Source organism: Coenobita brevimanus, chromosome 24 (genome assembly GCF_032717465.1).
Source record: "Coenobita brevimanus isolate Jiangsu-jjx chromosome 24, ASM3271746v2, whole genome shotgun sequence".
In the NCBI taxonomy this organism is placed as follows: domain Eukaryota; kingdom Metazoa; phylum Arthropoda; class Malacostraca; order Decapoda; family Coenobitidae; genus Coenobita; species Coenobita brevimanus.
This window is the reverse complement of record NC_136977.1, coordinates 58,733,315-58,805,403: the sequence shown is the minus strand read 5'-3', so window position 1 is coordinate 58,805,403 and position 72,089 is coordinate 58,733,315. Positions and strand designations below refer to the sequence as shown.

The following is a 72,089-nucleotide window of genomic DNA, read 5'->3' as shown; positions in this document are numbered from 1 at the left end:
CACGGCATGAGCTACTTTGTGTGTGTGTGTGTGTGTGTGTGTGTGTGTGTGTGTGTGCGCGCGCCCTATGGTGGCTTTCATAACTCTATAGCAGTTCCATTTCACAAAATCCAAACCAGGTGATGGAAATAGCAAATGAACCTTTTTTTTTGGGGGGGCGCATGATGTTCTAAAATGAGATGCTAACCTCCCATGGAATTGTTCAGGAAGCAAAAACTAACTCAATACAGTGCCAATAATTTACTTAGATCACGTGGACGATGAGATATTTTGCTACTAATATAAATGTATTAGGCCATATTAATAGTAAAGCGTATCAGTATAGAGAGAAGAGATAACAGGGGGTCGTGGGAAAGTAGATAACAAGCCTGGGTACACTATAGAGCTTAAGACCTGAGGAATGCAGGAGAGGGTGAGGGGAGTGCAGGAAGGGAGAGGGGAATGCAGGAGTGAGGGGAATGCAGGATGGGAGGGAGGATGGGTGTCTAGTGAGGAGTGGGGTGGGATGTGATGGAGAGAGGGAAGGAGGATGTGATGCAAGAAGGAGAGGAGAAGGATGTGGTGAGGGGAGGGATGGAAAGTGTAACTGAAAAAGGAAGAGGTGTTTGATGGAGGGAGAGAAGGAAGATGTGTAGGAGCGAGGGCAGTGAATGTCTCGTGAGGGAAAGGAGTGATGAAAGAAGGGAAGGGATGCATAATGTTGTGAGGGAAGAAGTGCATGCTTGGAGGGAGGGAAGGAAGGTGAATGCATAGTGAAAGGTATGTGATGGAGGGAAGGAAGGAGGAATATGATCAAGGGAGAGAAGAGGGGGGATATGTTATGGAGGGATTGGGGGTAGAAAGGTGAATGCTGGTGATGGTGAAGGGGGGGTGTGGTGGAGGGAGGCAGTAAGGGAGTGTTTGTGTGGTGGTGGGCCAAGTATCAGGTGTCTCCTTGTTATGGTGATGAGAGGTGCGGTGAGCTGGGGACGGGGGTAGGGGGAAGGGGGTGAAAGAGGTACCCAGGATAACTGCTGTAAGGGAGAAGAGAAACCCCTTTATACCCAAGAGCATCTGAGCAACAAGAAAAGAGAGCTAGACAATAAGTATTAAGACAGATGGAAGTGGAATCATTTTTTACATAGACGTTGGTAACATATGATTAGGTTTTTTATATAAGTCTGATTACATCTAATGCAGACAAAATAATCTGTTTACTTAATGACACCAGGAAATTAGTTTAATTTCAGTTACTCTAAATAGATACTACGCAGGGCAGATCCAAGCGAGATGAGTCATGGTGGCAGTGTGTGTGGCGACCCCTGACCAGCGCCGCTCAGAGGGTCACAGCTGGGTTAAGAAGGAGTGCCCTCAACGCAACCTGACACCTGCGGTACCCTGTTCGGCTCTCACGGTACAAAGACCACCTCCACTCGCATACAGAGACGCTGGTAATTAATAAAGAACTCATCCTCAGTCTCACCGAGAACCAAAATAGAGCCATTCAGAGTTGTAGGTAATCAGTGAAGAAATTATTAAAAGCCTCAGTGGGAACCAATGAGAGGCCCAGTTGCTTAGAGGAGAAATGAGATGTACAGCATGGGTGAAAATGTTCTCCTAAATCTCCACTAAGTCGTGCTGTGGTGAAGTCGTTTGCGTATCCTAGTGATCAGTGGAGCTGTACATTCTAGGTTCAACCATAACAAGGGAGAGTCTGTAGCAGGGATCACGCGAATTGTGCTCAGCTTGGCAGGTCCATCGTGAATTCGTATATAGCTTAACAGAGCCCTCATTTATACGAAGCCACAGCAGGTAAATGGATTAGCAAAGGCCTGTTAATTCCTGTCTCGCCGTGAAAGGTAAATACGACGTCCATTTCACCGCAGCGTGTCAAACCATCTGGTGTGCCTCGACTGGACAAGAGTGAGCGTGTTGGAGTGCGAGGCGTGAGAAGGTGGGTAGGAGAGATAGTGGGCGTGAGATGTGGGGTGGTGAGCGTGGGAAGTGAGGGAAGCGGGAGATTGAGCTAGGGAGTGAAGGAATACGATGCGAAAAAAAAGGACTGAGTGGAAGTGAGATCATGTGAGAGTGCCCGAAAACTGCGAGAAATTTGCGTGAGAATTTTAGAAGGGAAATTGAACTGGGTATGTGAGGATAAATTTGGGAGAAGTGAGTCAGGTTTGTTGGGAAGGGTGGGAGAGAATTTGCGTGGGGGTGTGAGAGGAAAGGTGTGAGGTTAGAGCGCGTGAGTCAGGACGCCTTGAACTTGCTATGGGTGTATGTGAATGTAGTTGGACTGATGGTGTGAGTGGGAAAAGAGATGATTGAGGGGGGGAGGATTAATGGGAGCCACAGTAGCTTGAGGCCCATGTTAGTAAATGGGCCAGTCAAATCAGCCTTCGAAGGATAGTGTTTAGGATTAAATGATGCGCAGAATGTCAGGTAAAAGTGAGGTGCAGGTCAGACAGAGGACACAGAGATTGACAGAAGGGAAGGCCGCGTAGGACGAAGAGGGAAAATCGGGAAGAGAGATGGTGACAAGGTGAGGGAGGGAGAAGGCGAGGGATTGGAGAGGAAGATAATGTCCGGTGGAGGATGGGAGAGGAAGAAGACAGCGGAGGGGTAGAGGAGAATTTGGAGGGAAGAAGACAGCGGAGAGGGTAGAGGGAGGATTTGGAGGGAAGACAGTGGAGGGGGAGGGGGAAGTGTTAAAAGGACAATCAAACAGGCGTGGGAGTGGCGCAAAAGTGATCAAGGAGGCGTTGAGTACACTAAATGTGAAACAGACGAGGTAAGGAAAGGTTGCCGGGGACACCTCAGGGGAACAATCACTAGGGCACTGAGAAATCTGGCTGGCAGGCGCTGAATGTGGGGAGAATGCATTAGTAAAATCCCTGTAGGTTTAGACTGGAGGTGAAGGAGGAAGGAAGAATGGAGTTAATGGACAAAAGGTTTTAGGGAACGCGACTGGAGTGAGGTCAGCGAGGTTAGTGTGTGTGTGTGTGTGTGTGTGTGTGTGTGTGTGTGTGTGTGTGTGAGAGAGAGAGAGAGAGAGAGAGAACCCTCAGAATTTTAATATGAAGGCCTATCAACGCTATCACAGGAGAAACTTGGCTGAATATAAAGGAAGAAGATATACTGCATTCACGTCGCACTGCTATCGTAAAAAACACACACTTAAGGCAATGACATACTTACGCAGGAACATCAATGCATAGACAGCGTAAGGATGTGAAAAAAAAAGTATTGACACTGACTCTTAACTCCTTCAGTCCGGTGACGTTTCTTATTTTTGCCATCTCCAGACGATTTTCTCCATCTAGGTATAAATTTTTCAAGATAGACGACTTATAGAAGCGTTCATTAACCGCCTCGCTGCTAGAAATCCCCTTCAAGTTGAATAAAATCGTCTAGAAATAGCGAGAGGAAGACGATTGAAATCTTTACCGATAGGAAATAATTGTAAAGGAAAAAATATTAAACTACTGGGTGACCACAGAGAGCACTTGCAGATCTGTCCTCCACACGCCGTCTCAGCCTCCCACTCCCTGTCAATCCCGCGTCAGTCCGGTGGCGTTTGGAGAGTTTATGAGCTGTTTTTAGTATGATAATCCCAAGGAGAGTGGCAGAGGACGCACCAGGCAGGCAGAGGGAGGCAGAGGGCGCGTGGGTGAGCAGGCAGGATCTCTTGTGTCAGGCAGGCCACAGTCACTCCTGCCTCACTTGCCCTCGACCCTCCTCCCCGATACTCTCCATCATCCAGCCTCTCAAGTATTCTCACGAAGGCAACTTTAGGTACTCAATTTTATTTAATTTTCAGCATTAGTTAATATAGCCCATTACTTTGTTTTCATGGTGTTCATTGCTACTCCTCCGATAGCCTGTGCAAATACATGAAATCTAAATTGTAAGTATTCATATTTCAGACAGTTATAATCATGTAATGTAATGTGGTTCCTCTCTCTCTCTCTCTCTCTCTCTCTCTCTCTCTCTCTCTCTCTCTCTCTCTCTCTTGTACCAGCTTTGAGGTGTGCATCTGACTTATCACCAAGATTCGTTTATCCTTCCAGTTAAGATCTAAGCAATACACATTAGATCTTGCCTCATCCACATCGCACATCACCAGGATCCACTCACAGCATCACCACAACATCCCAACCCTCATCATCCACAGACCTCGCCCTCAGTCGTCCACATCACACAGCATCAGCATCCATCCACAGCATCGTCACAACATCCCATCCCTCATCATCCACTGCTACTCTCTGCTGCTCAGCCATCCATCAGCTCCTTATCCACTATCCCATCGCCTCATCTCCCTGCCCTCTAACCTCACACGTTACTTGCTTCTCCATCCATCACTAGGCTATGTCCGTATTTCGCCTTTGCTCTCAACGTTTTCTGCCGACCAGCTACTCGTTACTATATTCCGTTCATTTTAACTTAGCCTAATTTGCCATCTCGTCGTGTTGAATGCTTAGCTGTAACAAGAGATCAAAACTAGAATAGGGAAGGATACTAGATCAGTAGTATTGGTTTATTCTGCCATCGAGCTAAGCGAAACAAATTGCAAAAGGACGAAACTCTCCGCCAAAAAGGTAGGTGAACTGTAGCACATAAACCATTAGCTTGTCATCCTCTATCGCATCCCCTTATCCACTTGCCACCTGACCTCAGACTTACTGCTTCTCCACTTACCACTTGGCCATATTCCTCTTTCATCTTTAACCTCTACGTCTCTTACTGCCCTTTCCAGCCACCCCTGACCAGTAGCCGATCAAATCATCCTCTCCCTACCCCGCCCACCTTCCACTTGCTCACCACCCAGTCTCCCTATCAGTACTATCACCCACACGCTTCTCCATCACCTCCCACATTCACCACCACTGCTAACCACTCACCAGTCACCAGCTACACTGTATCACTAATTGCTTTTTTCAACACTTAGTCACTTAACTCTTCATCCCCCCCCCCCCCCCACCACCACCAACTCTTTCACCGTCTGCATCCCCCTACCGATCACTCTCACTACCCGTTTCTTTTTTCTTCTTCTTCTTTTTTTTTTTTTTTATGTGTCCAACTCTGGGCATAGGCTTCACAGCCTGCTCCTAAGGCCCAGTAGTCCTACGTACCATACACCTGTACATGTCACCATTTCGGCGCTAACACCCACCGTCCCTATTGAATACATGCTAGGGTTGTCTCATACAGGACTGGTGTATTGGTATTAGCGGGGGTATTTTTACGATATGTCGGCGGGTCTTCTGGTGGATCGGTAAAGTCTGCTTTTTAGTAAATTCAAATCCTTAAACTGTTCCCTGCCCCAGCGGGGATTTGAACCTGGGTCCGGTAGGACTGCAGGCCACCTCTCTACCGACTGAGACACCGTCTCTTTCTCTCCAACCCTCTCCTCACCTCCACCCATATTCTTCCATCCCTGCACTCACTCCTATCCTAATTCTCCCTCACCACCACCCATATCTCCCGCAGCCCAAACTCACGCTTACCCCAATTCTTCTTCATTAGCACTCACACTCTCCCAGCGTCCACACTGTCCACCTTCAGCCCAATTCTTCCCACCCTTTCTCCACAACCCAAACCATCATCTACCTATTCCCCATCACTGCATTCTTATGTTTTCAGCTGCTGTCCTGGGTTCGTGTAACTGAGGTGAAATATGCAGCTTATATAGCCTTGAGGCGAATCAAAATTCTAATTATTTAGCACCATCCAAATTCGTCTCATCAGTTTATCACCGCACCAGCCATCTCACCACCACCAGTCAAATTCTTCCCACTAACTTTCGTTCCGTCTCCCCCACCGCCTCGTCCCTACAGCCTCCCCTACCTCCCTACCTCCCCAGCCTTAGCAACCGTGAAGGAGGTGGCTGTGTGTGGGGAGGGGAGAGAGCAGAGGTGAGGCTGTGCTGCAGAGTTATGCGTGTCAGGGTGCGACTCGCGGTGATAGCAGGGGCTGGGGAGAGGAAGGGTGGGGGAGACGAGAACAGTCCCTCACCTTGTGCTTTACTTAATTGGCGAGGGTATTTCTACACGAGGTGCTGAATACGACTTTTAAAACTATTTTTCATCATCGTAATTATTCGTATCTGTGTTTCTGATCTGTGTACACCATAATATTAACTAATGACGGGACACCACCGCTATATTGAATAAACTCGTCTGGTGATAGCAAGAATATGATGCTGTACAGTACATAAGATTTCCAACGTCCTGCAGTGGCTGAATACGTCTTCTTCATATCTGCTTTGTGTTGTTATTTCGCATTTATTTTGGTACTGTACTCGATTGTATTCTGTAATGTTAATTCTAGGGTATTTAAGATGCGTACTTTATGATCTTGGAAGGTGCCTGGTATAATTACAGCATTGACGTCACGGATGCCTGTGGTTTGGTTTAATGAAGAACACTGAAAATATAAACAGTATTATAGTTAGCTTTATGTGAGACAGCACGGCACATAATTATGGTATTTTGATCAACACCAGAGTAATCTTTTCAGCCGTGCGACGAAGGCTAGGGCTGCATGTGATTTATGGAAGGGGAGATGTTGGGAATATACCCTTGCTTCCTCGGGTTACAGGAAGGTATGCAGATAGTACCCGGCAGGTTGGCCACGCCCCCGTCTGTCAGTGTTGTGTAGAGATAGTGCAGGGTCTCGCCACGCACCCCTCTGTCCCTCATTCCATGGCCTACCACCCTCCCTCCCTCATACGTCACCAGGCAACATACATGTCACTCAGCTCAGCACGTCATCTGTTTCGTTACATTAAGTGGGGTAGATGCCACAGAGTTGCACGTCATCTTGTACTAGACATCAGGAACTCACGTCACTGAGCGTTAGACTTCGTGCGGCACCTTCCACCGAGCAATGCATGTCACTAAGCGTATGCCATTCAGCAACACGCGTCACTCAACAATACATTTCGCTCAGCACCAAGTATCAGGAGAACCACACACCACTCAGCACCAAACATCACAAGAACCACACACCACTCAGCACCACACGTCACCCAGCACCACCACACGTCACCCAGCACCACCACACGCCACCCAGCACCCCACGACCTTAGCAGCATCGCATTTCACATAGCATTGCACAATCGTCCCTGTTGAAGTTCTCAGAAATTTTCAGCACTTGATATGAGGAATCCCGCTTTTCCGATTATTTACATTCGTCTTAACTCTCTCTTCATCCTTCCCTTACCTCCTTTACATTCCATCATCCCTCTTTTCATCCGTTCCTTTTCCCTCCCTCTTTTTCATGTTTTCTTTACCATAACTCCATCACATACTGTGGTCTCGTTCCCATTTTCTCTGCCTCCCCCTTTCGTGTCAACCTCTAACTTAAACTCATTCAACACGCCTGTATCTCTAGTTTCTCCCCATCCTTGGCATCCCTCGTACCTTAGTCCGTCACAAACCTGTTATCAAACATTGCTAAATTAACACATGCAATTCCATATCACTCTTATCACTCCACACACCGTCACGCATTACACCAGCTCACCATTCGCTGCCACATATGACGCTAACATTCTACACATTGCCACTCTCAGCCACACTTCATACTGCCACATTGCGCACACACACACACACACACACACACACACACACACACACACACACACACACACACACACACACACACACACACACACACACACACACACACACACACACACACACACACACACACACACACACACACACACACACACACACACACACACACACACACGTCGCAGTCACATCTGACACTTCCACAACTGCCTTCTCCTAAAGAAAGGCTTTGCTGACACGCACTGTAAGCCACATATACCTAATAACATTCTCACTTAATCTTACAGTGATTTTATATAGAAGAGTAAACTTATTTTATAGTGACAGTGGTGGGGTAATAAACTTAATTTTATTGTGATACCGGTATAGTTTTTAGAGTAGTTGTGTTGCCAGATGTGGTTTATTAATAGTGGAGTCTTGATGAGGGTAATATAGTAGTGGTGATGGTAAAGAAGTGGCGAAGATACTAGATATGAGGAGACAGTGGCGTGACAAGCAAATAAGGGAAAGCTGTGTTGTACTGACTGAAGGAATGGGTAACTGACTGACTGACTGATAATACCATCCCCCTTGGTGAAACAGCAGGGTTACGATGAAGAAAAGGGTGTACTGATAATGGCATTGGAGGTTACTATAAGTGTCTGGAAATGTGGAGGCGCTGGAAAAGTTAAGATGGGTGACAGTGGCAAAAATGCGGAAACCAGGTGATGTGCTTTACTAATGACGGTGGTGTTATGACTGTGGTGGTGTGATGACACTAATTGGTTGATTGGCTGACTAAGTGATCGATTGACTGAGTGACTGACTGATTGACTGACTGGTTGATTGATTAATTAACTGGCTGACTGATGATGCTGTATTTGGTGACGTAAAAGCTGAGCTGTTATAGAGGAAGGAAGTTTTGTGGCGGTATAAGGGATGCTACGTGAAATCGGTGGCGCTGAGGAGGTGGTGACGATGGTACGTAATACGGCAGTCAGGTCATGCAGTGTGCTCATAGTAGTAGCCTTTTTATGAACGTATTGTGATGAATGATTAATGATGACAATATCCAGGTGGTGGACGTGAGGAGAGATAGTGACGATAGTGGAAATGTGGAAGTCAGATCATGTTATGTAGTCATGACGATGGTAGTAGTATCATGACTGGTGTGGTTTACTGAATGGCTATTGTTGGATATAGAGAGATGGTGAAAATGAGGCGAGTCAGTGATCGTAGTGGAAATGTGGAAGGGATGTCACGTATTGTGTTGATGGAGAGGTTTGGCAAGACTTAACTGCACCTCCCTCCCCTCCTCTCCGCTCACCCACCCACACTTCCACAACACTGCCGCCCATCCACCCACCCTTACCCTCACTCACTCGCCCACCCAGCCTCATCTACACCCACCCTACTACCCACCCACCTCCACAGCACCACTAACCAACACGTGTCATAATATTTTGACGCTCAGTGTTACCAGAAAGGAGTTGCTTGTCTGCTGGGGTGAAAAAAAAAAATCTCAGATAGACTATTACAAATGCGTGTCTAATTATTCAGTTTCGACCCACTTTTTTATGTTATTACTCCCACTCAGACGCAGTAGAAGGCAGAATTGTGTATGACTAATATTTTGACGTTCTTTGATACAAGTACGCTAGGTAAGGAATCGTTTACCAGTTCATATGTTTTGTGTATGTACTGGCGTTTGTTGATACTGATAAAAGTCTCTTGTTTGGAAACTAATCAAGGCAGAGGAGAGATGAAACACAACGTAATCTAGGCTGTTTATAATTTTTAGTACAGCTGTGTTGTTAAAGATTATAGAAGAATGCATAACACGCAGTTCAAAAGGAAAACCGTAGCAACAAATTGAGTAAGGAGAAAAAAAATCACATAAATATGAGAGTAAAATCTAATAGCAGTATGTTAGAGAAAAGAGTAAACACAAATCCTGTAGGCAATTTTAAGGGCATGGTGTTGGAGCAGAGTGTGAGGGGAACGTGGGAGTCACTCTGCTCTAAAATTACGTATTTGTTTTGTCAGTAAATAAGGGTGCGTAAGCTAGAGGCGGGGCAGAGGGGCGGGGGACACTCTTGAACGCCTTGTTTCCACCGACGGGATGACAGATTGACGGAGACTACCTGGTGTGTGTGTGTGTGTGTGTGTGTGTGTGTGTGTGTGTGTGTGTGTGTGTGTGTGTGTGTAAGGGGCGACTGGGGGAGGGGTACTTACATGCCTGAAAGCTATTTAGAGACAGTGTCATTAGCTGTATCAACACAATAACATCTTCATTATCTTACTTTTGCTCCCGCCTGGAGATTTTGCGCAGCTGGGAGAGACATCTAGGACTCAAGAACCTTTAAATAATATCTCGTTCAAAGAGTCTCCATCTACCCATTCATCGTAATTACTTCTATACATTCTTACGAGATGACTTACGTAACCTAGGATGGACTCCTCAAACAGAAGAGATTAGATTGCTTTCTGTCAATAAGTGTGCTAAAAAATGATAGAAATACTGGAAGGAAGTAGTGTTTAATTAATACCACATAACAGTGAAATAATACGGAATAAATTGACCTGTAAATAAATTGGCCTAATGGTGACGAGCAGAACCATTTATTTTGCATTCTGCCCACCATGATTTTCTCAGGAATCTTGTTATTGTTGTCCTTCTGTCACCTCCTTGGCCTTGTTACTTATGGACCTAATTGCACTCATTGTTTGCTAGCTCAAAAGAAGCCCTGATGAGTGAAGAGTCCAGCTACTCAGTTAAATATACCGTTTTTAGTCTGACTTAACCTCAAATTGTCAACTGCCCGCCTTGAACTTGATTTGTAGAATTGGACTAACACTAGAATATGATGCCAATCAGTAAGAAGTGCTGATGAGCAGAGTCCATCTGTTCTTGCTTACTCAGTCACCTTTTGTTTCTCTAACTTGACCTAATACTGTCAGCTCTCCTCCTTCAATCTACTTGTAGCATTAGATTAGCACTAGAATATGATGCTGTTAATAAGAAGGCTGTAGAGCTGTAGTATTGTCTTTTTCTACAATTTTTTTTTTCAGTTTATTTTCTAAGTAAGCTGCAATAGGAAGAAAATCAAGGCCAAGTCAGAGTAAAAACAGAACAGTGACAAGGGCATAGAATCATCTTGGTTTACTGTATGTTAATAAAAGAAAGCGGGATGTAACTCCGCAAGAGAATTATGTGAAGGAAAAGTCTTGTTTGAGAATGATGCTTAAGCTGCGTGCAAGAGAAGTACAGGATATAGCACAGTAATACAAACATAGACAGACAGACAGACAGATACATAGATAGACAGAAGAATAGATAGAGAGATAGGTAGATAGATATATGAATAACTAGAAATACGTAGAAATAAATGGATAAAAGTAGAGGGAAGCCGGGAACACTTTGCTTAAGGCAAGAGGTCACGCATCTCTACGTGAACCCAGGCCTTAAAAAAAAAAAAAAAAAGAGAGAAAAAAAAAAGGTTTACGCAAAAAAAAGTGACGGCCTTAAGTGGGTGTAGAAAAAAAATGCCGGCGATAGCAGTAAGGAGGAAGGTGATGATGGAGGGGTGATGGTGGAGATAACGGGAGGGGAGAGAAGAGGGAAGGGAGGAAGAGAGAGAGGGGCGAGGAGAGGAAAGGGAGGAAGAATGGGAGGGTGGAGAAGAGGGGTTGGAGGAGGAGTGAAAGGGGACAGGAGAGGGAAGGGAAGAAGAGGGCCGGGCGAGGAGAGAATAAGGAGGAGGAATTGGAGAAGAGAAGAGAAGGGGAAAGTAAGGAAGAGTGAGAGGTGGCAAATGAAAGATGATAAAGGAAAGGAGAGAAATTATAAGATGGATGGGAAGAAAGAAGGAGAGAAGGGGACTGAGAAGAGGAAGGAACGAGAGAAAAAGAGGGAGAGGAGTGGAATTAAGAGACAAAACGAAGTAGAAAGAGGTGAGAAAGGAAAACAAAACCTGTAAGAAGTGGGAAGAGAAAGAAGTAAGAAAAAGTGAGATGAAGAGTAGCAGCTCCCTTCACTTCAAAGAAAAGTGAGATGTCTTGCAGCGCTTCCCTTCACCTCATCTGTCACGGGATAGATGGCTGAGTTAATAGAGAATCAACAAGGGTACAATGGAGCATACGCATCATACACAGCAGGCATAATTAAACGTGAAAGTTAATGAGACAATTCTGACAGTGGACGAGAATCAGACACACAGAGATTAAGGCCTGAGAATCACGGATAAGCTTAATATTCATCACACATCGCAAGCAACATTTAATTTTACAAGAAAGACAAGGAAAAGCCAGTGCAAATATCTTCCCTTGTCTCTTGGTTTTCATATAAGTATAAATCTGAATTATAAGGACGTTGATCTTATGTTTCTTTCTGCAGGTAAAACAAGATACATGGGAAGACTCTGCACTCTCCTGTCCTTGTGCTTCCCGCCAGAATAAATCTTGGTTGAGACAGGGAATTAATCATAAGTCTGTGAATCTCATGCCAAGTGGTTCTTCCTTCCTTTATTATTTATTTATTTATTTAAGGTATGATAGCTGTGTGTGTGTGTGTGTGTGTGTGTGTGTGTGTGTGAAGTGCCTGAGGAGTTTGGCAGTGTGGGGAGCACAGATGGTTGTGTTTATGCCCTACTTGCTGAGTCAGGCGTTATAAATTTTAAAGTTAGGCTCTCTTGACGGCAGCTACAGCCGACCATGACAGCGACAGTTACGTACAGTTCCCGAAAAAAGTCCTGTTCCCCCTTTTTTTCCCCACAGTACCTCATAACATTATATTTTGGCGGTTTTAAGCAGCTGTTTAACCACAAGGTATATTAGAGTGATCACATGCAACTTTACCCAAACTATACCCGTTTTACACTAGCTTGGCCCAGGTTGTCGTCCTTTTTCCAGGTGAAAGTAAAAAAGGTTTAGTTCCCAGAGAGAGAAGAAGTAGCTAAAGAAAAGGTGTTAGGAAGCCTCTTATGGTCACGAAAATACGAGCAAAAATGTTCCCCATGAGAGTCTTCTAGGAGTGACAACGAGTATGTGAGCGAGGAAAGTTGTAATCAGGCGTAAGATGTGTGTGTGTGTGTGTGTGTGTGTGTGTGTGTGTGTGTGTGTGTCAGAGAGAGAGAGAAAGAGAGAGAGAGAGAGAGAGAGAGAGAGAGAGGGAAGGGGGTAATTGTAGTTCCCCTCCAAGCTGAGTGTAAAACTTATATTATCTCTGCCGTAGTAACAATGTTTATTTTATAATTATACGTCCCGACTTATCTCACTTCCCTTAGAGGCTGCCTAAAGAAAACATACTGTATTCTGCTCTCCAGATAAAACTGACGGAAGTTCCTGTTATCAAAAGCACAAGATTCGTGTTATCAGTACTTCCTTTGCCTGAAGCATAGTTATCATTCCCCAGTTCAGTGTTTATCATTAAGCGATTCTTTACCGGAAACTTAGGTGTCATTTCACAGTAAGCCATTCCGCACAGACGAGTAGACTTGCTTCAGTTAGCTGTTGGGCTCTGGTGGAAAGACAGAACAGAAAGAAAAGAAAACAGGAAAAAAAAAAGAACAGAAAAGAAAAGGTGCCTTATAATACTCTCCTTATCTCAACCATAGGCCCGGTATACGTGTGGAATCTCTAAGCGGAATCTAATCACTAAAACCGTATCTTGCATCTCTATACGCACAGAAAATCCACTCATCTTTTCTTTGCAACGCCTTGACAGATTAACGTGCCATCACTAACATGTTTAACCTTGTGCTTAATCAATGACTTTACAGGATCATTTTTCCTACAGGTACAGAAGTTTGCACAAGTTTAGTGCACAAAAGCCAGATATAAGTCGAAAAAGCAAAGAATATGGAAACTATGAGAAGCTAAGAAATCATAACTGGCTGTGGCTTCTGATTTTAGTTTCACTCACGTTTGTGGTAAGAACACGATGACTGCTACAAACGTCCCCTTTGATTTACGACCATTAGGCTCTGATCACCGTCACTTGGGTAGGATATGAGGAGAAAAGCTGTGTAATGAGAGAAAATGAGGTCCACTTTGTCATCATTACTCCTACATTTCCGATGCGCTGAGAGAAAGGCTTGGTCAGCAGGGAGGGGGAGATGTTAGGCGTAGTGGACAATCCAATGGCTTTTTTTACTGTAACTTGGGCCAGATTTTTGACCTTCTGCAGCTTATTTTATGTAGACAGAGCTATGGTTCTTCGTCCTTTCCATAGCACTTCTTCGTGACTAGCATCATATTCTAGTGTCAGTGTATTGTTACAACCCAGGATACAAAATGGAGAGATGGCGGTTTTAGGACAAATTAGATTTAAAAGAGTGTAGTGTAGATATCTGCCTTTAGGGCGATATTCTGATGGTGCTAGGGAGATGCTAGACAGGTGCTAGGGAAGTGCTAAACTGGTGCTAGGAAGGTGCTAGACAGGTGCTAGGGAAGTGCCAGACAGGTGAGAGGGAGGTGCTAGACTGGTGCAAGGATGATACTAGACAGGTGATAGGGAGGTGCTAAACTGGTGCTAGGGAGATGCAAGGGAGGTGGTATGAAAGTGCTAGGAAGGTGCTAGGTGTTAGGGAGGTACTGTTGAGCCTCCTAAGTCCATTGAGCCAGACCTAGCGCCCCTTCTGCCTCGCCTCATAAACAGGGCAGGCGGAATGAAGGGCACGCCAGCAATGTCTACCTTGTGGCTCAGTATCAGTATATTGGGAACGAGGGGCGTGAAAAGGCATGACAGGGAGCGCACACACACACACACACACACACACACACACACACACACACACACACACACACACACACACACACACACACACACACACACACACACACACATGAATGCTCTAGATGACTATTTTTCCCCTAGACTTTTTCAGGTAACTACTCGTTAACTCTCTCTCTCTCTCTCTCTCTCTCTCTCTCTCTCACACACACACACACACACACACACACACACACACACACACACACACACACACACACACACACACAGAGAGAGAGAGAGAGAGAGAGAGAGAGAGAGAGAGAGAGAGAGCACACTATATTGTGCGCTTTCGCTCTCGGCCTGATTAAAAAAACTAAAAAAAAAAAAAAAAACTCATTTGTGCTGTGTTTAGGAATTCTTCAGGCCTTTATGTTGCCTTAATTGCGAGTGACACTGTTTGAGAGGACCAATTAACGAGTCATTCTACACGTTGGCTGCGATTATAGACCTCTAAGTACACGAGTAGGTGTGTGTGTGTGTGTGTGTGTGTGTGTGTGTGAAAGAAAAATATAAGGACTAAGACCAGAATGCTGTAAAAGTTCTTATAATTTCTTGAAGAACGGAATGAACTCAAAGCTGGACCAAAGACCGCGAAAATACTACTATAATTGGAAGAAAAAATGAAGACTAAGAGGACATGATTACCGTCAGAGTAGTTGGATAACCAGAAGAAAGGAAGAAACAAAGGCCAGGGACTAAAATTATCATGAAATTACTTCTAAGTTTCAGGGACAGGACCCGAAAAAATGAAGTGGCCAGTGTGGAAGAATGGGAAAAAAATAAAACAGCTTAATTGCTATAAAAATCTCTGTGAATAAACAAAAATTATGAAGTAATATTAAAGATACAAGTACTTTGAAATTACTTATGCATGGACGAAAGGAAGAATGACAAAACTAGGCCTGATTAGCATGAAAATACTTGAGTGAAAAATAATAACCTAGTCGTTATAAAAGTCTTGACAAATAGACAATAAAGAGGAAGTATTATCAAGACCCAATCACACTGAAAATACTTATGCATGGATGAAGGGAAGAATGACACACCTAGACCCACTTGACATGAAAATATCTAAGCGTGCAAAACAATAAGGCATACAGAAGAGGATCTAACACCGTAAAAACAATAAGGTATAACGAAGAGGATCTAAACCTATAAGAACAATAAGGAATAAAGAAGAGGATCAGAAACTACACAGAAACGTCCCCAAGTCACTCATGAGCTGCGTACTGGCCGTGGAACCCAAACAATAAGCCTTCTGTTGTTCCCTTATCGTGCAGGCAGTGGTGTTGAATGACTAATGGTGACCAGGGCGAGGGAGTGGTCTTGTTGCTGATAATTCTATGCATGTTTATTGATGAGGAGGGATAGAGCTTATAGCCTTTCTGATTTTCTTTTTTCTTTCTTTTCTGTTCAGTCTTTTCAGTTTACTCGTCGCTGCATCTTTTCGTATGATCGCTTGTCTCACTTTTTTTCTTTTTTACTCTGGATCTTATTGTGTTGATGATTTTCCTGACGTCTGTGTGTGTGTGTGTGTGTGTGTGTGTGTGTGTGTGTGTGTGTGTGTGTGTGTGTGTGTGTGTGTTTAACTACAGCCTCCTTATGTTACTGTCTGCAGCATGTCAGGATTTTTTTTTCATTTTTTAAATCACACTCATTACATAATTATATAGCCTACTGCACCTCATGTCAGAAGTACGTATCATAGCAGTGTGTGTGTGTGTGTGTGTGTGTGTGTGTGTGTGTGTGTGTGTGGTTTGGGGCATTATTTTTAACTGCAGGCTGTCTTATCATCATCTCCTTCATGTCAAGAATTTTAATTAAGGCAAAAGTTTATTTCTGTTAATTATATTCTTTTCATTGTTTCTCTGCTCAGGCTGGATGAAATTATTTGTAGGTAGCAGGGATGAAATATGAAAAGAGTCAACGTACTGAAGTGGTGAAGTTAAATTTCTTTCCTGTGATTACTCTATTGTGCATGATATTACCTTTATGACGCGATTTTTCTTCTATGTAGTGTTCATTTATTTATTTTTATTGCTGTGTGAGACATCTGGATTCAAAATATCTCCTCAGTGACAATTTATTTTACTGCCGACAATACTACCACCATGGCATAAATTTCCTTAAAAGCTGGATTTATTTTATTTAATATTGTTGGAGGCACATCGTCAAGTTATATTTTCCCTCAGCGACAATTTACCGTGTACATTAGGCAAGACCACCATGTCGTTATATTGAACGAATCCTATGAAGTATGCTTGCCTGCAGTTGATGGGTGTGCTCGGCTCGAGAGACCGGGTTTACTCAACAACAATAAACCCGTCTAATTGGCCAGAATATTTCCCTGACGTCACGAATTTTTAAGAGGCTAATATTTATTTTGTGACGTTACTGTTGTTTGTGGCACTCCATCAAGTTAAATTTCTCATCAACCATGATTTACTTAACAGCCAAGAATGTTACCATGAATCACAGACGCTAATTAATATATGGGAGGTCAGGATGTGTGTGTGTGTGTGTGTGTGTGTGTGTGTGTGTGTGTGTGTGTGTGTGTGTGTGTGTGTGTGTGTGTGTGTGTGTGCTGGCAAAGGTCCCGGACAGGAGCAAACCTTGCCTCTATTTTACTCTTTACCTGTTTCGCTTTACCTACCTGTGTTAAAGCCAAAAACATGTAATATTAACTCCTTTACTACGAACAAACTTTATTTTTAAATCATATTCTAGCTACCTCTTTACGTGCTGAAGCGAACGCATGATTTAAGATTTCTTTTTGAGCATACAGTATGCTGGAATTACATGAACACCTTTATTACACTTTATTACGAGTGTTGAAGGGAAAGTATGATTATAAGGCAACTTGTGAACAATTTTGAACGTTCCCGTTTCAGGCACTCTTGCACGTTACTTACCTGTACTGAAGCTGAAATGTGATTTAAGGTAATATTTTGAGTGTATGTGACCGCTTCTGTTCACACTTTCACTGAAGTTGTTACAGTACTTCGTCTTGCTTTCCTTGTACTGAGCCCAAAGCATAATAAAGGTGATATTCTTTGGTGTGTATGAAGCGCGCATCTTAATTACAAGCTGATAGTTAACAGCGCAGCATATCATCACGGAACGATCAAGTCAAACAGTATTTAAACTACAAAGATGGAGAATCTGGCGAAATTTGCCCTTCTTTTACGCCACAAACACATAATTTATCCACCGTCACTCTACTGCGCTATCCTTCAGATCTTGCGAGAGCTCGCAGTGGATGATAACATCGTCTTGCGTCAGTCAGAGTGAAGTAGTTAAGTCGTCTCCGAAGGTTAGGGTAAAAAACAGATGTCTGTGTTAAATTTACTTGTGGCAGTATTTTACACAACAACAATCGATCAAGGTGAAGGCACGTATATGTTAAATTTATTACTCTCTTACACCACCAAATAATTTAACTCACTAGTGACTGACAGTGTTAACAGAAAAAGTGCATGCGAGAAAAAGTGGAACCCGAGCAGCGGATAGAGCAGGCACAACACAGGTGGGGGTGCTGAGTCCACGTGCAAGGGCGGCCCTCAACAAAACGACAATTATAGCAGAGGTGGCAGAGGTTCGCAAGGCCAGCCAATACCGCCTGCCGAGAAGCTCAAGGCCGCGCATGAGTTTGTGGGGTGAGGGACAAAATTTGGAGCTTGCATCACGTATGGTTGCCAGATCAAAAGCCTCTAAAACGTTGCTGTGTAAACAAAGCTTGAAATAATGCTGGTGAAATGCTGTGATCTCTGGAATATAGCAAAAAAGGTACGCAAAAAATGTAGAAATCACTGGTAAAAAGCAAGTCCCTGGAATATCATGATAAAAGTGCACAACAATCCCAGAAATCGTTACAAAAACTGATGAAAATCTCTAAAATACCGCTATAATATTGACACATCTCTGCTTGCAGGCCAAAATATTGCTAAAATCTTTCAATCATATCGCCGTGTTCTGTGCAAATCTGGTATTAACTAGATGTGAAAAAACTCTGAATTTGGTGCCACAATGGGCTAAACTGGCATCCTTGCTTGCTTGTGGTGGTGTGACAGGTGATGAGCACGGTATCTCAATTACTCGCCAGGTAAGAGACTCACCCAGGTAACCACTCGTGTTTTACATGGCTTATCTTTGCAGAGTGAGGTGTGAGTTTAGTATCAGGTAGTCATTCTTTTGCCTTGCTATCCTGTCAAGTTGGTGTGCATTTGGTGTTGCTATTTTCTTTGGTTTCTCAGTCTGCCAAGTACACTTTAGTATCGTTTCAGATAATTTTTATGAATGCATGAATTTGTGTGTGTGTGTGTGTGTGTGTGTGTGTGTGTGTGTGTGTGTGTCTTATAGGAAGATATAAGAAAATTTTATATATCTGTAGATTAACAGTGGATACGAGTGAGTTAATGAAAGTTAGAGTATACAAGGAAAATTATATCTTGAAATAATTAGCAGCATATGGATACACATCTCCGCAGTATTTAGTATTACCAGGTGCACCTTCATCACGTAAGCGTCAAGAAAAATGAATCTCACGGGTGTTTTTTCATATGGTCTGTAGCCACTTCTCTGCTTGGAGTTTCTTTCTGCAAAATCAATATGTCTGACAGAGACCAGTTGCAACAGAAGTAGTCAGATAATATGGGTGACATAGAGACGTAGGTACGGTAGGTCACATTTCTGCTCACATATGGAGGAGGCTTAAATTGCTTATGGAAAAAAATCATAATTCACTAGGGATCAGTTATTAAATGTGTGTCGTCCGTGTAGTTCGGGTTTACTGACAGGAATTACTGTTAAAACTTAATAGATTGAAAGTTGGGAACGAGAGACTTTCTTATCCAGCAGACGAGGATCGCACAGAAAATAAATCTAATGCTTATTTTGTGTAGAATAAAAGAAGAACAAAAGCTCTTTCTCACTGGTCACTTTTCTTTATAGTTTGCAGAGTTTATTGATTTTTTTTTTATGTACAAATTTACAGACTAAAACCTGAGGAATCATTAGATTTTCAATGAATTGGTGAACTTTGGCTTACCTACTCCCGTGTCCTGGGTGACCTACTCATTACGAGGACGTTTTATTGTAGTAAATCTCTCCAACTTGCAGACGATTTTATTCGGCTTATGACTTTCCTTAGTGAGAGGGTTAGTGAAGGCTACATCTAACCCCTCTAGAAGGAAAAATCACTCAGTCTGAATATAATCGTCTGGAGATTTCAAGACCGAACTACATAAGACGTCCTTGGGTTGAAGGGGTTAATTAATAACTTCATGACAACAGCCGTAATACAGATCTAATTTACACAAGCCATCAGGCCCATCAGATTCAATTTCGGTAATAAACAAACCGTGATCCAAGCACCACAAAGCCAGGGTGACTAGGGAGTGGGGAGCCAACGCTTGTTATTCTCGAGGACTCATGAGGACGTTGAGCTCTTGTTACTTAGTGATTTAGTTTGCGTTTTATGCTTTAGTAAGTTTTTTATGTTAAGTCTTCTTAATGTAAATATTGTGCAACGTGCATGCAAGGGAATATTAGCTGCATCATCCAAGAAAAATGGGTAAATAAGGAAGAGGTGCTGAGAGAACCTCCAAAATGTTGTAAGTGCAAGTGGGGACAGACACCATCAAACGCTTAGCTGCAGTGCTCACGTTTGTTACTTAGGCCTTTGAGCCTGCGACGGGCTATTCATCCTGTATCTTGGAATACAAGGCGAGTATATCATCCAGGTTACCACAGTTACCTCCCTCAGGTGTTACGTATTCATTTCACCTACTAATTCACAGGGCAGCTGGACTTCTTGAGTCGAGTGATGCCAGCTGCCCACACGAGGATTCGACTCTGGCTCTATCCGGCCTGCATAAGTAATAAAGAACAGAAAATCAACGACCTGCATCTAAATTTACCCGAGTGAACAAAATGGGCAAAAGGAGCCTCAAACCCTACGAGAAGCGGCGCCAAGACTTGGGCCAGATTCACTAATAAACTTCCATTTAATTCCCTCTCGTAAGTGATTTGTTTTGGTAGGAAAACAAGGGGAGGTGAGTGCAAAATCTTCCCACGTCTCTCTCGCTTCCGACAGAAGCAAATAGTGGCTATGAGTGGAAAATTTTGATGGTTATGTTTGTTTTAGCAGAAAGGAAAAGGAACAGAGGTTGCATAATCTCCTCCCTCCCTCTTCTTTTTGTTTCTTTCTACAAAAATAAATCTAAGTTAAGTTCCAAGATGGACCTGATCGTATGTTCGTGCATCTCAGCCCCAACCGAGCCAGGCGAGCCCGTCCCAGCAGGTCTTGGCAGCCCCGACGGTCAGTTCCGCGGCGGCCGTGCCTGGCGAAGGGTGTTCACAGCAAGGGCGAGGCTGTTGCGGTGCTCCTCCCTGGCCCCCACACCCCACACGGCACAGCACTGGCAGCAGGAGCGCCATGTGGTCATTCGTGTGGCACTGTGGGGTTTGACAAGGGACACGGCTGAGTATAGTGTAAAAGAAGTCTCAAGCAGTGTCCCTTTCAGCAGAAGCAAGCTGCACTGCTGATTATAGTGACGAAGTAACTGGATTGTCCCTCTGAACAGAATGCGGTGTATGTTTATCAGTAATCACTGCTGAGTATGGTGAAGTTTCAGGCAATGTCCCTCAACAGAATGCAAGCTACACTGCAGATTATGTTGAAGAAGGAAGTAAAGTGTCCCTTGTAACAACACAGAGTATGGGGATTAACAAAGGACACGCTTGAGTATGATGAACAAGAAATTCCAAGCAGTGTCCCTCTCAAAAGAAAGCAAGTTTTACTCCAAACCATTGTGAAGAAGCAGTACTAAACAAAAAGTCCCTTTCAACAGAATGCACTGTAGGATTTAAGAAGAGATACTCCACATTATGGTCAGGAATTATTTTCAAAGTGTTCCTTGCAACAGCAAGTGTTGTGGCGTTCAACAAGGGAACTGAAAATTATGGTGAAGATGCGGGTCCATTAAAAGTGTCTCACTCAACAGAAATTGCTACCGGATTGAAGAAGGGTCACATCAGATTATGGTGAAAATCGATTTCAAAGAGTGTCCTCAAAGGAAAGCAAGCAAAACTGAAGATTTTGGTGAAGACGTAGTTTCAAGCAAAATGTCCCTTACGTAAATCGGTAGTACTGTACATCATGCAGTAAACTGGAACAGTGAAGATGTTCATCGTGCTGTCTTGTGAAAATAATGCAATATTTTACTGATTCATGTAGAGAAGAGTCTGTGTGACACCTATAATGGTGCTTTTTATCGTACGTAATGCGAAGCACACGACCTTCAATTCAGCCAGGGAGTTTACGACTGCCCTCGACTGACGACACCAAAGGTTAGTGTCATAGGAACATTATGTTGCTGTTAAAAAAAAAGATATTAATATCACAAAGGCTATGGATAGCAGACGATTTTGGTGACCTAAGTGAAATTCTGGAGGCCAAAAGGTTAACGCTACGACAAAAGGAAACTCAGTCCTTGGAAGTCGCTGCGAAAACATAATTTTTTGCCGTGGATTAGGTGACACTGTACTGAGAATATGTCAGGAGTTAAACATTATTTAGAAATAAGTTAAGTTCAGATTACTTTACAAACATGCAGGGAAGCAACGTTATTCTACACACTTTTTAATACACAGGTGGATTTCCTGCCAACTCATGGCTAACTTCATACACCCCGGGAGCTTTCCCAATGGCGGATAAATTTCACTGATGCTGGTTAAAGTAAAATAGGATTGTACAGTAGATCAATCATCAGCCGAGATGTAGGCTTTAAAGCAACTATACCTCCTCTGATGAATATCTAACATCAGCATCATTTTAACATGGTGATTATCCCAAATATCAGACTCTGTGTGTGTGTGTGTGTGTGTGTGTGTGTGTGTGTGTGTGTGTGTGTGTGTGTGTGTGTGTGTGCGCGCGCCTCTCCTAAATGAGCATAATAGCTTCGCATTAACAAAAATAAAATAATAAAAAGGAAAACACACCATCTTCATGAAAGGCCCAGTAGGCAGTTCTAACCCCTCCACTACGAGCGTTTTCATCTGGTGACAGCAAATTATAAAAAGGCGTCATCGCAGTGAAGGGGTTTTGGAGAGGCAGTCCTTTAACTACGACAGATGTGTTTACTGTTTTAGTCTTGATGCGACCAGGCGACTCTGTCCAGCTTAGCACTGACCTTTCGTCGTCTAAGGGTTAAAAAAACAGATTTTTATAACTGTTCTGCTCTTTTACGACCAGATGTTTTTATTCAGGTTAGTTGCCGCTTGCTTTCTTGGGGTTCATTTTTCCCATAAGGTTTCTCTACGTCTTTCCCACACTCGTCAAAATTCATGGACCACAGCTACCGACAGACGACTTTATTAAGCTTTATGACTGGATTCTCGTCGTTTAGAGGCTACTTTTCCAACAAGGTATCTCCATGTAGTTTCCTACTCGTCCTTGTGCACCACACTCGTCAAGACTCATACACAGATGCGCCCCGGAAAACTGATCTAATCTATTATATACGTCAGAATGAAGGGTGCCTTGCATATATTTTCTTCATATGTTTGTTAAATTTAGTTCACCTGGTTCCCTCTAGCACAGAATAGAAATATAAAGTTTCATATCATTTACTTCTGTTTGGCTTAGGGACATCGTTGCCTGTTGGAATATACACTGGCTGTTGACATTCATAAAGCCAAATAAAAGCCTTGCCAACATACTGTAACTACTCGTGCACACCGCCCTACCATATTCTGGCGTCATCATCCTAACCTTCATTTCCACTCTCAGAAAATGGTGTAGATTTTAATATTACACACTATTGCGTGGACGCACAAATGCAAATACAGTAATACCATAAATAGCCCTGAAAAACTGTCTGCTTGGATGTATTTCATACTTACTATATTTAAGCTACAAAAAGAAAAGAAAAGAAAGAAAAGAAAAGATTTTGATATCCTATTACTCGTCTATCATAATTTATAGCCTTTCCTCTTTGTAGCCATTCCTTTTCCGACACCTTGCTTCGACAGGCTAATGGATATGTAATATTTATGACATTGTTTTCATGAACATTAAACTAGTGTCAGTTCTTTACATATGACAGTTATTGCAGTTTTACAGCCATTGAAAAGAAGAGTTCATTCCCGGACTATATTGCGCCACTGCAACTTTAAAATTTCCAGCTGCAAGATGAATCTTTATCCTTTTTGGATGAGAGTGAATAAACTTTTCTCTGGTTTTAACGCCGTATAAAGTCTACGTTTTTATTTGTTTTCTTTCTGCTTATATGCTTAACTGAAATCTGACAGGTGAAATTATTTTAAAATTTAAGTTTGTGCATTTACCAGGGACTTGACTGTATCTTAGCGAGGTAAATCAAGAACGATATAAAAGTGACATTGAAAGTGAGGGATGTGTCTGGTGGCTCCAGGATGATATGCAGTGTGGGAGTTGGCAGGGTGACGGCTGGGTGGGTGGGAAGGAAGAACGTGGGGTGAGATACTGAGAGGCTGAGTGGAGAGAGATGGTAGTGGATGGGGTGGTGGGAGGGTGGCATGGGTTATATGGGAAGGGGGTGGGACAGGGGAGTAGTGGGTGGAAGGGTAGGGAGCAGTGGTTGGATGGCAGAGGAGCAAGGACAGGGGTTGAGGTAGCAGGAGGGTGGGTGGAGAGGTAGTGACAGGGCATAGAACATAGTAAGGGTGAATGAAAGGACAGGTACAGCGAGTGGGAAGATGGAGGGATGTTGGCAGTGGGTAGAGCGTTGAGGGCCTTTTCATTTTGATCTTGTACTACTAGCAATTTTATTCAGCTTTGGAGAGACCCTTGTTATGAATGGGCTTAAAACAGATTCCATTTACATAGTTCTTACGATTACGTCTGTACCTTATTGCCACAAGATAATTTGCTCCTTAAGAAACTCTCGATATAACTCTTGATCTTCGGGGGGCGAGATATCTTCAGAGGTACGCGTATTTTTATCCTGATTAACGCAGAGCGATTTTACCAACCACTGGGAAACCTACAGAGATCTGAAGGTTGAGAAGCTATTTTTGTTTAAATGTGACACGTAAAGGTGAAGCGTGAAAGACGGAAGGGCTGATGGCGCGGGAGATGCAGCGAGGAGGTGAGAGAGGAATAGTAGAGAGGTTGACTGGAAATTCATACTGTGTAATGAATAAGGAGTGAACCAGCAAGTGAGTAAGTGGAGGAATAGGATAGAGCCTCGAACAATGAGATGGTGGACTGAAAGAAAGTTCACCTGATGAATTAAGAAGTGAAGGGTAATGCAGATGACAAAACAAACAGGTAGACTGGAGAACAGGACAATATGTTAAACAGTACATGGGTTTCTAGAGGGGTAGATTAGTGGGTGTAATGTAAGACTGTGGCGATGGGAGTGTAGTAGATGAGGTAGTGGATAGAAAAGTGGAGGGATAGCAGGAACAGAGAAAAGAAAGATGGAAAGACAGTGACACCTCGCAGCCTCTACCACCCCAGCCCTCTCAGCATGATCCACTTATAACCCATTCCCTCTCAGTAGAATCCAAATATTTACATCGTTAATCAAGCGGTCTATGAATGTGTTTAGTTTGTGGCCTTGTATAATGGGACATGAAGGAGCTGCAATCGCAATATTATTCAGAAGAGATAAAATAAATGCGTTTTGATAGTTCTTGAACCACTGGGCCTCTAGGGTTTCGTCATATTTTTTATTCTGTTTCTTTACCTTATACTTCTTATGTGTTTATGTACCAGTTTGTTTATCTTCTTATTTACATTTTAATTTAGTTTTTCTTTGCATTTATGTGTCAGTTTATATCTTTCTCCGTAAGTACCTTTGATTGTCTAATTTATTGCCATTATGTATCGTATCTCTTTTCTCAATCATTTTATCTGTTTATAATTCTGTTTTACTTGTTTCTGAGTGGGTTTATTTTTCATTTTTTTCCCTTTATTGCTGATTTTATGTTTAAATTCACTAGTTTGTTCATCTTCTTTTATTTTTTTTTATTGATCATCTTTCATATCTTTGCTTTTCTTTGGTATCATTTCTCTTTATCTTCTTTTACTGTCTCCTTTTTTTTATGTAGCTGTTCATGTATCGTTTTTCATTTATACTTTGCTCGTACGTATACTGTATTTTCCTTTTTTTGGTGTCCTTGTATCTGCATCTCTTGATCGGCTTGCTTTTAATTCCTTGCGTATTTGCATATCTATCTTTACTCTCTCTCTCTCTCTCTCTCTCTCTCTCTCTCATTATTAATCTCACATTCTCTTACTTTGCAGAGTGAATCGACCTCAAGATGGCGAGTTCGACCCTTAGCCTCATATACAGTAACAGGCCGCAGCGACTGACGCAGGTAAAAATAAAATACAATAGAGTAAAAATAATAAAATGGAAAAAATCATGCTCAGCTTACTGTTTATTATTATTATTATTATTATTATTATTATTATTACCATTACTACTACAACTGCTCTTACTGTTACTACTACTACTACTACTGTTACTATCATCATCATCATCATCATTATTATTATTATTATTATTATTATTAATATTATTATCATCATCATGATCATCATCATCATCATCATCATCATCATCATCATCATTACTCCTGCTACTACTACTGCTACTACTACTATTGCTACTACTACTACTACTACTACTATTGCTGCTGCTGCTGCTGCTGCTGCTGCTGCTACTACTACTACCACCACTACCACTACGACTCCTACTATTATATACTACTATTCTTATTACTACTACTGTTACTGTCATTATTATTATTATTATTATTATTATTATTATTATCATCATCATCATTATTTTTTACCTGCCGCTACGGTGATAATTTTTCAGGTCTCAGGTAAGCAGTGTTATATGTTGAAGCCTACAGGTGTACAGTAGCACATTCCCAGCTTAGACCTCTGACCCAAACAAGATTATGTGTGTACTGCGAGGCTCGTACGTCAGGATCGGCCGAGATAACTGCTATTAACACTCTAAGCACTCGCTGACCCCAGCTAAAAATAAAGGAAGTTGAAAAAATGTTCGTTCCATTGCCGCTCTACTTTCTATATCCTCTGAACCTGTTTGGCTGGGTAAAAAAAAAGAAAGAAAAAAATGTGGAGATGTTCTCGTGAGAGAGAGAGAGAGAGAGAGAGAGAGAGAGAGAGAGAGAGAGAATGCCAGCTACGTCACTTAATCCAACACTCCCGCAGCCAAGAGGTAGCGATGGGAGGAGTCACACTGCCTACCTTATCGCTGTCTATTATCGCTACCATCTCTTTAGCCTCTTCAAACTGGTGACGTCATTATCAGTTAACTCTCGCTATCTTCACACGTTCTTAGTTATCTCATGTAAGACGTCTCGTGCTGAAGAGGTTAACGAAAGCTGCAATCTAACTTCACCATTTCGAAAAATAACTCCTCAACCACTAACCTCTTCATTCTAAAAATCTCTCCAAAGCCAGATAAAATCGTCTGTTACTAGCAAGAATATATTAAGTTTTTCTCGGTACTACTGGGGTTAAGTTATACAGTCGATTTTCGTTTTAGTAATGGTATGTAATTCAGTTAAAATATAGTCACAGTTAGTGTTATTCCTTTGAGCATAAAAAGAAACTATTGGTCATTCTTATTACACAAAGCCATTGATTCACGTATTCTGCATAAACATACCTACTCTGCTTGTATAAAAAAAAAACGTGGTGGTTAGTAAAAGAAGAGAAAACGAAAGTGAAAGAAAGAACGAAAAAATGAATGAAAGACGTAAAGTTTATTCACCAGCCACTGATAAGAATGCAGATTTTGAACAGTGAAGAGCCAGTGGGGTTCATTTCGTTAGACCCTGTGAACCACTGACAGAATCCAGAGCTGTCTTAAACACTCACTTTTTTTCTTTCCAATACTCGTTATTACTCCACTGTGACCATGATGACTAATAGACACACTCTTCTCTACGTTTCCGTGTTTTTGATTCGTTCCAGCTACCGACAGAGGATATAATTTAGAAAAGGAGAGTACCCTATCAAAGACAGAGCTTATGAAGGCTCTATATAACCCCTCCAGCTATAAAAGTCTGTCTTAAGCTGAATAAAATCGTCTGGTGAAGGCAGGAATAAAGCCTAAATGGCGTCCCCAGGCTGAAATGGTTGAATAAGGGGTTTCATAATACTGTCATAAGGATGTGGATTCCTCTTAAGGCAAGCCCGTTGTCTAATGATATCGTAGAGCAGATGTGGCAGTGGCAGGGAGCATAATGAGTCCTTGATCCTGACCAGTGACTGCATAGTGTGTTGGTGTGTTGTGTTTCCTTCCCTACACTGCCCCACCTGGCTACCATCACCAGCAGGGGTCTTGTTGATCCATCTGGCCAGACTATTTCGTCTTAGCTAGTTTAGAGTCACGATTACGTTTATGTTATTCTTGTTATGTTGCTGTGCTATTCTTGCGATTCTCCTGTGTTGTGTTTCGTCTCCATCACTGATCCAGCTGGCTAGTATCACAAAACGGTCTCCTGTTGCTGGCTAATCTGTTTCTTCGCCTTAGCTACTTCACGATTACAGTGACGTCTTTTTGTATTTCTCTTCCTACGTTGCTGTGTTGCGCTCCCTACACTGCCCCAGCTGGCTACCATCACAAAGTCCTTGCTCACCATCCCTCTAGCTGGTCTACTTCGTCTTAGCTGGTTCACGGTTTATCCTCCTGAAGCCAAGGACGTCTTATCGATTACGGTATTGCTCTCCGGAAAAATTTATTCAGTTTATGAGAGACGGACTGGAAGGGTTAGATATAGAATTTAACAGCCTGTCTGTCAAGCTGTCTACCTATCTATCTGTCATTGTAATTCTTCTTCATGTGTCTTCTCCTCAAGTAGATTATCGTTTCCTATGCAAACCAATCTTGGAGTCATATACGGCATACTTCACTGGGAGACATACGATACACCATACCGCATAGCCAGCAGACACAGGACAGCAATACACCCTCGCACTAGTAAACAACAGCCCTGTTATAGCCCAGTGTAGGGGCGTCACAGTCAACATCTCCCGTTATCTCCTCACATCATTCCCACACACACGTCATAAACAATTACAAATCATTCCGAAGATGCAGTTGAGCTGGCACGACGTCTCTCGCTGGATAGACATAACACATAATTACAAGCGAGGGAATAAACAGCGTCTTAAGACAAAACACGAAAGAATGTCCACTTAAATCACGGGAACAGTTTCACCAAAATATAAACAGTTTCAGTCTAAATATACAGTAACACCCATTAGCCCATTAACCTCTACAGAGATATGTCCTAACGTGTCTACAGTCGACTGGCGGTAGTAAGATTAAGATAAATTTAGATGTCATATAGTGATGGAGTTAACGTTAGACATTGGCCCCTATTCTCGTAGGCAAAGGAGGCTCCCTAGCATCTCTTCCTTTACGATTTATTTTCCAAGCTATCTATTAACATTCCCCATTTTTTGCTTCTTATATAGTTTTAATATCGTCGTAGATTACATGAATAACGCACAGGAGTATAGTAACGAAGCAGAATCGTCAATAAACCGGTAATAAAGAGGTGTTAGTAAGCTTCCTACCCGCACGAGAATATCACCCTTTATCTTAGAACTGAAATAATCCACTTATTAACATAAGTGATAATTGCCTCAAATACTCAGATTACTTTAAAAGCTAATTAAATTTCCTCGAGCTTAGGCATCGTAAGTCCTATCTTCTCTTCTGCTTCTTTTTCCACGGTCTGTAGGAAAATAGATTCGTGGTCGGGACAACTTTAGTATTCTGTTCCAGCTGTTAGGCGAATGTAGTCAGCTGAGTGAGTCATAGAAGCCTGACTCTTGATTCTGTCATCATTAATCCTCTAATGGTCTGGACGGTCTCAGTATTTTATTCAAACAAACGCCAGGCACTTTCAGTCAACCGATATTGAGTCGTAGCAGCCAGAAGAATTAAAGACAGTCACTTTGAAGCTGCAGATTTATGCTTACGGAATTAATCTTGTTTAATTTTTAACAAGGAGAAGACTAGTTCTTACGTTTTCTTGTACATTTTAAACCTACTTGATTGTTAATTATACGAGTGTAAGAGGTACAGTCATAATCAAAATCTGAATATATAATGATGTCACTAATGTATTCCTTTCGTCTTACTTCCTCAGGTTGTTGCGACCTTGATCGTGGCGCTGGGGCCTTTGGCGACGGGCCTGGGCAAAGGTTACTCCTCGCCCGCCCTCGCCTCCATGCAGCTTCCTCCTCCCGTCAACAGCACACAGTCTAACGACTTCACAATCACGCCTGAGCAGGGGTCATGGATAGCATCTCTGTCTCTCCTGGGTGCCTTTTTCGGTGGCATCCCTGGCGGTCTGGCTATGAGGTTGGGCAGGAAAAGTGTGCTGGCCGTGGTAGCATTGCCCTTTGCGCTATCATGGCTGCTGACAGTGTTTGCTTCCAGTGTTTACATGGTATACGCGTCCTCCTTCATCTGTGGCATCTGTTCAGCTGTGGTGTCTCTCGTCACGCCCGTCTACATCAGCGAGATCGCACACCCGGAGATTCGTGGTTGCCTGTGCTCCGTGGCCAAATTAACAGCAAACGTGGGCATGCTGATGTCCTTCCTGCTGGGGGTGTACCTGGACTGGCGGCAGCTGGCTATGGTGGCATCCATCGCCCCTGCATTGCTTTTCCTGGCTTTGATGCTTATACCAGAGACTCCCAGTTACCTATTGTACCGGGGCCGGGACGAGGACGCTGCCACATCTCTGTCCTGGCTGCGAGGAGGCCTGGATATTACACAAGAGTTGGACACCATGAAGGCCAACATTGAGTCCATGCGGGAAGAGGCTGAGGTAACTTGCTATAGGGAGTGGCGTCGTGACTTAGTCAAGCCAGTTCTCATCACATGCGGCCTCATGGTTTTCCAGAAGTTCAGTGGAGCCAACGCATTCAATTTCTATGCTGTACCCATCTTGACAGAAGCTTTCGTTGGCATCAACCCTTACAGTGCGGCGGTGGTGGTTGGACTCTTGCAGATCTTGGCTGGAATGGTATCTTCAGTTCTAATCGACACCGCAGGCCGCCTCCCGCTGCTGATTGTATCGAACCTCCTGATGTCCACAGCGCTGGCTGGCTTTGGCACCTTCCTATACGTCACCGGCAGCAACGGTGTGGACGCAGGACCTGGCCTGGACTGGATTCCTCTCACCTGTGCACTGATATTCCAGGTAGCTTTCGCACTAGGCATCTCTCCCATCTCGTGGATCTACATCGGTGAACTATTCCCCCTGAAACATCGAGGCCTGGGAGCCATCGCTAACTCCGTCAGCTACGCCTGCTCCTTCGCCAGCGTGAAGACCTTTGTGGACTTCCAGCTGCTACTGGGTCTTTATGGGGCGTTTTGGCTTTATGCAGGCATTTCTCTCATCGGTCTGGTCTTTACTGTGTCTATGGTTCCGGAGACTAAAGGTCGCGGTTTGCAAGAAATGCAGAAAAAATTCCCCTCACAAGAGAAGTATACTCCTATATACAACGAACAGGGTACACAGAACAAGTTGATACCGTGATCTCATACTAGGGTTGTGAGCGAGGTAGTGTGATGACCAGACACTGAAGTGGAGATGAACTCCCTGTGCGAAAAGTTTGCACCTGATCATGTGTACTTTTTTCACCGCTGTGTGCATGTGTACGTAGTGTGTATGTGTGCTGTGTGGGACTGGAGGACGCACGTGTGTCAGAACTGATAACGATTTCTGTGTAATGTCCTCACATGTCCTATTAATAGATATCAAAAGTGTTCATACCTCCTGTAAAATATAAATTCCTTTTTTGAAGTTGGATGTAGCAAATACCGGTATATCTCTTGTAGGATCCATGTAAATAATGTACAAATCTCTGAGTACCAATGATGTGTAAGATAATTATAATTTATTAGAGAAGGCATTGAGTTTGTACATAAAAAATCTTTTCTATATTTCTCTAATACCTTTGTATGAATAATTACCGTAACGATAAAATAACATGTGAAAAACTTTGTAGATTGTGTTTAATTGTGCCCTCATGGGAAGTATATTATAAACTCAAAATTTGGAATAATACTTTTAGATGTAATTTCCAAAACTAGTTGATTATATTTTTATTCCATACTGAAGGGGAAAAAATTGTGCGAAATATGTACTGTTTTTGTTGTTTCACTTACACACACACACACACACACACACACACACACACACACACACACACACACACAATTTAATTTTCTCCAACAAGTCAAGGGGATGAAATATAGTACTGCAGTGTAGATAGCAAGTGACACTGACTTGAATGTGGGACAGAGAGGCAACAAGAACTAAAGATAGACATGGCAGAGACTGACAATGAAAAACTAGCGAACATGAAAGCATACAAGCCCACAGCACCATCACCCTCTACACCCACACCCACATTCGAGCTCAACACCCACAACCTCCTCCATCACATCACCCACACTCCCCACCCATTCCCTCACCGACAAGCTCCACCACAACACACACACTTAGTATCTATAACCTTCACCCGCAACACCCAAGCCCCACAACCCCACACACTCCACCCACACTCTCATCAACACTCGCCCTCACACTCACTACACCCGCATCAACACCCTCACACACTCACTGCACCCACATCAACATCCTCACCCTCACACACTCGCTACATCCACATCAACACCCACAATTTACCCCGTTTTTTTACACTCTTAAGTCACGCCGTGTCATATGGCTGAGGTCTTTATAAGGATGTTTAAGTATAATTGGCATTTATTATTTAATTGTGGCCCTTGTTCATCGTGGAGAATAAACATTAGTGAATGGACGCGGTGCAGAGCCAACAAGATTATCCCCAGTAACACGGAGGACGAGGCACTTTATTGGGGAAACTTAAGAAAGCGGTGTGTGTGTGTAGTGGAAGTGTCGTGTGAGGAGGGTTGGCATTAAAGAAGGGAGGTATGGATGACGAATTTGTGAGGGGATGCTGAATAAACCCGCGTAGAAATGGGACTATTAAAATTATTAAATGGAAAGGCTCAGGGGAAAAGAGTGAAAATATGGTGGGCTTAAAGGATGAACAACCCAAAGAAAGAAATGAGGATTGCGGAGTGTGATGAGGGACAGGCAGACATCAGACAACAACAGCTCAGTGTGTCGCCCCTGCACGCGTTGCATATGTTGCTTTTTACTGCCGTTCCCACACACACGCTTATTTGTGCAGCCTTATCGTGTGGAATCTATTGGGTTTGAGAATCGCCACACACGCTGCAACAGTTCCCTTTGATACTGTATGGGTTTGATGGCTAAGAATTTAATCAAAATTTTCATGATTTATAAAGATGAATGTTGCAAAATACATACCGGTACACTACTTAACATTTCCCTTTAACATTACAGAATAATACTGTACATGATAGTCATGATATATGGTACAATGATGAAACTCCATTCTCACTATTTCATACAATTATAGTCACACAAATTAAATAATCTTCTACAGCGGTGGCTCAATCGGTAGAGAGGTGGCCTGCAGTCCCAGCGGACCCAGGTTCGAATCCCGGCTGGGGCAGGGAACAGTTTAAGGATTTGAATTTCATTAAAATCAGGCTTTACTGATCTACCAGAAGACCCGCCGACATGTCTTAAAAATACCCCCGCTAATACCAATACACCAGTTCTGTATGAGACAGCCCTAGCTTGTATTCAATATGGACGGTGGGTGTTAGCGCCGAAGTGGTGACATGTAGAGGTGTATGGTATGTACAGTAGGGGGACTGCTGGACCTTGATAGCAGGCTGTGAAGCCTATGCCCAGAGTCGGACAAAAAAAAAAAAAAAAAAAAAAGCTGCACACGTAAATGTAATGTATGCAACGCAATTAACATACATTAAAAAGACAGTATAATACAATTACAATGAACAATACCTAAAATCTGAATACAAAAACTGAATGAAGTATGGCGAGAGGTGAGCCAGTAGTGCAGAGATCCAAGCAGCACAGTCGTTCCAGCGAGTGAAACCATCTGGCGGAGGCAGTCTGGCTGAAGAAGGTAAGGTCTCACTGGGAGGTGGAAACGGTATTGCTTCATAAACACACAGCGAGAGAGAGAGAGAGAGGAATGGTGAGTGAGAGTATCTGTGGTTAGACTGCCAATTTGTTTAGATTATTTTATCAGATATCTTCCGTCGAAATAAATAAAAAACACTCTTTCTCTTACGTATAATTATAAAGAAGCAATCAAGCAAGCAAGAAGGCAATAATCTGCAATAAAACGCAGCGTGATTAGAGACATAATGCGGAAGGACGCAAAAGTACCATCTCAATCTGTTAACGAAACAATCAAACAAGCAAGAAAGCAGGCAATAATCAGCACTAAAACGCAGCATAATTTGAGACATATTGTGGAGGGAGGAGAAAGTACCATCTCATTCCTGACAGGTGACTGGACCAAGAATCGACCAATCATCAGACAGGATGCGGAGGCAAGACGGCCCATCCATCCATCAGGGCGAATTTGTTGTGGCAAGTGACGCGTGTGAAGTGAGGCGGCGGTGGAATGTGAAAGAACTGTTTATTTTCTTACCATTAGCTCCTCCGAGGCTGATTATTGTGCATTCCGTCTTCACTACATCAGTTTGGAGGTTAGTGTTGACTGCCATGTTTGGGAATGTCGAAGGATCATACAAAAATTGTTCGTGGAATGTTTACATGTTCAGCAAGGTGGCGTGGCGGCTCAGCTGATCTTGGAGCAGGGACGGAGGGTAGGAAGATGAGGCGGTGCACTAGAGCTGCATTCTTGGTGATGGATGATGTTTACGGTGATTCAGTTGTTTAGATATCATTGTTTGGGGGAAAAAAATAAGCAGCCCTAACACCATCTTCACAAAGTTCATAATTTACGCCAGTGATGCCTTTGTTAGGTACTGTGTTAGGGAAAATGAACGATATTTGCACCATCTTAAAATGCGGTGATTCAGCGTCATGCGTAAGTAATATTAGCATCCTATGGTTAGTTTGTGTTCTCGTACAACCATTTGTCTATTAGCACCTTTGTGTGTGTGTGTGTGTGTGTGTATGTGTGTGTGTGTTTTCTGACCATAGCAGACTGCCAGTTCCGAGTTATCGTACTTGACAACCGAACCCAATCTAGCATAACCAAACCAAACCAAATCAAACTCAAGCAGTGCTAACGTGAACTGAGTTGCAAAATGCCACAGCGAGTGGTTTACCTGCCGCTTTGAACCCGTCGCGACTAACACATTTGGACTCGAATCCATGGCTGAGTAAGAAGATATTCAGAGAGCGATTTACCTGCTGCTTCGACCCAAACTGACGCTTGAATATTCGTCTGAGTAGGAACTGGTAAGATGTACTATATACACATCATCTCGAGCTGCCTTGATATTATAAACCTTTTTACTTTTATGGTCATGTAACACTTGAGTAACTTTCTGGTTATGTGGATGTGCCCAGAAATAATGGCAATACATTGACTAATGGCTCTTTTAATGGCAAGTAGAAAATGTTGTAAATTAGAAAAAGAAGGAGAGCATAGGAAGTTTGTCACTGCAGCTTCCATGATGCACTAAGGTAAGGTCGTGGAACCTAACTTAACGCCATTTATTTCAATTATGTTGTAAAGGAAAATTAGCCATATACAGTCGCTCAAAAAGTATCATTCAGGACAGGTTCGATGATTTCCCATAGGCTATGGTGTTGTTTAGTATTTATCATTTTTATCTGTCGGTCTATCCACTGTATACCGTATGTATGTATGTCGTGCATAAACATGAAAAATATACTTATTAAACGCTACCAGTACTTATAACCTGGTGAAAGACGTGTAATCCAAGACAAACTGGTAGTGGCTGGTGTTCTTTACGGCTCAGGAACAAGAATAATAAACTTGAGGAACGTGACACCCTCTTTGCGGCCGCTGCTCCTCCCGCTGGCCCACACAGTGCAGCAAAAAACCCTGCGAGCAGCTAAATGGTGTTTGAGTGTATGGGGCAACCCGAGCCTTCCCTGTTTACAGAGCGGGTGGCATCGGTAACCCTAGTAGTTCACTATGACGCTTCAGTACCACACATCCTCACTCACCTCTCCACACCCTCTTGCATCTCCACTTAATTACTCGCCTCTCTACCCTCTAGTACCTTATACACACTCTCCATCCTCTCTCTGTTGTCGCATTCTCGCTCTACATATCTTCATCACATTTTTCACTTGATACTCTCGTCTTTCTCAACACACCCTCAGTTTTCACCCTAGCTGCTCTCTTCTACACACATCCCTCACTCACTTCCATTCCCCATCCACCCTTCCCACCTCCACATAGCGTCCATTGCCCCCGCGTTTCTCCACACACCCTCATTCACTTCTCGCCCCCGCGTTTCTCCACTCACCCTCATTCACTTCTCTCCCCCGCGTTTCTCCACTCACCCTCATTCACTTCTCCATCTCTATATCTCTTCTTCCCTTTTTAATTCTCCTTTACCCTTCTTTGCATCTTCATGGCCATTTTTCCCCTACCCTCTCATACAGCCTACACCCTCCCTGACGTCAGGAGTTTTTCTTCCATCCTTCTCTCTCCCTTCTTGTATAATTTCTTTGTCCCTCACATCTCTGTAAGTCCTTCCTTACGCTCCCGTACATGCTTCCTCACAACAACAACCCTCATTCTTCCATCGTCCCTTTCCCGTATACCTATCCTCACATGACAGGCGCTCTATCTGTCATTCTTTCCTGCATACACATCCTCACATCACAAACCATTCTTACCCTCATCCTCTGCCATACACCCTTCATCACCGTATTTCATCTTCCTTTCACGTTCATTTCCTTTTCGTCCCTGTTTACCATTCTCATCTGCTCCTACATACAGTATTTTACACATCACCAGACTCCCGCTTTTTTCATTATTCTTTCCCATATATTCATCATACCTTAATTACTCCTCTCGCTCTCTCTCTCTCTCTCTTTCTCTCTCTCTCTCTCTCTCTCTCTCTCTCTCACACACACACACACACACACACACACACACACACACACACACACACACACACACACACACACACACACACACACACACACACACACACACACACACATATACCCATCCTCACATCGCCAGCCATTCTTCCCCTGCTCCCCTACCATACACCCTTCATCACCCCGCATACGCCACCCAGTCCCACCCTCTTCTCACAACTCTCTCGCATTTCAGGAGACCCAAAACTCACTAAATATCATTGGGGCCATTTTTCTCTGGTATCTAAGATCTGTTTGTAAGAAGTATAAAAGTCGGGAGAAAATGTGGGCTATCCTTGTGCTTGCTAAGAGAAAAAAAAAAATAGTTATGACAGAAAAAAAATCGTAAGTTTATATGTAAATTCGCCACTATGCCCGAAAAACAAATTAACGTATTATAAGTTTCTTCTCGAGAGCAAGATTTATTTTTCTGAGGTGAACAAAAGACATAGGAAGATTTTGCATTGTCTCCATTGTCTTTCCTATAGAAATAAGTCTTTGTTTCGGTGAAGAATCATTGATCGTAAGGATTTGTGACTGAGCGCATAGGACTGATATTCGCAAAATGACTGAAGATACATTTCCAAGTAACTAAGATATTTTGGCAGGGAGTCTACGGAACGAGAGAAGATTCAGGACTCTGTGATCTTTGTTCCTTTTGCAAAAAACACCTTAGTTACGACAGGGTAGGAATCTTAGTTCGACTACACAGTAAATCAACGCTCAACCTTCTCAAGTTTCTTCCCTCACAACTCTAGCAACCTCTTCTGTCCACCTCCCTCCTCCAAGCATTCTTCCTAGCATCTCCTAGCTAACCAGTAGCATTTTTATTCACATGACCCGTTTTTTTTCCTCTTTCCTCCCTCCTCTTCCAAGCATTCTTCCTATCATCACTACCCAGCCAATAGTATTTATATTCCGGTTCTCATTTTTCTTGTCTCCTTTGTCCTCCTTCTTGTAAGCATCCTTCATACCATCTCTCCTAGCCACCCTACAGTATTTCCATTCTCATTTCTCTTGTTTCATCTCTCCTCCTCCCCTTTCTAAACATTCTTTTAAGCATCTCTCTTAGCCAGCCCACAGATTTCTATTCTCATTACCATTTTTGCTTCCTCTGTCCCTCTCCCTCTTCCACACATTCTTCCTAGCATCTCAACTTGCTAACCTACAGTAGTTGTTCTTATTACCCATTTCTGTCTTCATATGTTGTTCTTCTTTATGCACTTGTTATTCCCCGATTGCTTGCTACTTCACTGACGCGTTCTTGACACAGTTCAGAGTATCAATCCCTTCGCTACAGATCACCTTAATTGTGTAAAATCGATTAGTGGCGGCAATAAATGAAGAAACTGTAATAAAGGAATGGATAAAAACGCTTAAGGGTGCCGAGAATTGAATAAAGAAAAACATAGACGGTAGGAATGTAGAGAGACTGCGTGAGATCCCATCAGTACGAAAGCTTCCCTCTAAACCAAGTATGATTGTCCACTAGTAGCAATAAAAATAGTTAACACAACGTTGTACTAAAGGTATTTGTATTGCAAGGACATCCATGCATTATCCGAAGCACTTAATTCTGCTTCTTTTCTAGCCCTGACCGTCTTAATTCCCTGCGACACTAGCGCTGTATAATTAATTTGAGACACACGATGCTGGCAAGAGCTTTACAGTACTGCTTTTTGCCCTGTTATTTGCGAGAACCCGTCACAGTATTGAGCACTGGGACTCAATTTTCGTCTGCTCTGCTTGGTAATAATAATAATAATAATAATAATAATAATAATAGGTACTGTACTCAGGTTTCTTTACAGAGAGCCTTAGTTCATCCTTCAGCTTCCCGGTATAGGCTAATTGTGGAAAATATGATCTTGGCCTGATGGGTGTTGGTTCAGTATCTTGTCTCACTGCTGTTATATATATATTTATTTATATATTTGGTTATTTCATTTTTTATTCTTTTAGTAAATCCATGCTACCTCCAGACGGTTATATTCAGCTTAGAGAAATAGCTGTGTTTTTGAAGGGGTAGAACAGCCTCTCTTAGACAGTATTTTAGAGGACGGTGTTTCCCTCAGATAATATAAAATCATCTCGCTGTATCTTATATGAAAAAATAAGTCACTGAATAATGTTTAATCCAAATAGGCCCAGATCCTGTCAGAACAAATGCATCCCACTGGTAAATGGAAGGATAATAAGACCTTTGTGACGTACCGCTATCACATCTTACGACTGTTATTATTCAGTAACTATGCCACCTTTGTACCCGTGCTGGCTCAGTTTTTCTCCTTACACACCTTTACTCAAAAACTGCTCTCGGGTTCCGTGCGAGAGTGGAAAATTAACGTCGAAATTAGGGCAAAAATCTTGAGTAAACAAATTAAAAACGTCACCTCCTTCCTATACACCCCGACGCATCCGGTAGCCTTAATGAGGGTTATTATCTCCCAGGCAGTGGCTAATGACCCCCTGTCCCCAGTAATGAAATAATTTAAGACTTGCCGGCGAGAAATTCCGATTAAACAACGCCACAAGAGCTGGTCCCGTGAGCTTTAGACCTTTCAACCCGAGGACTTTATTTATTCCTGCCGAGCTCTCAAACTGGTGCTAGAGAGGGACTCCTTCACGTGGTGGCACCGAGTTGACTGGGCGACTCCATTGCTCTGTTATAAAAACGTTCCTCAGCTCCCTCCCAATCGCCTGAAAAAGAGGATGTTGGCCTGCAGAACAGCAGCTTCAGCCTTCAGTCCACTGGGTTCACATTTCAGACGAATCTTGGGTTATAACTTCTACATACTACTACTACTACTACTACTACTACTACAGCGCAGTGGTGACTTTTCATTAATTCTTTTAATACAAGGGCTCTCGTACTCTGAATAAAATCGTCTAGAAACAGCAGGGTTAAAAGAATTCATGTTTATAAATATTCCAGTATTCTTTTTTTCACTTTTGTATACTTTGAGATGGAAGAGGAAAATAAAGAGGAAAAAGCAGGAAGGAAGGAAAAAGCGGAAGTACTTTGTCACACCTACGATGTTAATTAGGATCACGTCACCTGGAACACACCACGCCCTTTTTAGCCCCTTCAGTACGAGACGTGACCTTAGCTACATTCGGTCCACTGACGGTATCAAGAACAAAGTTTAATAGTAATTATAGCCCTTAGGTTCATCGGAAGGTTAAACCCGGTGAACTGCAGGCTGATAAGTTGTCCTTCCCCAGTAGTCCACCATCTTCCTCTGGGGGGATAGGGATGGAGTCAAGGGATGTTTGTTTAACCAGGCAGCTCCATCACCCAGTTATATCGGTGCCACTACATGAAGGCATCCCTCTTCATTACCCGAATATAGTGAGAAATGTATGTCTCGTAACTGAAGGACTTGGAGGAGAACTTTTTTTTTCTTTTTAAACTTCACTAGGAAAGGTGTTCTTAAGTGTGTAAATTCACCTGATAGTAGCAATGTAAAAAAAAAAAACAACATTGAGCGTTGGAAATATCTGTAGCATTGTGGTTTATTTTTCTTTGCTTATTTATTTATTTGCACATTTATATATGTATTTTTAATATGAGGCCTATATCCGCCCCTAGCAGGTCGAAGGCTCAATCCTCCACTGAGTAAAATCGTTAGGAGATGAGAAAAAAATCACACACACACACACACACACACACACACACACACACAAACACACACGTCCTCGAACGGAATGGGTTAAGCTCTTCTCTGCGTTTCCCTCGCACCCATTTTCATCCACGTATCTTTCACCCGAGTTTGCGTTTTGTTGTGTTTGTTGGTGTGAGGTTCCTGGTGTGGCCTCCCGTGATGAGTGGAGTGCCAAGGGGTCCCGGGGATGCCAGGGGGGTGTCAGGGAGTGCCAGGGGATGCCACCAGGGTCTCTTGTTTACAGTAGGATGGCACCAGAAACACGACCAGGCCATAAGTCTCTCATGATGTCCTCCACCTTACACGACTGCCTCTTTATTCTCTCTCTCTCTCTCTCTCTCTCTCTCTCTCTCTCTCTCGTGGCCTGGTTTTTTTCAGCTCTAAACGTCCTCCCTTTATCTCTGCCCTGGAGAGGCTGAAATTATTACGAACGGTGGAAGAGAAAAAAAAAAATCAGAATAAAAAATAAAAGACGCAGGAAAATCATTACTACTTTGTGAAGTTTAAAAGAAAAATCCATAATCTCTCCAGTACATGAAAATAGGGGGATAATTATCGAACTTTTCTGGACGATGACCTTTTTTTTTTTTTAGCCTTTTTTCTTGATTCCACCGGAGGAAAACTCATAGTGAAAGAGTTAATGACGGCATCTATCCCCTTCACCACGAGAGGTTATTTTTAAGCTGAACGAAGCAGTTTTGCAATAACAACAGTGGGATGGAAAAACAACATTACATTTCTGGTTGGGTTGGTTCAAGACAAAGGAGACGAGGTGGGACAGTGGTGCGTTCGACCATTGGCATTATCAGCACCGTTATTAGAGCACATCACGGGGCACATAACAGTAGCCATAACCCTTTTCCACCCTTGGCACTCATCTCTTTGTGTATATACTGATCTTAGCCACGATCCACACTCGAGAGAACACTTCCCCCAAATTACTGTTATCTCTGCTCCACCATTTACCGTGAGAGGGTCGTGGCGGAGAGGTTATGTGTGGGTGGGTGGTCGGGGAGGTGGGAGGCGTTTTGGAGGTGTAGAGGGGAGGGGGGAGGGGGCGTGTGAGTGAGGGGGCAGGGGGGAGGGGGCGTGTGAGTGAGGGGGCAGGGGTGAGGGGGCTTGTGGTGAGGTGGGAGCCACTTGTAATGTTTGGTTGTGTAAGGAGCCGCGAGAACTTTGTGTATTTTAAGGCCTTGTGTGAAATTTATGGGACAGAAATGCTCCATGGTCTGAGCCAGCCTGGCGGTGTGAGGATGAGCCTTTTTTTTTTTTTAATTTTTTTTTATTTTTTTTTTACCCTTTCACTGAGATGTCGCCATTTTATATTCGTGCTATCGCCAATCTGTATTTTGATTTTCCTATAGCTATGACACCTCAGCCTTTTTGTAGAAAGCCAGGTGACTGGAACAAGTTATGGCGTAAGAAGAAAAAACTTTTAACTTAGATTAAATACCCATAATGGTTTTGTAGACAAATATGTGTGTGCATGGAAAAAAAAAAAAAAGTCACGGTATCACTAAAAACACGACAAATGTCAAAATGCCGAACAGGACTGATTTATTTCCTTCCATGGTCCCATCTCAGATCCTCGTGAACGGCAGCCTACTATGCGGAGAGGCAAGCTTGCATTTTATTTTGTTTTGCTGAGATCTGAGGCAGCTAAAAATATATGTACTTGCATATTTTTTTACTTATTTCTGGCGCTCACATTTATTCTGAGAGGTTCTAGGATCAATTCAGGTATATCGCCGTCAATTGAGCAAGAAAGATCGCCGAGATGGAAGACTGAGGCTGGTTAGAGCATCAGGGAGGGTGCTCCTGAGTGCTGAGGTGTGTGTGTGTGTGTGTGTGTGTGTGTGTGTGTGTGTGTGAATCAGCAATATATTTACAAATACATAAATCCCTGGGCATGTAAGCGAACTGGGTGGGTGTTGGTGGGTGATGGAGTGGTGAGAATGACGGACACAACAGCGGGGCGTTGACTGAGGGTCTCTTGGGGCCTCCTGACGGGTTTGTTGTGACATGATCTGACGCCTCAGGGACTCAGGGAGCTGCTGGGGTGAGGGAGTAGAGAAGGACGAGAGCCTGACGCACTGTACACACTCCACTACATCTGGCAAACTCCTTTATCCCTCACCATGTATCAGTTTTTATTTTTTTTTATTTTTTTGCTCCCATTGTTAAGGACCTGTAAATCATCTTAAGCAGAACTGTAGCTGCTGATCTAAGTGCATGGGCAGAACACACACACACACACACACACACACACACACACACACACACACACACACACACACACACACACACACACACACACACACACACACACACACACACACACACACACACACACACACACACACACACGCACACACACACACACACACACACACACACACACACACACACACACACACACACACACACACACACACACACACACACACACACACACACACACACACACACACACACACACACACACACACACACACACACACACACACACACACACACACACACACACACACACACACACACACACACACACACACACACACACACACACACACACACACACACACACACACACACACACACACACACACACACACACACACACACACACACACACACACACACACACACACACACACACACACACACACACACACACACACACACACACACACACACACACACACACACACACACACACACACACACACACACACACACACACACACACACACACACACACACACACACACACACACACACACACACACACACACACACACACACACACACACACACACACACACACACACACACACACACACACACACACACACACACACACACACACACACACACACACACACACACACACACACACACACACACACACACACTGCTTCTTTTATCCTCGGTACCTGTGGGCTTAACGTGTCGAAGGAATAGAATGACGAGGGTGACGGCGACACAATGCCAGGGTGGTGCAGACTTCACAGGTACCGTACTTCAGATGACTTACCAATTCTGAACGTGTTTATTTCTCTGGGTAGATCTGTCGAGATACATGCAAACAGCTGTCTTCAGTTTGTTCTGTATCAGCCTAAGAATCTCTCGTTTTTTGCAAACTACGAGGAACCCTACTTTGCACGATAACGATCAGAACGTTAATCCCCTCACCAGTACCGGGTGTAGGGGATTAACACACGGTGAAACGCTGTCCTCCTCAAGTGACTCATCAGGTTACGGTTCACACCCTTATCTTCCTTGCAGTTTTCAGGGCAGTGTCATGCTACCAGTTGGCAAAGGCGTCAGGAGTGGAGCTGTGTAGGGGTACTGTATGCTTAATGTGATCATAGAGTGGATGGAATGAACTGGTAGAAATAAAAATTCTTAGGAGAGGGATTGATTTAAATAGTGATATACGGCACGGTGAGGGTTTCTGGAGAAGACTGGTGATGCGACTCCCTCCTCCATCCCTCTAGTCCACACCCGGTTGCCCTAGGGATCCTCTCCACTTGCATCCCACAGTAGCTAAATGTGACAGTGAAATTGAGCGTGACGGAGCCTTCGCCACTTTCCCACGTGTGTTGGTTGTCTCATGCAGCAAGCAGCATTACACGCACCATAAAGCAACTTGACTAGGTGTCCTGTTACGCTGAGTGTTTACATATGGCACCAGTTGATTTTACGCCACCTCCTCAGGCTTTAGATGGTTTATAACTTTCCCAGTACACCAAGGACAAGACCACGCAAGGGATACAGTAATGAGCTCTAATTTCCGGACGCTTCTCTAAGGTGTTACGTGAACTGTTTTTATGTGACGACATTACGAGGGACACTAGAAGAGGGTATGAGAAGGAAGAGTACATTCTGCCTTTTGTGGAGGAATGGGAACTATGGTAGGCAGGACACAGGGCTGACGATATTATGCTCATGGCTATAGATACACTTCTGGCAGATAGTCTCACAAGGACCTCTCATGAGCAACAAAACAATGGTGCCATGATCATCCTACCGCATGGCACCACAGACGTCAGTATGGAAAATTTAGTGCGCAACAAGAGAGGGGTTGAGAGGCACCGAGGGACAAGGATCGCAGGTCAAACGAGGTAGGGAAGGCCTCTGATAAGGGTGTTAGTGGGACGGGCTAAGGATGTATAGCAGTGTATTATGAGGTTGGTTAGAGGTGTCGAAGAATGTGAGGTTGGACGGGATAGGGGTACATTGGAGTGCCTGGTGGAATGAGATATAAATATGATGTAAAGCGTGTGAGATTGGACAGGTCTTTGAGGTGGGACAAGATAGGGGTGTGTAGAGGTGATGATGGGATGAGATAGGAAGTGTAAATATGTGTGGAGGATAAGGACAGTATTCAGTGAGAGAGTATGGTGGGTTGGTTTAATGATGTGTATGTAGGAGTGTACGGTGGAGACAGGGTAGAATTGGGTAGGGAACAGGAGCCAGACGGGAGTGTGTAAAGGTATGCAGAGAGGCGGGATAGGAATGCGCTGAGCGTCTGTAGGATAGCAGAACTGGTGAATGGTGAGACAGGGTTACGTAACAGGATAAGGAAAGGGAGGAGTGAGCAGTGGGAATGAAACAGGGGAGAGTAAAGGAGTGGAACGTGAGAAGGGGAGATAGTGGGACTGGGAAGGAAGAGTTACAAGAGCTGCTACCGGGAAGGAAGAGTTAGGAGTGAGTTAAGAGCCAGCTGGTGTCTTCTGGGCTGAGATGTATGGGAGGGGTTGGAGTGTCTTATGTTTCGTCGCCTCCCACCGTCATCACCGCCCTCCTTGTTAGCAGAAAGACTTAGGACCGTAATATCGTATGGGCTGAGACAAACGCCTCTTCCTTACCATTTTTTTTTTCTGCATAATGTCAGTTAAAATCATCTTTTATGGAATTTATGCAAAGTATAATATAGTAAGAAGATATAAATAACGCACAAGAGAATACGTATGTTAAATATACAAATGAATCTCAAAAGAAGCAGTTATATAAAGTATCCAAGAGCACGATGTTGGCCTTAGAATGTAGAACGTTGTTGCTAGAGACCAGCTGGCAAAATTAATGATCAGTTCCCTCTCGTGCCTAATATTTGTTTATGCAGGAAGGCGCAAGAAGGAGAATACAAAATACCCCAACTTCTCTTGTTATTTCTTCAAAAATGAATCATGCTTAAGAGAAAAGTAGTGGGGAGTTATCTGTGAATGTCAGCCGAGGATTCCTGGTGGTGGTGGTGGTGTCCCTGGGCCAGACGTGCGTGAGTTAATCTCCCTTACCCTGAGTTACTTGCTGTTGGCGTCTGTTCTGTTCCCTAGCTGCGTTTTTGTCTCAGTACTGTGTGATATACTGTTATTGCCTCGGTTGTTGACGTAGAGGAAGAGGGAGATAACAGTAACACGGAGAAAGAGAGTCAAGTATGCGAGACTTCATGAACTAGAGCAGAAAATACCGGGACTTGTGAGGATGCACTTGTCTAAACACACTTGGCCAATTAGGCTGGATACAGATATTGTTGGCGCAGACCGCTTCACCGCAAGAATAGTTTATCGCAAGCACATGAGAGCTGAAGAAGAATTTCCGGTTATTTGGAGTTTTGTACCGAATAGTTACCGCTATTAAAAATTATAATTCAATTTGTTACCTGTTTCCAGATCTGCGATGCCCTACGATTGGTACTGAGCCAGCTTGAGGGAGGATGAATTTTATTACTTTCCCTACGTAAAGAATGTCCGGTCCTACAGTGCACTTCACGGGAACTGATACAAATATAGCATTATCATACCTCATAAACCTCCGAGACGTCTTTTCGATGATGTTTATACCACCACCAGCCGATTTTATGTAAATTAATAGAGACTCGTTATGGTACAACGATTAGGCACTGTCTTCATCAGTTTCCTCAGTATGATGAGACTTAGATGCCCACTTTTATTCTTGGTCCTACCAGACGATTTCATTAATTTTTTGGAAGGGTTAGGGTTACAACTGTCTCATGATAATCACGCTGAGTAGCAAATTTTTTCTTTGTGTTTTTCTTCTTTTTCCGTCAGTCTGTTCCACCAGTTTTTTTTTTGTCTTGCTGGCAATACATTTTTTTAAATCATTTTCGGTTTTCTGTCCCATAACCTGCCGTCTTTGTCCCAGTACAGACTTTGTCCCACGAGCATCTCACTGTTGTCATTTCATCTGTTTTTCCCCCCAACTCTCTGTCGCCCATGCCACATCCACTATACTGTTATTTCCTTCTACTAAAATTTATCCCAGCTCTTTATAGTACCGTAAACAAATTAATTTTTCTTCTTTTTATTTTTATATACCATTCCTCGGTTCCTGTCTATGCACTGCTGCCTTTTTCTGTCTGTCATTTCATCGTCACCACTCATCCTATCGTGCCATCTGTCTGCCACGGCCTTACCAGCTGGCGTTGAGGGCGAGGGTGGAGTGGAGGAGTGTCATCCGGGTTTTTACCGAGGCTTCTGGCCAGTGTCAGGGCGTGGAGGCTGGCTGGCCCCGAGGAGTCTGTGTTGGGTTCTCGTTTGTCCTTAGCTTTTCCTCTCTAACGATTTATTTTGCTTGTTTCGCCTTATACGAGTATGCCTTTTAAATATGAAACACGACAATATGTAAAACCATTATAGAAATTGATGTTAGTGTATCATATGCGGAAATAACAATAAGGAAGAGGACCTAAAACGCTTCCTAAACCTATGAGGGTACGAACTTGAGTGCTGTATTTTCTTCAGTTTGGATGCCTCGTAACTCCTCTTTCTTAGCGATTTATTTTCTGTACTATACATTAATGATGTCTTCTGTCTTATTTTGCTCTTCAGTATCGATATGATTGGATAATTAAAATACGACAAATGACAATATGCGAAAATAAGCTGGTACGGAAGAGGTGGTGAATTAACTTGCCCCGTCGAGTCAATTATTTTTTTTTTCTCGTCCATTGAACAATCACTTTCTCATTATTCATTAAACTAATTTTACAGCGGCTTTGCACACATCAGGTCTAGATTTCCCATACATTTTTAAGGGACCATTAGGGGGGCATTATTATAGAGGGATGTTTGTCACTCCATACATTAAAAGAATGGGATATACATTACTAATAGAGTTATAGCAATAAATGTTTAGCCTGTTCAGTCCACTCACTTATATCATTCATTCTTGGTATCTTCAGTCTGTTTTATCCATCTTAGAATAGACTTTAATAGAAGAGGGATTAGATAGGCTTTTATTAACCTATTTCACTGCTAAAAATCTCCCAGTAACTAGCTACGTAAAATCGTTTAACAGTAGCAGGAATAGAATATCAAATACAGATTAGCGGTGAATTCGTTAGTGTTTTCCTTACTGTTTCACGTCCCTCAGAATAACACCTGAAGGTTGTTTGGTTCACAGGTAAGTATTTCTCAGTCACGTTATCATATCCGGTGAAAAGGGTACGTTGGGTGTAGTGTCAGTGTTATTGGTGTCACTGGTGGTATTAGTGTCAGTGTGTGGTGGTTGTGTGGGTGTTAGTGGGTGTTAGTGGGTGGAGTGTCAGTGGGTGATGTTAGTGTCAGTGGGTGATGTTAGTGTCAGTGGGTGGTGTTGGTGTCGGTGGATGGTGGTAGTGTGGATGTTAGTGTGAGTGGGTGGTATTAGTGTTAGTGGGTGGTGTTAGTGTCAGTGGGTGATATTAATCAGTGGGTGCAGTGTCAGTGGGTGGTAATGGTGTCAGTGGGTGGTATTAGTATGGATGGTATTAGTGTCAGTGGATGGAAAAGTTAACGTACTCAAATCTAAAAACAGTTAGCCAAGAAGAGGTGCTCGTGAACTTCCCAAGGTGACAAGAATGCTAGTCATTGTGTGCCCGATAACGGTGAAGGCGGGAACAATGTGGCGTTGAGCGTGATAAGCCAACACCTGTGCCAGTGGATCTTATCTTATCAGGCGGCTGGCACGCGACTTGGGAACTGGGGGTCAACAGGGCGATGGTCTTGCAGGTATCAGTAGCTATTTTTATTTTATCTGAGGGAACTAGAGTACCCCCATAACTTGATGACTTTGTTGTGGTTGTGTGAAATTTGATGAGTCTTGGTACTGAGGTAGAAATGAATCTCCTTGATCACTAGTCAAATCAGCCCTGCAATTTTAGTACCCCTGGCCATAAAGTGAGGTGGAAAGGGTTGGGGATCATTGTCAGATTAGAACAACCATTCTCCACGCTACAGTTAGCGAGTAAAATCGAGACTGGCGGGTACAGTACAGTGGTGTTAAAGAAAAAATAAATACATGAATTACAGGAAAACAGGTACAGTTTTGTTCAAAACTTGTCAGATGGGGTCACAGCCACGGTCATAAGTTGTCACATGAGTCAGTGGTTACGGAGGTATGGAAGTAACACCACCGCTGACTGACCAACACAACTTTCGACACCGACTGTACTCTCTCCACAACTGACTCTCCAACATAATTTTTGACCCCGATTGTACCTAAACTTAGCCTGTAGATTAACTCGGATTTGTATAACCTTAAGGGTACAGTTATGGAAAATGGTTTGAGGGGTGAGATTGTGTGTTACAGCTTGAAAGACATTTAAGTGTAACCAGAGGACAGATTTACACAGGAAAGCCGTAGAGCGAGACGTTACACCCGGAAAAGTTGATTGGAATTTTGGGATGTTGGCAGGTGACTGATAGTTAGAGATAATGTCAGCAGATGAGTGATGGGTGAAGGTAATGCCGGCACGTAACTGATGGTAGGAGTACTGATGGCAAGGTGGGTAGACACTGATGGGCATTCCTGGCGAGACTATGAATGCTTCTGACGATGAAAGAGGGACGTGTGATGGGCGACCCTGGTGGCACTACGGACATTAATGAGCGTGAGAGGGGCCATAATATTGTGAAGGCCTGGACGTTTCTGATGATGGTGAGTAAGAGAGTGAACTGAGACAAGGAGAGGGGACGTGTAATGTGTTGACCACTGGAGATAGTATGGATGTCTTTGAGAATAAGGCTGTCCGGAACTTGAAGGGCTTGGATGCTGGCTGGTCACACACACACACACACACACACACACACACACACACACACACACACACACACACACACACACACACACACACACACACACACCAAGCAAAACAATACACCCGCCGCTCTTCATGGAAGCGAGTGTAATAAAACCGAAAGAATGAGGAGATACAATCATTGAAGGAGAAATGGACTCTTTGGTATGTGAAGTATGAAGAGACAGGAACAAAGATTGGCGAAGTGAGAGATACTGTGATTAAGAGATTATAACGATAAGAGTTAAAAAAAAACTGTACAAAGAAGATAACGGGGAAAGAATCTTTTGATCGACCGGCTCATGCTCTCGTATTCCCTAAAATCAAAGTTCTTTCTTGCGTAAACATGGTTGGCTGTGGCGGGGATGACGGTGTGTGGTTTGAAGGGTAAGGGGAAAAATGGAGGCTTCTTGACCAGGTGGTTCAGGTGTGAGGTGAGCCAAAGACTGTGGCGCTCATAAAAAACTCCTAAAACAGAGAACTCTGAGAAATAGGAAATGTATAGAATGTATCCCACTTCAGAACTGTGAAAGACAAAGAATCTAGATAACCAGCAGAATTACTCGAGCGGTAAAAAACATGATTATATTTAGTAAGAGAATGGAATAATGATCATAATTATCATCAGTGTGTAGTAGTCAGTTGCAGAACAGCCAACCTCTCCCAGATTATTCCATTGTGACCTAAGGCTTGTGACTTGTTCCATCTCATCATTGCAAATCTATACACGTCATCCTCCCGTCTGGATAATGTTAGCCACTTCCACTGAATTCACCTGTAAATGAACTGCCACTCTATTTATTTATTATTATTCTGTTATCAGTTCTACAAAAGATGTGATTTGCCCATGACTATTGTGTAAGACTTTTATTAAATTGTTTAGCTTCAGATATTCAAAGTCTTGTTAAAGCGAGTGTTCGGTGTAAGCTGACGATTTTAATGAAAGTTGTTATATATTCTTGTTTCGTAATTTCATGTACGAGAAGAGTGAAGGGCAGATATGGTGAACAGAAAAATAAAATTAGGTCTTAATTATGTGGAAAAACGGACTTTAAATCTGTTCTGGATTTGGGTTTGTTCTCGCGAATTTAAAACCGATTCCCTGTCATAGATTATATTTCTTATCGCAGGAAGGACGAGGAAAAAGAATGCAGAAATTCCCCTTATCTTTTGTTCGGCCAATAAAAAAATAAGTATTAGTTACGACACGCAGGTAATCGTAAATTCATTCGTGTATCCGGGCCAGTGTCGTAAGTTAGATTACAGATACAATAGAGCACCCAACTCATCTCGTACGGTATTCGGCGATCGCAGTATGATAATTCTATAACAAACTGCTTACATCCTTCGCTACATCGATAATTTTAGCGTGATATGGCTTGAAGTGACGGTGCGAATATCTAACACGAGGAGTCTGGATTGTAGGTCCCGTGACGCATATAGTTATTTAATATTGATGAATGAGTTTGCTAGCGTTTGATTATGATTCACACGCGGGATGTCTTTGGTCTTGAGTCTTTGTTTTGAGGTAGGAGGCGAGGAAGGGAGCTGTGTGGCCTTCCATCATCAGAGCAGAAACGGTTATTATACTCGTTCTACTTAAACTTGGCCTAAAATTGCCATCTTTCCATTTGCATGCTGAGGTTTAACAGATTAACACTTGATGACGATGCTAGTCACGAGGAAGTGCCACGAGAAGGATGAAAAACTGTAATTGTCTTATGCTGCCACTGACCTACGTGAAATAAGCTGCAAAAGGACGGAAATCTGAGCCAAGTTAAGTTAAAAAGTTATAGTAAATCCATTTATAGCAATTCCCCTCTTACTTGACCTGCCTAAAGGAAGAGTGTGGCCAGGATTAGCCCTTCGTTATTTTTATTTCCATCATATCTCGCTTAATGTTAAGAGGAATTTCGATGTGCATAGAAATAGAATATGACAGAATTAAAAGCATAACAATAATAAAGTCATATGTAGCAAAAATATACCCCTTAGTCCATATGACCTGTCGAGGGGAAAATGTAATGAAGACCAGTTTGTATCATTATTTTTCTTTCAACTACTTTTCACATAATATTAGATGGGTACTAGTGTGCCTACAGGTATAGAGAAAAGGGTAATGTGTAATGACATTTGTAACTGAATTTTATATCTCACATGACCTGCCGAGGGAAGGAATAAAGACTAGTTCGTATAATAATTTTCTTTTAATCATTTCTCACATAACATTAGGAGTACTATTGACGGCCATACAGGTGTGATTATAACCGTGATTATTTCATGAAAGAATGTGCTAACCCCAACCTTGCAGTACTGTTTTTCTTTCACTCGCTTCTCACATAACATTAGGAGTAATATTGATGTGCTTACAGGTATAATTTGACAGTAATCAGCTTGGTGATGGAGCGTCAGAAAAAAAGGGAACAGGAAGGAAAAAAAGGAGAAAAAAGAAATAAAAAAAATCCCGATGTCCATTGATCCGGAACGTACCACCAGTGGGGCCAGTAACTCCTCTAAAGGCATCTAACCGCACAGCCTCGGAAGTCGTTCAGTCAGTTTACTTTTTATTTGACTTGATTTGATTTGATTTGATTTGATTTTTTTAAGATTTCGTAACTCCTCTTCCTCAACAGCGGTCTTGTTAGCATGGAAGATATCGCCGCACTTTTTCCCTAGCTATTTATTTTGCATATTACGCCATGATGTTTTCTTCTCTTTTTCATTTACCTTGTTGCGTTAAATGTCTAAGTAATTTGTGCAAGTAATGTGCGGGAGGGTATTGCAGTGCTCAGGTCCTTGTAAAATAAATTGCTGAGGAGGAGGTGCTGTGGGATCTCCTAAGCCTGCGAAAAAAGATACTGTTTGCCACTGGGTCTCTGTCTTGTCCATTCATGGTTTATCCCGCGTCCTGTCATCTAACTCGTAGAAAGGGGACGGGTTACTGAATTTTTTTTTTTATTGCCACAAAGAGTGAAGGCAAAATACAGTAATTTATATGAGAGAGGAGAGAAGAAAGGAGACGTGAAGAGAAGACGAGAAGAACAGAGAATGGATATGAAGAAAAGAATAGAGAAGAAGGGAGGAGAGAAAAGAAGAGAAGAAAAGAGAGGAAGAGAGAAGAACAGAGGGGTTATACAATGGAAATTCTGATAGCACTTCCATAGATTCCAAGACGCCAGACCTGAGCACCGACGCAGGCAACATAGGGACGAGTTACTGTGGTTAACGCACATAAACAAGGGCTGGCGTCAGGGCTTGAAAATCGTGCACCGTTAGAAAGTAAAAAGGGAAAAGAAAAAGGCAGGCAAAGAAGGGGAGAAGAGGATAGAAAAATAAGGAGAAAAAATTAGGAAAGAGGAGAGAAAAATGGTGAGCAGATTGAACCCGTTGCGCCCAACATACCACGAATAATAACTTTGATCTCTAAGGGGTTCGGCGGGGATGTTCGAAAATTAAGTTATACAGCGTGTAATTTGGCGGGTGGAAAAATAAAGAGGATGATGGCGGCGAGCTGGAACACGCCCCGGCTAAGTGGCAAGCTGCGGCTCCTCATTTTCTTCTCTATCACTCAGTAAAAAGGCGGGAAACTCATCGTCGGGGAAGAAGAAGGTACGCCGGAGCCTTGGTTGCGTTCGCTTGCCGTGCGCTAACATTGACCTTTCGAAATTTGCAACGAATCAGCATAAATTTTGAATATGCTATCATGAAGGCTTTTTGCAAGTATCATTAAGCTTACATAATTAGCCATTCGGTCCATCATTGGGGTTAATTCATATTTCCCTCGCAATCTTCGGCTACAAGAACAAGCCTTAATCCCGAAGCAGTAGACCACACGCATAACTGGAAGGCCATAACACGGAACATCGAAGAGTAAGACTAATGGTACACAGAATTGGAAAATATAGAGCATCTTTGTATGACACTGATGTATTTCGCTCACGTAATATTCTTTGTCGTTCAGTGCTGTTCTTCCCCCAATTCCCGAAAATGTTTATACTTGGTTAACGTCATTTTTGGACCGAAGAAACTTTCGTCAATACTCAGCCATTTCCCAGAGCCATTACCTTAGCAGATAGTTTGATTTTCATGGCGGATTCTCGATGTGCTTCTGTATTCAAAACCTAAATGTCACTTTAGTTCACACACACACACACACACACACACACACACACACACACACACACACACACACACACACACACACACACACACACACACTGTTATGTAAGGTTCTCTTCAGCTATAATTTTAGATGAGCAACATGGGGGGTTCTCAGTACGCCAACAATTTTTTTTCTCTTATTTTCTTGCTACCAACAGACTAATTTTAAAGTTCAGGAAGGATCACTAGTAAGAAAAGGTTTGGTAGCAGTAACAGTAGCCCGAGGTTCATCTGCAGTGTGAACCCTGTGGACAGCAGGATGAAGTTTCCCCATTCTGGAGTTCACTATCCTCTTGTGAGTGGATAGGGAGATGAAGAACGTTTGTGTAACTGGGCAGTGGAGCCGCATGGTCATATTGGTGCCACCACAATCAGGCGACTCTCTTCATCATTAAAGGGTTGGTAAAGGGGAAGTAAAGCCATCTGGTCCTCCAGTATGAACCATTTATCTTGTCAACCATGGCGACACCTGTAAAAGTCATTATTTTTTACCTGATAAAGTTTTGAAGTCACAAGTCAAATGCCGATAAGAATGATAATAGCTGACTGATATTGGATTTGGTGTCATGACGGAGAAAAAGTCCATGCTTGTCATATTTTCTGATGAGTCTTAACCCATTGCATCCGGTACGGTAGCCTGTTTTTTGGTTTATGCTTATTTCCAAACTGTTTTATTTAGCTCAGAAAAGGCCTCGCGTATTGAAGGGGCTAATGAAGGCTGTATCATAGAAATAGTAAAGAAAATTTATAAACAGCGTCATACTTGCACAGAGGTCAATTAATACGCTATATTTACAGGATATTAATCTTTGAAAGTAACATTGCATACTCATCTTATACTTAATTTACCCATGTCAGCTCCGTATCTCTCAGCCTACACTAAACGATACCACACAGTTTTTTGATACACTAGCAGGCTATGTGTAATAACTTTTTCATGTGTGGCCTCTCACAGTGGGTCGAGTCACATACAGTTACAAGTCAGGATCTGTATACAGGTTTCTAAGAATATAAAGAAGTCCTTGTTCAGTAGGAGATACGTGGTGTGGCAGAGAGAAGTTGGCTGTGACAGTGTGGGATGTGGTAGTGTGATGCTTGACAGATTGAGGTATGGCGGCGTAAGGTGTGGTAATGGAAGGTGTGGTAGTGTGAGGTATGGTAATGGAAGGTATGATAGTGTGAGGTATGGTAGTGTGAGGTGTGACATCGTGAGGTGTGAAAGTGTGAGGTAGCCTATGGTAATGTGAGGTTTGGTAAAGTGTGTAAGTGTAGGTTATGGCAGTGTGAATTGTGACACTGTGAGGTATGGCAGCTTGAAATGTGCAGTGTCTCTTTGTAACTTTTCTAATGTCATGTACGTATATTTTTTCCTAGGGTAATAAACTCTGTCGGTAATTATATGTGCAGTACACCTGGGCTCCTGTATCTGTGAAATTCTGAGCCATCACTTGCCATCGGTTTCATAGCTTGCCCATCACACCGACCCTTTGATCTGGGAGAAGTTAACCGCTTTAATTTATTGCCACGAAGAGAATGGATCCAGTGAATCTGTGAACCTTAACAGAGTGGATCTTGTGAATTTATGATCAAAGAGAGAATGGATCGAATGAAATAATGGCCATGGAGAGAGTGGATCCAATAATTTGAGCTCCTATGTTGGAGTATGTTGGCCAGATCACCAGCAAGTCCGGCTGCCGCATGGTTCTGGTCTTCCTCAGGCGTGCAGGTGGCTGGGCAGGGGAAGGGGGAGCATCAGTAAAGCGAGGCTCGGATTGCCCCCCCTGTGCCATTGCTATTCTGTCGTCAGTAATCATATCGATCTGTATTTGCCATTTACGTGTATTTGCCGTATTCTTTCAATTCTGCTTTTCCATAGTGACATCGTTCCTTATAGTGCTGGGGCTCATACTGATTGGGAAATACGAAAAACAAAAAAATCCCGTCAACATAGGCGATCCTGCAGCATCTTTCCTTTATCTGTTAGGTTTTGCATATAGGATGTTAACTGGGTCACCACGAGGAGTCTCTCTTAAGTGAAGTAAATAAATAGGTACGTAAATAACCTGATCATAGGAAGGGTAACTGTAATACAAAGTTGTCATTATGTTAAAGGGGTCTGTTACTTGGGCAAACTGTATGAACATCAGAAACACTTCCTAACAAACAGCTAAAAGGTAGAGCGTGAGGCATGTAATAAATCATTAAGGAAAAAGAGTTAGAAAGTGTCAACAATTTCACAGGAAAACGGCCTCGAGTAGCAGAATTTATTACTAAAAAAAAAGAAAAAAAAAGCTACAAAGTCTCCAACAAGTACACGATGATCCGGGCGTTAAGAAGTGTGGCTGCAACCCCTCCTCACCGCCTCGCACCCCTGTATTCACGATCCCCTACCAGATTATGGCCCAGTAATTGCCACTCACCTCGGGATGTCGATGGTGTCAGCAGAATGTACTGTGTGTGTGTGTGTGTGTGTGTGTGTGTGTGTGTGTGTGTGTGTGTGTGTGTGTTTTAGCTCATACCTGAAGTCATGTATAGTAGGGGAATTAAGTATTTTCTTGTGGTTTAGTGATCATAGCGTGAAAGAGTTAAATAACCAGGGAAAAAAATATTTAAGTCTTTTGTTGGATTTCGTTAGTTTTCAATGATATTCTGACAAAACTAGAAAGGTGGATGATTCCCTTACTTTACACTCAGCGAAAAAAGTATATAAAACACCTAAAATGTGAGTATTGTGTGTTTCTCCAATGTTCTGTCAAAATATTCAGGTTGATTCTTAATTATGTTACATTAGCGACGAATTTAAGAAGAGAGTGATGCACGGATACTCAAACAGGACATACTACACAGAATTTAATAGTATATGGCCTCGTGTTTGAAAATGTACGGTGTAGTGGGGTGAGGATTTATTTATTTATTTTTTTTCGGCTACGTTAGACACCCGATTCAGAGGAGGTGGTGAGCATGGGAGCGGAGGGCTGGTATTACCGGTTTTGTGAATGACGGATATCACTTTTTTTTTACGCTGGCCATATATACAAATAAGGAATCACTTGCCTGTTAAAGCGATTTTAGTGATGGACAGATCCTGCGGCTGCACAATTATCGATGGCTTATTTTCGTGGTTGTATATTGTAACCTTATGCAGTCTACAAACGTCAGGATATCAGTCGCTGTGGGTACATATTAGGAGGCTAGTAAGTACACACTGAACCTGGATCTCTTGGTATGAAAGCAGGGGAAAGTGATTGATAAGAGAAATACCAGTATGATCTGTATAATGAGATTGATTTATTGCCTATGCATCTCTGTTGAGTGGGTATTTTGGTTGACTTATGCTCGTTTCATAAATAGTACGTACGGGCTGAAAAAATTGCCTGATAGATTATTTTCATGTTTCTCGTTCCTGGAACTTTGTCTCGCCAGCTGCTGTTGTCATGTTTACTGTTGCAGATTTCTACTTTATGGATACCGGTATTAACCCTCCTCAGGTAATGTGGGGTATGTGGGACCGACCCCACGCTATTTTTCTTAGTGTTTTTCATATATTACTATAAGGTCTTGGGATCTGGTTTTCCCTCTACCTTCCTGACAAGTAGACTAGTTTAGGGAGGTGATGGGGTCAGTTCGGGATCTGGCTCTGTTTTCGCGATAAAGGGCCTTTGGGGTCCAGTGGACCCCACTTTACCTAACCTTGTGATTATTTTTCCATATATTTTCCATACATTTTTTTTTTTTTTTATGACGTGCTTCTCTTACTGCTTACAGAAACATTGGCCATTACTGTACAGCATGCAATGATAGAACACTGGTGGAACATATCAGTGTTGGTATGGCAGCCACTAATTTCAGATGGTATAAAATTTGTCAATGTTTTTTCATTTAATTTTCCATAAAATATTTCGTCACTTATATTTCCATATATTTTGCACAAATTGAAGGAAAAGGCCTACAGAAGCTGTGTAAAAGCGATTGTTTCAATAAAGTTGTTGTAAGTATTTTTGACGATTTTTTAAAGATTGGGGTCTGACAGACCCCACATTACCTAAGTAAGGATAAAATTATAGGTTTACCTGAGAAGGGTTAAAAAGGACGGGACTGGAAAATCACAAGACGGTGCTTCTCCCGTAATGACAAGCGGAAAGTAGATTCCAAACAGTTACGGTGACTATTTTCGTCCTCCTCACTGAACATTAGAGGCACAACAAATGTCTCTTCACTGGACGTCTGACTCTTCATTGCTGTTGTTGCAGAAACTGTTTGCAATACATTTTCGTTCGCCATTGAGGGATTTCTTCTCCATAAAAAGGTGGTGTTGATAATCCAATATAGCTTGTGAGATTGGCCACAGGAGAGTAGACACCAACGAAGGTCAAGGTTAGGAAGCCAGCAAGTGTAGTGGTGGGACAATTAGCGAGTTGGTAAGAAGGTGTGGTGCAGCTCGGAGCGTAGATCTGAGGCGAAGAGGAAGCCAGAGAAGGGAACACCCACCTACAAGAAAGGAGTGAGGATAGTGGGTCTTCTTTGTACTACACGTTTGCGTAAAAGAGGGAATCTGTATGACAGAATGTATGAAAAAGAGAACTTACCAAATGCTCATATAATCATCATTACCATCTGCATTTTATCTTACCTCCTTCATGGATTATAGAACGCAGAGAAGATAGAACTAAGCATCTCAGGTAAAGATTATCTAGTTTTCGCATTACCATTAAAAAAAGAAAGAAAGAAAGAAAGATAGGTAAACACGGAACAGCGAACGAAAAAATTACTTTCACGCACAATAGTATTTTGGATTGACTTTAGCGGTTTCACAAATTTCAGGGTTAAGAAAATAAAGCTCAAATACGCCTATACTCCATTATTACATGTGGGGATATGAGTCTTCAGTAATAATTTAGAAGAGAGAGAGAGAGAGAGAGAGAGAGAGAGAGAGAGAGATTCACAAAAAGGAAGAACCGGAAGCTTGAGGAGAGGGGGAGGGAGAAGAGGGAGAGGGAGAGAGAGAGGGGGGGAGGGATAGGAAGGGGGAGAGGTATAGGTAGAGGAAGAGAGGAAAGAAGTGCGAGTGAGTGATGAAAGGACCAATGTAATATCTTGCGTCACACACATCACGTTAGAGGTATACTATATTCACACACACACACACACACACACACACACACACACACACACACACACACACACACACACACACACACACACACACACACACACACACACACACACACACACACACACACACACACACACACACACACACACACACACACACACACACCAAAAGATCCAGTAAGTCAAGTGGTACATCCTTGCATCAGAGCATTGACCCCAGCCTCACACACGCAAGCACCTCACAAGAAGCTACGGTCATTGTTTACGTAAGTATTCTCGTCTTTGTGTAATTAGCCAGGAGTCGTGTGTGTTGACTACCTTCTCCGGCAGAATGTAGGCCACGCAACACTTTCAGCATCTTGATTTGTACTGTTATTCACCACATGCTTTATAGGCTAGCCACTTCTCCTGTTCTTTCTTGTACCGTAGCACATTTCCCCCCGTTCCTTAGGCTATCCATAGAACAACTTTTCGATCTCATGTATGGAGGAGTACTATGCCCCAGGGAACGGGCAGTCAAGTCTGTGCCCCTAGTCTGGCCCATAAAAGCTCCAAGTCTCTCTGCAGTATACGTTATGTACTACTTTTTCAGTAGTAGTTAATCCTTAAAAATAAATATGCGTAAAAAAAAAGAAAATGCATAGAGTGATATGATTTGTTTCATTATGCATGTATTCATATTCGAATTAATATCTGCCTTTCTGTCTATATCTGTCTATCCATCTATCTCTCTACCTGTCTGTCTACCTATAAATCAATATATATCCATCTGTCTACACAGAATACAAAAGTAGATTCCGTATCGTTGGCTATCGTATGAATTCCGCAGTAATGACTTGTTGCAGAGAAGTGGAACCCCAAGGGATAACAGAGGGAGTGATAAATACAGCCCACGACACTCGCACACCAATAAACCCAACTAACATGTCGCTCTCTGACACGACGCAAAACAACGCAACACGACCTTAACTCCCGGACGACGCTCGTGAGTGTTGCACAATGCGACAAGAACACGACAAATGCTTCTTGGTGAGAGAGAGAGAGAGAGAGAGAGAGGAATTACATCGCTTGGACGCGCGTTCTTGTGATCTGTGGTTGTTCAGGTGATGGATGGTTGAGATGATGGTTTTGTGCTTATTATGTGGGAGAAGCTGTAGTATCTTTCCCTTTTTTATCTATGTGTTTTTAATTTTTTGTCCGTCGTTTTGGTAAGAGGCTTAAACGTTCCGGGAAAAAGAGTAGTAAATTGTTTTCTTCCCTCTGTTCACCTTCATTTACACTTTTTTCAACACTCCGGTTCTTCCCCCTCCCTCGTCACCCCCCCCCTCTCTTCACACACACACACACACACACACACACACACACACACACACACACACACACACACACACACACACACACACACACACACACACACACACACACACACCTATATTTCTCCTCCCCTCTCTTCCCCTCATTACTTTCTCACAAGACACTTAACGACCAGTACAAGAAGCTGTCCCATCGTACCTGAACACGCCGCTAATTAACTGCATCCACCGCTACTTCCACGCCAACAAACCGATGTGTTAAGTCGCCGAACAAGGTGGTGCCGTCAGAGAGAACCGCGACCAAAAGAAACTCCTCCTGTCGCACCTTCCTTGTTGATACTCATCTGTGGCGAGAGAGGAGTGTGTGGATGGGGAGGGCTGGGGGGCCGGGGAGGTAGGAAGGAAAGAAGGCAGGTTGGTAGGGAGGAATGTATGGGTAAAAGAGGATTGGAGGAGCTGAGTAGGTTGGAAGAGGGGTGGTTGTAGGTAGGTAAGCGGGGAATTACTTAGACAAACATGTATGGGTGAAGGGGGACAGTTGAGTTGGACGGGAAGGAGACAGGCTGGCAGGGAGTTAGGTAGGGAGGAAGGGATGGATGATAGAGGGTTGGGAGACTTAGATGAGAAGGGAGGTAGGTAGGTAAGTAGGAAGGTAGGCAGGCACGACTGTATGGATGATAGAGGGCTGGGAAGCTAGGTAGGTGTGTAGTGAGGTAGGTATATAGTTGGGCAGAAGTAAGTGGGCACAAGGTTAAACAGGGATGAATGGATGAACAGGGTTTGGTGGCTAGGTACGCAGATGGGGAGGTAGATAGGAAGAGAGGAACGGTGTGGATGAAGAGAACTGAAGGGTTAGGTAGGTAGGCAGACAGGTAAATAGGTGGATAGGAGATAGTAAGTAGGAGAGTATGGATGAAGAGCGTTAGGGGGTAGTGGAGAAGGGAGGTTGGTAGGTGGAGAGTTATGGGTGGAGAAATGGGTTAGGTAGGAGGACAGGTAGGTAGGTAGGCGGGGGAGGTGTTATCGCTCGGCAGGTAGGCAGGTTGGCGGATGAATTGATAGGTAGCATTTATTTTTTATGCAGCAAGATAAAGCCTGTGAAAGGTGATAGTTTTGTGAATTAATGAAAGGTTAGGTGTGGAAGTAGTTCGACAGGTGAATGGGTCAGGTGGTGGATAGATGAAGAAGTTGATAGATAGAGGGATGTGTCTGTAAGCTGTGAATGAGTTGAGTGAGTTATAAGGCAGGGAGCTGGTTTGTGGATGAATGGACTGGCTGGCAGGTAGGTGGGAAGAGTGGTTGAGTTGGTAGTTGGGTTGGTAGGAGAACTGGAAGGTTGGAAAGTGGGTAGGGTAAAGAATGGCTTGAGAGAATTAAGGAAAAGTGAGGGTACTAAGCTTGGATGGATGTAAAAATTAAGTTGACAGTAAGCCGACATGGTAGATTGTGAAAAATACAGCTCAGAAAGGCATGGCTTGGAGTGGTTTATACAAGATGAGAAGCAAACTGAACGAACGTCTTCAGTAAGTTGTCGTCTTTATTTCTTACTGTATCCAGACGATTTTATTCAGCGTAGGGAGATCTGCTGTGAAGTAGTTAAGCGACGCAAAACAGTAGTTCCGAGGTATACTGGAATTTTTTTAAAGGACCTATGGACGGAAATTGATCTTGATGGAACTGAATTGCAGTAAATACAATAACGTTACCATAGTGACATATTTCGTCTATCTCTTTCTTGCTCCATACGATTTTATTCAGCTTTGGAACTGGAACTGAAAGGAGTAGATATGGCATTCGTTGATCCCCTCGCTACTAGAAATCTCTCCTAAGCTAGCTAATTACAACTCTGGTAGAAGCAAAAAATAAACTGTACATAAGGTATCGTACTGAATAACGATAATTGCTGCACCTGTACAAATGTACATAAACTTCAAGAAAACAAACTCGAGACTGTGGTAACAAAATCGAGGAAAAGAATTATATAAATTTGAGAATGCTGCGTATGGGAAACTTTCTCTCTCACCTCTCTCTTTTTACAACAACGAGCGTGGGAAGGAAAAAATAATGCTGAGCACTTTCTTTTGTTTTCTTTGGTGAGAGATTTCCAGCATCCACTCAAGTTTTCAGTCCCGGTGGATCTGTTTAGTGCAAGACTTGATGTTTTTGTGTGAGAACCCGTAGACTCATTCACAGGAGAGAAAAACTGAGGCAGAGAGAGATGAATTATGGCAAAAAGGAGTGTTTGAGGCAGAAAGAGGAGGATGAATGTAATATAGAGGGAAAACTCAAAAAGAGGAAAATTCAGCCAAGAGACGAAAATTAGGGAAAGAGAGGAAAGTGAAGATCTAGTGAGGCATATTAAAGAGGAAAGAGAAAAATCAGTGCATCGTTGAGAAAAGTGCACCCCGCCCGTACGGACATCAGGGGGACTTTGGAAGGAGGTAACGACATTGACGAGGGACGTGCTAAAAAGTGTATAAATCCCTTTCCTTTAAGAGCACCAGAACACTCTCACACAATCTTCCCATCAGTAAAGCTCCCAGGCCCAGCAGCATGTGTGGGCCTTCCTTAACTGAATCCCTCACTACCATGGTATTTTTTTCTTAATCACTCTACCGCCAGATGATTTGTTGCACCAAGAACAGACTTTTGGTAGTGAAGGGGTTATATGTAACCTCCCCAGTTCAAAGGGTCTGTCACATAAGCTGAATAAAAGTGAAGAGTAAAATTAATTCATCAGTAACTACAGTAAGTGTATGATAGATATTAATTCATCAGTCATATAATTACGATACATCTTTAAGTGATGCAGCAATAAATGAGGATCGTTTGTGTTCTGTACAAAAAAGCCTCACAGGAGTAGTCTAGTGGTACTGTATGTGGGGGATGGAAGAGTGTATATATGGGGGATTGAGGGGTGTATGTGGGGGGGATGGAGGGATGCATATATGTGGGGGATGGAAGGGTGTATATGGGAGGGGATGGAGGGGAGACGATGCCATACAACTGCTGCACTCAGGAATCTAGGGGTCGAGGTGCTCTCAATCCGTGGGTTACGTGTTGAGGTGTCTTTAGTACCTTCTGCCTGAGGGGTTTCTCCTTAGCAAAATATAACAGTAAATAATAAAAAATAAACGAATAAAATAAATAGGAAGGGTTTAGTAATGAAGGATAATTGATAGATGAGGCAGAGAAAGGACGGATAGAGAGAATGAGAGACGGTGTATAGAATGAACAGTAGGACAGGAAGGGTCGAAGGGGGAGAATGGACGGGTAGGTGGGAGAATGAAAGGAGGATGGCTTTCAGAGTGAGTATTAGGACAGGAAGAACAGAGGAAGGAGGATGGAGAGAAAGAAATTAATAAAAGAACGAATAACTACGCATAGTACGGGAGGGAAGGATAAAAGAAGGAGAATGGATGGCATGGAAGGAATACGGTGAAAGAAATAATGTGGATAGCATTAGAAGTGGGACACGATGAAGGAGAATGTACGGTAAGAAATAAGTTGGACGAGGAAAAGAGAAAGGTGGATAGTTTGCAAGATAGGACAGGAAGGGTAAAAAAAAGGAGAATAGGCGAAAACGGGGAGTAAAACGCGAAAAAAGAGAGAGAGAAAGAGAGGAGGATACCATTCAGAGAGATGGGAGGGACACGAATGATTGAAGGAGAATGGACGAATAGGAGAGAGTAAAGACGGGAAGAAAAGGCTAGCTAATCACATAGAGCACTGGACAAGATGGGTGGAGACCAAGGAACTGAGAATGATATATCGGTGCTGGATAGGCTGACTGTACGACGGGGAGTGGGATATAGCATGAAGGAGAGGATGAGAACTGGAGAATGGAATGAGGTATTAAAAAGGAAGGGTCAGTGTGAAAGGGAGAGCTGAGAATATAGATGGATTTTGGAATGGTGAAGTGGATGATTGCTTAACCCCTTCAGTTCGATGACATCTTTTAATATATAGTTTCGGCTATTTCCGGACGATTTCGTTAAGTTCAGGAATGACCTCTGTCTCTGAAATGACTGGAAACAATCTTCATTAACTACCTCACATCCGTAATTCCCTCACTCCATCAGCTCCTCACTTCATCAACTCACTCCATCAACTCCCTCATTAATAAGCAAGGGACAGGACAAAATGATACGCCTTTTGGGGCTGGATATGAATCCGGGGGTTGAACAGGGAAAAAAAATGTGAACTTGTGTGTGGTGTAATAGCTGAGAGTGAGACAGGAGAGAAAAAAAATGGACAAAGGAAGAAGAGGAAGAAGAATTGACAGGTAAAGGTGGGAGGATTCGGGAAAGGGTAGAAGATAAGTAGGTGCAGGGCGGGTGGAGCAGCCAGTAAAGACAGAGTGAGACAGGAAATGAACTGTGATAAAAGGTGAAGGGTAGATGAGGAAGGATGGGAAAGCGAGGGACAGGATGGGAAGATCAGTGGGCATGATAGGAGGCGGATGAGTGGGAGTGAACAGAGAAAGGAGAGATGGGAAAGGCGAGACTGGGTATGGAAAAAAGTTGAAGCATTTTATCAGCGAGAAGGACGAGGTGAGAAGTGGCGGATGTAATGAGAACTTTAGGTGGATCGGGAATGAGAAGTGGTGTGGAGCTGGGAGTGATTAGAGTTGAACTCCGTTATACGGTTTGTCATATTAATTTTTGTTAATTCTTGGTGATTTTATGATGATGGAGTTAATACAGGCATTATCTAACCTCTCCCGTTCCAAAAGTCTCTTCTGAGTTTAATATAAAATTTTGGAGACAGCAAGACTATAGAGAACAAGTATAAAAGTTTTAGATGAGGAAGTTTCAGGGTCTTTCAGTTAATTCGCTTGATGTCTATTCTGTTAAAACAAATTATAGTCTGTAAATCCTATTCATTTTGGTGTAAAAGCCATGAGAATTATCGGGTGCTATCGAGTGCCTCGTGTATCTGAGAAAAATAATGCTGAAAGTGTTGGTCTTACATAAAAACCTTTACAGTAAACTTCACATAATAGAATAATGTCCTCATAAAGCTCACAGATAATCAGTTTCATCTTCAAGGCTTCTACTTCTGAGAGAGAATTTATAGCTGCATGCGATGTCTCGTTCACAATGAAAACGTAACATCCAGAAAGAAAACGTGCCGTACATTTTGTCCTTTTGGTAATCATTTATACACTTACGTTCCTCATATTTATCCTTAATTTTGGTGACAAGTGTATGGTGGATCTGTGGCCATGAAATCATGTAAACCTAGGTCAATTAGTGTCCATATAAACCCTGCATGAGACAGTATGCTTAAGGGAATGCAGAGCTGCTTCCCTACACACCACTCTGCCTTCCTGCAAGTGACATCTGCATTCCTCGACCTGGCACTTCCTGCAAGTGACATCTGCATTAAGGTCTTATTGCCGATGACAGGTAGGGGATGGGGTTAGGTTGGGGAGTGGGGGTGGCGGTGGGAGGTTGGGAGTGGAGGCGGTAGTGGTCTCAAATGGATTACATGCCAGACTGCAGGTGGAACAGGCTGTATGGGGAAGAGTCTGCGGGAGAGAGCATGTGGAAATTGCTGTGTGGGGGAGGGTGTGTGGAAGAGACTGTATCGGGGATGGTGTGAGGGAGAGAATGTGTGGAAAACGTCTTATTGTGTGTGTGTGTGTATATATATAATATAAATAAATAATATATATATATATATATATATATTTATATATATATCTACCTATCTATCTATCTATCTATCTATATATATATATATATGTGTGTGTGTGTGTGTGTGTGTGTTGTGTGTGTGTGTGTGTGTGCATATATGTATGTGGTTATGTACGTATATCTGTATGTATGTGCTTGCATGTTTCACTTTCTTACTTTCCATATATTAACAATATTCACACAATGCTGCTCTTTTGCATTCATATTTACATCTTGATTGATGACTTATGTATCGTTCATTCAGTCTCAGTATTCTGTACCCTTCTGACGTATTTCAGTGCTTGACACTCACAGAAAACAAACAGAGCATTATTCCTCCCACAGATGAAGAATTTGTTAGATAGGGTGTCGCTTTGTATGCTGTGTTGTAGACTTAAATAGCCATGTATCATTTTATCACCTTAACACATAGATAACGAAAAGTCACTCTTAAGCCGAATAATGCCGTCTGAGAATGTAAGATTAAAATGCTTAAGATTACCTTCGTCTTTGGAGGATTAATCAGACCAGTGTGAAAGATCCTTGTGTCGCGCCCTGTGGTTCGCGGCGGAGTGAGGTGGAGGCGGTGTTTTATGAGCGACACATAATCATTACCCAATCAGCGTGTTACAATCAGAGGGTACCGCACTCACGCCCTCAGTCCTCTCCTAATCGCTCGAGTTGAATAGGTGTTTGTAGGGGGTCTGTGCTGGGCATGTGGCTGGTGTAGGTGTGGTTGAGAAGTTTGGGTGGGTTTGAGTAGGTGTACTGCAGTTGTTATTGTGGATGTGGAGTGGGTAGTGTGGTGGGGTAGGTGTGGTCGAGAGGGTTAGTTATGTATATGGAAGTGGATTTGGATAATGTGGTTGAGACAGGTGTGGTTAGGAGATGTGGCGATGGGTGGAGAATTGGATGTGGACGGTGTGGTTTGGGGCAGGTGTGGAGAGATGTTGCTGTGGGTGTAGAAGTGGATAGAGTTACTGTGAGAGGTGTCGCTGTTGGATGCCTGACTGTGGATGGTGCGGCAGAGGTGAGGTCACTGAGGTATGAATGTGGAGAGGTGTAGTTAGGATGAGATGTGGCTGAGTTGTTTGGATGTGGGAGGTGTGGCAAGGGAAGGTGTGGGTGAGGGAGTCATGGGTGTCGGAGGTGTGGCTATGAGAAGTGTAGATGAAATGTGGTATAGTTGTGGGTTGTGGCCTGAATGAGATTTTGCTGGGAAGTGTGGGTGTGGGAAGTTTGACCAAGGGAAGGTGTGGTTGGTTGAAGGTGTAATTAAAATGGCGAAATGTGTAAAGGTGTGACTGGGTAAGAGTGTGATTTTGTGAAGGTGAATGTGTGACTTGGAGAAGGTGTGGCCGGGGTGAAGGTATGAGTAATGATTATGCGACAGGTGAAAGATGCGGCTGTGGAAGAATGTGACCTGAGGGAGGGTTGGTGGTGTCAGATCTCAGAATCCGAACCTACTTCACGCCACCCTGTGTTGCATTGTGGTGGAATGGACAGACATATTTGAGAGGAATATTTTTAGACATTCCTCACCGTAACCTGAGAGAGAGTAGTAGATGAAGCCACAGCAGAAGCACTGATCGGGACAGACTGGTCGTAGATGATTTCTTAGGCAAAGTTAGGTAAATGTTTGCATCATTTTAATTCACAGCTCTTTGAGAACACCAGGGCAGTGTATTTTTTTCGGCATGTTGTTTATGAAGCTGAGTGAATGGTGGGGATCCGACCTGACACCTCAAAAAGAACACCGCGTTTTTACCCCGCTTCTGTTACCCCTCCCCTCCACTCCTCCCACCTTCCTTCCTCTTTTGTTTACTCTCACGCCACACACACCTACGCCAGCTAATGGGTCTCTCTGTGTATATCCATTGTGTATGTGTGTGTGTGTGTGTGTGTGTGTGTGTGTGTGTGTGTGTGTGTGTGTGTGTGTTACAGAAGGGTATAGTTCTTTCATATGCGTTTATAGCTGAAAGATAGACAAGAAGGAACTTGGAAGGGGAGGAGGAAGAGGATCAGTGAGAGGTTAGGCGGGATGGTTGGGGGAGGTGACTAGGTGGCCCGGTTGGTTTGGTCGCAGCCTCATACGCTGGAGATGCTCTGGAGTTAGTTTTGCGCAACTGAGCCTGAGAGGTGGACCAAAAAATAAATAAATAAATAAATAAATAAATAAATTGTCGACAGCATCTAAATAACCAAACCTACGCTATATCACTGTCTTCTGTTTCACTATGTGCGCCATTTATGTGTCCCCTCCTCATATTTTCTGTGGTTTTACATTTTATATCATACATCCGTTTGTTTTTACTTTCTTCTGTGTCACCGTCTGTGTCTTGTATATGTCCTCTTCTCCATCTAACCCACCTCGACTTTACAAATGACACCATCCTACTGTTTACTATCACCGTCTTCTCTTTCACCGTCTGTGTCCCGTAGCCTACCTGTCCAGCCATTTCCCTACCCACCTTCTCCCTTTCCCTGTGACTCTACCCTTTACCCAGGCAAAGGGACGCCATCCTCCACCTCACAAGAAACGGTTTATTTACCTTTTGCGTGAGAGATGGCGGTGATAGAGGAGCCAGCTGGGCCTGCGCCTTCATTCCCACCCTGACCCACCCTGACCTCGCTCTCTTTGGGGCCACACACACACACACACACACACACACACACACACACACACACACACACACACACACACACACACACACACACGGGTATATTCCTTGGCCGTTCGAGGATTGCTGTACTTGAAAACCTAAAGAGTAAAACTGCGATCAGATGTAGCGATATTTCTTTCTTTCATTAATTTTTCTTTTCTTTTTCTTTATTTCATTATTTCTTTCTTTACAGGACCGTAATTCCAGGAGAGGTTACAGTGGGGTGAGCCGCTATTTGTCTGGCGAATCGTTTTGAGGCTTGTAGCAAGATTCCCAGACCACAGACTTAACATGTTCAGTAATGTCATGAATGCAATCGTGTGAACAGAAAGTGAAGAAGATAAGGCTGATTACAACGGAGAATAAGGTAAGCATTTCCTGAACCAGTTTAATCGTATTTAGAATTCTTATATAATTAAAACAATGTAATATTTCCTTTAATCATTTGAGACTTGAGATCTCAGTTTTATTCTGGTTGACACCGGGTAATTATAATCACCCGATGGACGCCCACAGCTTCAAAAACTTTTATAATTCTGAATGATGTGTTTTGCTGGCTGAGATATGCTTCTGGATCCTTCTTGTGTGTATGGCCCCGCAGCTCACACAGGTTACCGAGATTTATGTATTAAGTAACAGGCCTTGTGTGGTAATTTGCCTTGACGCATGAGGCCCGCTGGTGTTGTATAGTGTGTGTGTGTGTGTGTGTGTGTGTGTGTGTGAGAGGGCAGTGTCACCACCTGAAGGAGTCCCTCTCAAATACCATGCCTGTTGACAGAACGTATGTGTGAAGGGAGCACTTGTATGTGCGTGAAGATGATACTTATGTGTAGATGTGGTACTTGTTTGCGTGTGAATGTGGTAGTTATATAAAAGTGTTGTCGTCCGGATGGCAGATTACATAGCCACTTTAACCTGCTCACCGTGAGAACAGAAACTCATAGGTCCTTCCCTTTCACACACGCTCCTTATGTAACACCCCAGCTTATAATTATGCCCTCTGATGCTCCCATAATTCCGTCCCTTTCACCTCCTACCCTGGGATCCGGCGGTACAATAATTTACAACCAGGGAGGCCAAATCAAATACACAAATCTCACTAAACTTGCTCTCAGAATGCGTTAGGATGCCACTGATCACATATATCCGTAGAAAATCGCTGGAAAATAAACTATCATCATTAAAACGTCGCTAAAGCAAGACAAAGATCTCTCAAAGAATTACGATCAAATGGAATAAGATTATCTGTACATCTTCTTGCAGACTTGGTACATTGGCAACTGTAGGTATCAATAAGGGACGCCTGGGGGTGGCTGTAAAGATTGGTGAGGCGAGGCGTGGTGAACGGTAGGTAAGTTGTGAGGGTTTATTGGCGGTGTTGTGAGGTGTATTTCCATGCCCTGGCTGCTACCTTCTGCTCTCTGGCTGCCTGTCTGTTTCCCCTGCTCTCTCTTTCTCCTGACCTACGGTACCCTGCTCTCTTTCCCCCTGTCCTCAGAACTCTGCTCCCCCTCTCCCTGCCTACCCTGCTTTCACCGTCTCTCTCCCACACACATTATTTTATTAAACTAGAAAGAGACTTCCTTGGTCAAAGTGAGGCAACTAACTCTTCCCATCCATCTTGCTTATATTTCACCCGTGTACTGTTACTTCGTACTCGCCACTCATTCTTACAGTGACCCCTTTGCTTGATCTATGGTGAATCTCCTTTATAAAGTAATTTTAGTCTTAAAATTTATATCTCTTTCATTCTGCCTTACCCCACTGCATGACTCCATGTTGATTTTACCATTTCCATTCCCTCCATTATTTTTCTCTCCTGATTGACTCTATATTTTTTCCGTCCTTAAACACACACATCCATTTCCTCGCTATATCAGGCCTCCTTTGCATATTTACTCTAGTCAGTTTCATATTTTCTAAGCGTAATATCAGAGTTTATTTTAGTCTTGCGGAAAAACACCAAATGTAGAGAAGGGACCCAACATTTGCTTTTCGTTTGGTAGTTTTTGTTTTTCCACGAGTAACGTGATTTAAACAGAGGAGTCCAGGCAAGAGGCATGACATTATTGTTTGAACCTGACAAACAAGTTCAACGGGTTCTTCGTTAGCCAGCAGGTATGTCAAGGGCCTGGCTGACTCTTTACTATATTACCTTTCCTTCTATATTATACCTACCTTAACCTACCCCATCCTGTTTTACCATATACTGCCCTACACTACCTTATCTTACTCTGCCTTACCTTTCCAAACCCTACCCTACCCTGCCCTATGCACACATTACCCTACTCTACCCTGCCTTGCTGCCTGCCCACCTGTCCTTATTCTCACCCTAGCGGTTTCCCGTCACTCTGCCTTACCTTTCCACCCACCCTGTTATTTTTTCCTTATGTTTACCCCACAGCTTTCTCTGCGGTACACACATACACGTCCCCACTGTATTAAGTTTCCTGGACGTATTTACTCTGGTTAATCCCTCGTATAATTTGGCATCGGTGTATATTTCTTCATCCTGTTCCTTTATTTGCTTTCAGATTCTTTCCTGTTCCGTCTGTTTCATTCTCACATTACTCAGGTGCTTGTCATTCTACCCATCAGTGATAATGTTAAGTTGTTGCGTTTTATGTTTATATCCTCATTCCTGTATTTTATTTTCGTCTTTTTAATCGCAGACTCCCAACGCGACTGCAGTTAACTCCATCTCCTGTTTCAATTTCATTACGGTTCTGTTCTCTAATTTTTTCTCATCTTTTGTATTATATATTGCTGTTTTTATGCTGTATACTTTTTATCATTTTCGTTCTGTCTATCTGTATATTTTCAGACTTTTAGATCGTAGTGTAACTGTGATAAACTCTCTCCTGTAAGCTGTCATATTCATTTCATATCTTTTCCTCACTTACTTGTTTTTCTGCATCCCTGCTTACCTACTGTTGTTCTTCCTCTGCTTCTCTCCCTCAGTTCCTGCCCTGACATCCCCCCCACCCTCCTCCCAACCTACAACCTCATCGTCTCAGCTTACCACTGTCGGCTACCTCGGTCCTGTGCTTTCCATCATGCTCTGCTTCACTCCTCTACTTCATTTGCCATGCTTGCCATCTCCAGGTCATTGTACTTCGTCATCATCCATCCTGTGCTTTCTTCTTTATCTCTCATTTTGCTTCCTAGTCCTGCCTTCCTCTCTTCCGTACTTCCCTTTTGTATCTCCTCCATCTTCTTCCGGCTTCCTTGTCTCTCTCATTTATCTTTTCCATTTTCTCCCTCCCTCTCTTCCCTCTTCTCCTTTCCCTGCCTCCTTGCTATGCCTTACCTCCCTCCTCGTTAGTTGCTTCATCCTCCCCAATTTCCTTACCTCCTTTCCTTGCTTTCCTCCATTATTCTTACCCCTCATCTCCCTCACCTCTTTCCTTACCTCCCATCCATCCCTGCCTCCATTACCTCCCTATTCTCCATCACTTCCATTCTTCCAGACCTCTCCCATTACTTCCCCCCTTACTCTTTCTCTGCCCCCTTTACCTCTTCCTCTTCACTACTCTTTTTCCCTGCCTTCCTCACCTCCTCTCACTACCCCCCTTCCCTCACTTCTATGCCTCTGTGTCTTCATTACCCCTGCTCATAACCTACCTCCATAGCCTTATTCTTAGTTTCCCTCCCTCCATCTCCTTCCTTTCCCCTCCTCATTCCCTACCTCCTTCACTTACCTCCTCCTCTCTCTACCACCCTCACCACTCTGCTTTTCTCACATTCCTCCTCCCCTACCTCTCTCCCTACCTCCATTACCTCCCGCCTTTAGCCTGCCTCCGTGTCCTCATTCTCACCCTGCGCTGTGGTCATCTCGGCAAACATGGAGGTAAACAAACAATAGGTAGAGGACAATTAACCTCCACACCGCCATAAAACTACTGATGGGCGGACCTGAAGGGACACTAGCTCGACTTATAAATACCCTGACTAAATAATTCTATACTGATTACCACACTGGGTCCTGGATTAAGATGCGGTTGACGAATGAG

General features: G+C 43.0%; 1 protein-coding gene across 1 annotated transcript; it reads left to right on the top strand.

Moving 5' to 3' along the window:
* The first annotated feature begins 20,638 nt into the window (after positions 1 to 20,638).
* On the top strand, positions 20,639 to 31,067 carry LOC145393451 (facilitated trehalose transporter Tret1-like). Its single transcript, XM_080267550.1, has 3 exons — positions 20,639 to 21,663; positions 25,607 to 25,680; positions 29,506 to 31,067. The coding sequence occupies exons 2-3, from the start codon at positions 25,624 to 25,626 to the stop codon at positions 30,904 to 30,906; spliced, it is 1,458 nt and encodes a 485-aa protein (XP_080123676.1). The 5' UTR covers positions 20,639 to 21,663; positions 25,607 to 25,623; the 3' UTR covers positions 30,907 to 31,067.
* The last annotated feature ends 41,022 nt before the right edge of the window (positions 31,068 to 72,089 follow it).

Excerpts from the sequence above, each read along its gene's own strand:
- LOC145393451 (XM_080267550.1), top strand. The coding sequence starts at position 25,624 with ATGGCGAGTTCGACCCTTAGCCTCATATACAGTAACAGGCCGCAGCGA. Across the intron at positions 25,681-29,505 it reads GGCCGCAGCGACTGACGCAG|GTTGTTGCGACCTTGATCGT; the intron begins GTAAAAATAAAA and ends TTACTTCCTCAG.